Source organism: Peromyscus leucopus, chromosome 1 (genome assembly GCF_004664715.2).
Source record: "Peromyscus leucopus breed LL Stock chromosome 1, UCI_PerLeu_2.1, whole genome shotgun sequence".
Lineage (NCBI taxonomy): Eukaryota > Metazoa > Chordata > Mammalia > Rodentia > Cricetidae > Peromyscus > Peromyscus leucopus.
This window is the reverse complement of record NC_051063.1, coordinates 61762157-61834245: the sequence shown is the minus strand read 5'-3', so window position 1 is coordinate 61834245 and position 72089 is coordinate 61762157.

Genomic DNA, 72089 nt, shown 5'->3' with positions numbered 1-72089 from the left:
CTCAGCCGATAGCTTAGGATGGTTTTTACCTAGCTCTTATAACTTAAATTAATCCATTTCTATTAATTTATGTGCTGACCCTAGGCTTGTTTACCTCATCCATGTACTGCCCTTCCATGTATGGCTAGGAACTCTCTGTGTCTCTGCCTTTCTTCCTAGTACCCTCTCTGCTGACAAAATCCTGCCTGGCTATTGGCCATTCAGCTTTTTATTAAACCAATCTGAGTGACAAATCTTCACAGTGTAAAAAAAGATTATTCCACAGCAGTCTCCCCCAATCAAATATGATCTTTTTTAATTTGAAGAAGTCTATAGCCCTTTGTTTCCTCTGGAAACAAAAGCATAACCTCTCCCCCAACATAATACATTTTCTGACTTCCATTCAGAAGCTAAGACATCCTTAAAATATATAGGCTGATTTAACTTAGCAGTTTTTTTCTATAATCCAATGTCTCTGAGCAGCATTTGCCCTTTGCTCATCAGCATTCAAAAAATTCAAACTCAACAAAGCACCATACAGGATCCAGAAATCCTATGTTCATTTCATCCTTATGTGGCTTATTCTTTTTATATTACTTTATTCTTTCTTTAAAGACTTTTTTATTTTTAAACTTTTTTTTCTGTGACTGTCTATACCCATTTTCTTTTCTTCCTTCAGCATCTAAGCACATTTTTAAACATATTGCACCTTTTCAGAGTTTTTTTTTCTATCTGGACCTGAGTTTTTGTGCAGCTCTCTGACCATGTGAGCCAAGCCTTAAACTGCCTTAAACTTCTTTGTAGCTCTGCTTAGCACATGGCTCTGGCAGCTAGCTCTGTTCCCTTCAGGGACATCCCAGCTGTGCCTAACTGTCCCAGACACACTTAATCATCCTAGCTCTGGGAAATTGTTATGTCTGAGCTACAGCAGGCATTTCTATCTAGTCTCTAGCCCAAGTTATGTGCAGGATGTTCAAGTGCTTGGCTGTACAGCAGGGCCTCTTAAAGAATTCATGTCTCTATGCACTGTGAGCACTGAGCCTAATGAGAGACCATAGTCATCAGGAAACTGCATCCTCCTTGTTCAGAATTTTTTCACATCTTTCTCAGGCCCTATGTGGATATACATGCCCCACATTGGGTGCCAATTGTAGTTGGGCTTTCTTGTCAGACTTTTTTGGGGACTCCGAGTCCCCAAATAATGACATGGAGACTTACTATTAATTTTGAAAATTTGGCCTTTAGTTTAGGCTTGTTCCTAGTAGCTCTTATAACTTAAAGTAACCTGCTTCTATTAATCTACATTCTACCACATTGATTTTTACCTCTCTTCCATTCAGTATGTCTGACCCCCTCCATGTCTCACTTCTCTCTTTAACCCAGAGTTCCTCTCTCTTCCTAGATGTTCTGTCTATCCTCTTCTGCCTAGGTATCAGCCACCCAGCTCTTTAATAAAGCAATTAGAATAAACACTGACACAACACAGTGTAATCAAATATCCCACAAAAACAGGAGAATCTGGGTAATGCCTTAGTCTATAATGAGAACCTGGACAAGTCTCTAAGGTCCAGTTAGAACATAGGGAAGGCCTTAGCCTCCAGTGACAACACAGGGAGGTCATAGGGCACAATGAGAACCTGAAGAAGGGTTTTGGACACCAGTAAGAATCTTTTAAGACTTTAGGTCCCAATGAGAACCTGAGGAAGGTCTTAGACACACTAACAAATCTAGGAAGACCATTGGTACCAGTGAGAATGTTGAGACGCTTTAAGACCCAGTGAGGACAAGGGAAAGACCTTAGGACTAATTGAGACTCTGAGGAATGCTTTAAACTCCAGTCAGAGGCCTATATATGATTTTAGGCCACAGTGAGAACCAAGGGAAGGCCTAAAGCTTCAATATGACTTTGGAGAAGGCTTCAGATCTACATGAGCATCTTGAGAATGCTGTTAACTCCAGTAAGAACCTATAAAAGGTTTTATGCCCAGTGAGAATCTGAAGGAAGGCCAGATGCTTCAATAACAATGTGGTGATGGCTTTAGACCCATTGAGAACATGGGGAGGCCTTAATTACCATTGATTATCTGAGAAGACCTTAAGCCCAAGTGACAACCTGCTAAAGGCCTTAGATACCAGTAAGAATTTTAGAAGGCCTTGTATCCCATTGCCAATGTGGGAAGGCTTCAGTAAAAACTAAGGAAATACATGGGCCCAAAGGAGAACATGAAGAATGCCTTAGGCCTCAATGAGACATTGGGGAATGCCTTAGGTTGTGGTTAAAACCTAGAGAATGTTTCAAGTCTATGTGAAAACCTGTAGATTTTAGGGTTCCTTAGAACTTGGGGAATGCCTAAGATCTGCATTAGACTTTGGAGAAAACCCTAGACTCCATTGAAAATATGGAGAATGTCTTTAGCTTCAGAGGGAACTTTAGAAAGTTTAAGTCCCCAGTAAGACCTTGAGGAAAGCTTTAGGCTATATTGAGAACTTGGAAAAGAATTTAAGACTGACTGAGAACATAGAGAAGGCCTTAAGATCCAGTGACATCCTGGGAAGGTTATGGTTCCAAGAGAGAAGGTGCCAAAGACCTTACACACTAGTGAGGATCTGGGAAGGTTTGTGATCTAGTGACAAAGGCCCTAGTGATAACCTGGGAAAGGTCTTAGACTCTAGTGAGAACCCAGGGAAGGCTTGAGGCCTCCATGAGACTTTGGGGAAGGCCTTAGATAGCAGTAAGAACCTTAAGAAGGTCTTAAACATGAGTGAGAACCTGAAGAATGTTTTAGGTCACAGTGAGAACATGGGAAAGTTTTAAGAGCCAATGACATGACAACCCATCAATGCTGTGGAACATGTTTTATACACTGTGAATATGTCATTTATTAATAAAGAGCTGTCTGGCCAATAGCTGGGCAAGAGAGCCAGATTAGGAGAATTCTGGGAAGAAGAAGGGCAAAGTCAGAAGAGTCACCATGAGACACAGAGGGAACAAGACATGATGGAGATAGGTAAAACCACAAACCATGTTTTAGCACATAGATTAATAGAAAGAGGTTAATTTAAGTTGTAAGAGCTAGTTAGTAACAATCCTGAGCTATTGTCTGAGCATTTATAATTGATATTGAGACTCTGTGTTGGTTATTTGTGAACTGGTGGGTTGGAAAATAAAGTCTGCCTACACAACAAAGACCTTATAGACTGTGAGACATTTGGGGAAAATTTGGCTTTAGTCTAATCCTTGGTAATGCCTTAGGCTCAATTGAGAACCTGGGCAAAATTTTAAGACCCACTGAAAAATGTGGAAGTCCTTACTTAGATCCAGTGACAACCTGTGAAATCCTTAGGCCCAAATGAATACCCATAGAAGATTTTTTAAAACCTGTCAAAGGACTTATAGAAACTGTGAGATTTTGGTAAATTTCAGGGCCACTACTGAGACTCTGGAATATATCTTAGACTATAGTGAGAAACTTTGTAAGATTTTAAGACCCAGGGAAAACATGGGGAAGGCCTTATACCCCAGTATATAAGGCCCTAGGCCTCAGTGTAAACTGATTGAAAGTCTTATACACCAGTGAGTCTCTGGAAAGACCTCAGGTCCCAGTGACAACCTTGGAACTTGAGAACCCAGTGACAACCTATGGTAGGCCATAGGCTCCAGTTAGAACCTGGTGAAGTTTAAGAATACATGAGAGCATGGTAAAGACAATAGGCCCCTTAGAGATCCTGAGGAATTCCTTAAGCTCCAGGAAGAAACTGTAGAGCATTATAGTTCACATGGAGAACACAGGGAAGGTCTATAGACCCTGTTATTTTCATAGAACATGTGAGAACTTGGGTAAATTTTAAAGACCCATTCAGACTCTAGGAATGCCTTAGGCATCAATGAGAATCTGGGTGTCTTAGGTGTTGATGTAACTAACCGTCTTATTAAATAAGAAACACAGAAACAATGTAAAAGAGAAAGCCGAGAGGTCAAAGCTCAGAGCTAAAATCTCACCCTTCCTCCTGCTGTCCCAGCTTCGCGAAAAGAGACCTACTTCCTGTCGGTTCGTTTTTTTATAGTATGTTGTTCTGCCTTCTCATTGGTTGTAAACCCAAACACATGACTGCCTCGTCACTGTCTGAATGTACAGCCCCCTAGGTCTTAAAGGCATATGTCTCCGATGCTGGCTGTATCCCTGAACACACAGATATCTATGGGATTAAAGGCATGTGCCACCACCGCCACACTCTTGCTATGGCTCTAATAGCTCTGACCCCCAGACAACTTTATTTATTAACATACAATCAAAATAATAATTCAGTACAATTAGATTACCACCACATTTCCCCTTTTCTATTTTAATAAAAAGAAAAAGAAAGCAAAAGGTTATAACTAACAAAAGAAAAACTATATACAAAAGTACAATAACTATATACAATATATACAAGTAATAAATACCTAAACAGGTATTTGACAAATCAGAGAAAATAATTCCATTATCTATCCTATTTTGGTAAATCCAAGATGTATCTAATGCACTTTCTATCCTAATTAATTTTCAACTATAACTAACTAATCTTCAACCATAACTAACTAATCTTCAACTCCCTCAGAGACCCAAGAAGGGAATAATATTAGCTAACAAAAATAAAAAACAGGAAGTGCATGCAAGCAACTTCCAAAAAATTTGTGAGTTGACAGAAACAGCCAGCTGCCTGGGCAGTCACCTGAGGTTTCTCCGCAGTGTTGGGGCATCATCTTCAGCCTATAGGCTTAGTGTATCTGACAGACTCATTTGTGATGTAGGATGTATACAAGGTCAACAGTTCAACCTCACATTGGGTGAGAGCAGTCCACGTACCAGAAACACCTGAATTCCACTAGTGTCCTGTCATGATTCAGGATTTTAAATTCTGGAAATTGTTGACAGTTTTTAAATTCAGCTGTCCATTCTTCTTGGCTGTGTATATATGGCTTCATCTCAGCATCCCCTTCTTCTCCACATCCCTCTATTAAATGCCAGTCTACTTTCGAGAAGCATGAGCTTTCAGCTGCTGTTCCATTGTACAACAGAATCCATCGGCCCTCTGCCTGTTAAGCTGCCTTCGAAGAAAAGGGCACTGTACCTTTTCCGGATGCGAAGGCCACTTCAGGGATGGGGCCATATTGTCCTGGCCTCAGAAGATGCCTTTTGATAAAGCCATAACCACACTTGTTTTGGCAAGAATCAGTAGTCCCTTGTTTCGTGTTCTGTCTGTCCATTTTGTCCTGTTGATTCGAGGATACTTTGTTGTCCAGTGGCTAACTTTTGCCAAAATGAAAGTTGACTCCATATGCAGTTTCTTCAATGCCCATATTTTCTCTGAAGTAGATTGGTACTGCCAGGAGCCGACATGTCTCAAAAAAGAAATTTTTTCTAAGTTATTAAAACATTTTAAATGCCATATTCTGTAGATCTCTGAAGGGTTTGAAGATGACCTGTCTAAAACTTCTCTGTTCAATTTTAAAACATATCTAATATGACTACAAGTTCTATTGTAATGTCTAACTACTGACTTTCATTTCTTTATATCCTAATAGTTGGTAATAATAACATTCAAGGATCAGAAATTTGCATTACATTGTTAAATGAATGTTATGAATACAATTAGAAATAAACATATAGCATTTTCTAACAATATCAATTTCAAATTTGTATACAATATAAAACAATTCAATCCAATGTAAAGTATTTAAAACTAGTAATTGTCTTTTTCTTTTCTTTCTTTCTCTCTTTTTTTTTAAACAAGAACCTTAAATCTAATCTCCTTTGCTTAGCCTTTTTCCTAACCCTTGACAATAACTTGTAACCAACCCCCTAAATACTGAAAATTATCCCAGACCCAAAACCCATTAAAAAGACCAAAAAACCACCCGCCCCACACCACCTCTTTGGGAATGTGGGCGTCGTATTCTTAAAATTGCTTCCTGCTGGGTATGGGCGAAGTTTTCTTTATCCTGAAAGAAAAATTTTAGGTTAATTGTCAAATTCTAGGAGAGGTAACTATATCCTTCATTATCCAGTCTGTGTATAATGCCAAAGTTCAGGGTTTATCTCAAGTCCTTATTCAAGTAGTCTTTGAGACTGGATCATCTCAGCTAGTCATCTCAAAATTGCTCTGAGCACCTTGTAGTTCAAAGCTGATCTGTGGATGATGTTTGTCAGCTTAATGATATTATTATTGTCCACGTGGAATTGTTGTTGTTGTGGGGCCCCATCTTCTTTCTGGAGACTTCAGTTGATGTTAGGCCTGGCCGTGATTTCCTGCAGAAAACTGATAAGAGACTCGAACACAAAAACATATACATGCAGCTAGCCTTTTTTCTAGAATTAGTTAGTACTCTATGTGACCATTCATATCTTAACAAAGTTTAAAATGTATATATATATATTAATCTTGTAAATTTTGATATAAAATTTATACTTTGAGAAAAGTTTAAAGAATCAGAATAGAATCAAAGAGTTGAGATTAGTAATAGAATAGTCCCTTAATTAATTTTGCTTTTGTCCTGTACCATAGCAGAAGATGGCTCTTATTCTGGCATGATACAGGGAGTTTGCATTTTCCTTTTAACAACATGCTTGAGTTTAAAGAAGGAGAGAGCCATTCTCCAACTCCAAAGTCAGCTTTAAATTTTAATTGAACTGGGACTATTAGAAAACCAATAGTGTTAAATCTTTAGAGAAAAGCAGAAACAAACATTTAGGAAGACATAAAAATTTTTTTAGATAATATATACCCATACATCGTTTCACTCTGTTTCTTGGGATAGATGATTTGTCACTTTTCTTCAGTTGTCTCATTTGTCCAGTGTTCTTCAGATTCCTTAACCTTCATTCTCCTAAAAGACAAAAACAAAAACCTTTCCCCAAGACTAATTTTGGGGATGTTTCCTTTTGACAAGTTATTATCTGATTAAATGAAAAGGCATGTGTTATTGATACAAGTTAGTTTAAACTGGATGTTCATGCTGGTTGATGAACTATCACCTCCTCAATTAAGAGGTCTCTCTTGTTCAAATCGAACCTTTATCAATTTTGATGGTACCCACAGCTTATCTTCTCCTGTAGAAACAAAAGCAAAACCTCGTCCCCAATGTAATACATACCCTGGTTTCCATTCTGAGGTCAGCACATCCTTAAAGTATATAGGCTGATTTAATTCTGTAGTTTTTTCTATTATCCAATGTCTCTCTGCAGCTGTTGTTCCTTTCTCATTGGCATTCAGAAAATTCAAAGTTAGAAGAGCATTATGCAGTCTATTTCTGGGGTTTTTGTTACCCATTTCTGTTTATTTAGCATATCCTTTAGAGTTCTGTTTGATCTTTCTATAACTGCTTGACCTGTAGGATTATGTGGTATGCCTGTAATATGCTTTATATTGTAATAAGCAAAAAACTGTTTCATTTTAACAGAGACATATGATGGAGCATTGTCAGTTTTGATTTGTGCAGGTATACCCATGATGGCCATAACTTCCAGCAAATGAGTGATTACAGAATCAGCTTTTTCAGAACTCAAAGCAGTTGCCCATTGAAATCCTGAATAAGTATCGATAGTGTGGTGTACATATTTCAATTTTCCAAATTCTGCAAAGTGAAACACGTCCATCTGCCAGATCTCATTTCTCTGAGTACCCTTTGGGTTACATCCTGCTGGTAATGGCGTCTGATTGTAGAAGGAACAAGTAGGACATTTCTTTACTATTTCTTTGGCTTGTTGCCAGGTTATGGAAAAATCCTTTTTTAAACCTTTACTATTGACGTGATGTTTTTTATGAAATTCTGAGGCCTCCAGCACATTTCCTATCAATAATTTATCAATCTCATCATTGCCTTGTGCTAGAGGGCCTGGCAGACCAGTATGGGATCGAATGTGAGTTATATATAAAGGATGATTCCTTTTCCTGATTGTATCTTGTAATTGAATAAATAGTGAAGTTAATTCTGAAGCATCAGGGATAAATTCTGCAGTCTCAATATGTAACACCACTCTTTCAGCATACTGAGAGTCAGTTACTATGTTGAGAGGTTCTGAAAAATCCATTAATACCAACAGAATAGCATACAATTCTGATTTTTGAACTGAATTATACGGACTTTGAACCACTTTACTTAAATTTTCTGATTTGTAACCTGCCTTTCCTTCTTTGTTGGCATCTGTATAAAATGTACGAACTCCAGATATGGGTTTTTGCCGTACAATTCGAGGCAAGATCCAATCAGCTCTCTTTATAAGATCAATTCTACTGCTTTTGGGATATTTGCTGTTAATTTCTCCCAAAAAATTACTGCAAGCTCTTTGCCAAGGTTCACTTTCTGTCCATAATTTTTCAATGTCCTCCTTAGTTAATGGTACGACAATTTCTGCTGGGTCTATGCCTGCTAATTGACGAAGTCTCAGTTTTCCTTTGTAAATCAAGTCAGAGATTTTTTCCACATAAGTTTTTAATTTTTTATTTGGTTTATTTGGTAAAAATATCCATTCCAATATAATATCTTCCCTCTGCATTAATATTCCAGTAGGAGAACGCCTAGAAGGTAAAATAACCAAAATGCAATCCAGCTTTGGATCAATACGATCCACGTGTCCTTCATGCACTTTCTTTTCTACCAAGGCCAATTCTTTCTAAGCTTCAGGTGATAATTCTCTTGGACTATTTAAGTCCTTGTCACCTTCTAAGGTTCTGAACAAATTAGTCAGTTCATCATTTTTTACCCCAACAATAGTTCGTAGATGAGAAATATCTCCAAATAATCTTTGAAAGTCATTAAGAGTCTGTAGTCTATCTCTCCGAATTTGCACCTTTTGGGGTCTAATTTTTTGTAGCTCTATTTTATATCCTAAATAATTAATAGAATCTCCTCTTTGTATCTTTTCAGGAGCAATTTGTAATCCCCAGCAAGGCAAAATTTTCTTTACTTCTTCAAACATTATTTCTAAAGTATCTGCATTTGAGTCAGCTAGTAAAATATCGTCCATATAATGATAAATTATAGATTTAGGAAATTTTTTACGTATCACTTCCAATGGCTGTTGTACAAAATATTGGCACAGAGTTGGGCTATTCAACATTCCCTGTGGGAGGACCCTCCATTGAAATCTTTTAACCGGTTGAGAATTATTATAAGTAGGCACTGTAAAAGCAAATCTTTGTCTTTTTCTTGTAAGGGTATTGAAAAGAAACAGTCTTTTAAATCAATAACTATGAGAGGCAATCCTTTTGGTAACAGAGTAGGCAAAGGCATCCCAGATTGTAGAGAGCCCATTGGCTGAATTACTTTGTTAATTGCTCTAAGGTCTGTTACCATTCTCCATTTACCAGATTTCTTTTTAATAACAAATACAGGAGAATTCCAAGGGCTGGTTGATTCTTCAATATGCTGAGCATTTAACTGTTCTTCTACCAGCTCTTCTAAAGCCTGGAGTTTCTCTGTTGTTAAAGGCCATTGCTGGACCCATACAGGCTTGTCTGTTAACCATTTTAAAGGTAGAACTGTTGGTGTCTTTGGAAGATCATCAGTTATTGTGCCCTGTTCTTGTATAATATGGATGGCTGGTGACCACTCATTAGAACAATATCTTCTAATATTTCTCTCAGTAACATGTGCTAGTTTATGATTTGTTTCTGAGATTGGAGGGATGTTAATCTGAGTATTGCATTGTTGCAACAAGTCTCGACCCCACAGGTTCATAGTTATGTTAGCCACATATGGTTTTAATTTTCCTCTCTGTCCTTCTTGACCTATACATTCGAGCCATCTTGCACTCTGTTTCACCTGAGATAATGTTCCAATTCCTAACAGTTGAACGTTTACCTCCTGATGAGGCCAAGTTGGATGCCAAAATTCTGGTGCAATTATGGTAACGTCCGCACCTGTGTCTACCAGACCAGACAACAAAACACCATTTATTTTTATTGTTAATTTTGGTCTTTGTTCATTAATAGAAGTTTGCCAAAAAATTTTCTTTATGTTTTCTCCTGAATTTTCTATTCTCTCTGTTTCATCATCCTGACCAGCATGATTTATTCCAATAGGCATTTGGTTATTTAATCGCTCTCCAGAGCAGGCATTTCCTCTATGGCTGCAGGAAAGGTTTGAACTGGATTTGCACTGGGGGCCTGCCTGAGGCCCCTCTGGGAGTTTCCCGAAGACTGAGGCAAAGGATTACCCTGTCTGTCCTTTGTTGATCTACATTCGTTGGTCCAGTGTTTTCCCTTACCACACCTTCTGCATACTCCAGAAGGAAGGGGCATTCTGTTGCCATTGTTCCTTGAAGAAACATTGTTTCTGGAATGACCTGTCTACAGTCCCTTTTCAAATGTCCTTGCTTTCCACATCCAAAACATCTAACGCTCCTCAAACCTTTTGAAATTACTTCTCCTACCCATGTATCATCATGCTCATCAGCTTCAACATTAATTGTTTCTCTAATCCAATCTTCCATAGGTGCAGATCTTGCCCTTAATGGCCTGATTATTCTTTTGCATGCTGCATTCGCATTCTCAAAGGCCAAAGATTCAATTATTGCCTTACCAGCTTCTGAATCCGAGACCATTCTCTTTACTGCTGAAGCCAGTCTTTGTAAAAAATCTGTAAAAGACTCTTTTGGGCCTTGCATCACCTTTGTAAATGACTCAGATTTTTTTCCTGGTTCCTCAACTTTGTCCCATGCATTCAAGGCTGCCGTTCGACATAAAATTAGGGTTTGGACATCATATAAACATTGTGTTTGTGCTGAAGCATATTGGCCTTCGCCCATAAGCTGATCCTGGCAAACTTGTATTCCTTTATCCCTCCATTATTTTTCTATGTTTTTAGCCTCCTCCTTAAACCAAGTCAGAAATTGAAGTCTCTGGCTGGGTTCCAGAACACCTTGTGCAAGGTCCCACCAGTCCTGTGGTACTATCCTATTATATGTTGACCAAGAGTTTAACATTTGCTTTACATATGGGGAATGCATGCCATAAGATACTATTGCCTCCTTAAACCTTTTTAAATCCAATATTTCAATTGGAGCCCAAGTATTTTGTGTAGCCATTTGATCAGACATCTGCTGTACGGTTACAGGATAAATTAAGGGTGACTGTGTGAAAACAGGCTTTCTTTCTGCAACCTTATGATCCCGACTTGAAACAACTTCACTGTTAATTTCTTCTGTCTGAATTTTTACAGGTTTAACAAGTTCTTCTAAAGCTGTTATCCTGGCACTTAAATTGACTATCTTTTTAAATATTAAAATGTGGATTATTATAGTGATAAGGTGCATAATTCCACCAATACTAATATTATATAGTTGTTCCATTGCCAGACTGTCTAAAATTTCGAACAAAAACCAATTTTCTTCCAATGTACACATAAAACCCATTTGTTTTTTAATGTGGAAAAATTCTCTTTTAGATAGTTTCCTTTAAAATATCTGATATGTTATGACTTACCAAATCTGCGTAGAACAGTAGAAATCCGAGGGGATTTTCAAAGCAGCCACCTAGTGTCCCAGGTGTAAATCCAAAGAGAGAGAGAGAGAGAGAGAGAGAGAGAGAGAGAGAGAGAGAGAGAACAAGAAAGCGTAGCTGGCTAAAGTTTAAATGCAGCCACGTGTTCCCTCTTGTGCCGAGTCAAGGCTTGGGTCTGACTTCCTTAAGCTCCGACCATGTGCGTTGGCTTTACAGGCAGGACCCTGTTCGGCAGGGCAGGTCTGAGTTGTTTGTAGCACCGGCTTTAAGCAAGCAGGATTTAAGCAAGCAGCTCACCAATAGTCCAGCCTGAGGTCAAGCAGAACTAGACCCAGGCTAAGAAGCCGCTGCTCGGACTAAGAAGCCGATCGCAGCCGGCCACCGTGTGCCGCCTCCGCCGCCGCGGGCCGCCTGCCGCCCTTGCGGGAAAGCGGACCTGCCGCCAAGCCAAGCAGTTTTTAATGGATTCTTGTCACGTTGGGCGCCAGATGTTGATGTAACTAACCATCTTATTAAATAAGAAACACAGAAACAATGTAAAAGAGAAAGCCGAGAGGTCAGAGCTCAGAGCTAAAATCTCACCCTTCCTCCTGCTGTCCCAGCTTCGCGAAAAGAGACCTACTTCCTGTCGGTTCGTTTTTTTTATAGTATGTTGTTCTGCCTTCTCATTGGTTGTAAACCCAAACACATGACTGCCTCGTCACTGTCTGAATGTACAGCCCCCTAGGTCTTAAAGGCATATGTCTCCGATGCTGGCTGTATCCCTGAACACACAGATATCTATGGGATTAAAGGCGTGTGCCACCACCGCCACACTCTTGCTATGGCTCTAATAGCTCTGACCCTGAACACACAGATATCTATGGGATTAAAGGCGTGTGCCACCACCGCCACACTCTTGCTATGGCTCTAATAGCTCTGACCCCCGGACAACTTTATTTATTAACATACAATCAAAATAATAATTCAGTACAATTAGATTACCACCACACTTAGGTAGGATTTTTTTTCTATGAAGAGACACCATGACCATAGCTACTCTTATAACAGGAAACACTTAGTTGGGGCTGGCTTACAGGTTGAGAAGATTAGTTCATTATCATCATGGCAGGAGGCAAAGCAGTGTACTAGCAGACATGGTGCTGTAGAAGGAACAGGGAGCTCCACATCTGGATCAGCAGGCTGCACAAAGAGAGATGACACTAGGCCTGATTTGAGCTTCTGAAACCTCAAAGCCCATTCCCCAGTGACACACTCCCTTCAACAAGGCCACACCTACTCTAACAATGCCACGCCTCCTAATAGAGTGACTCCCTATGATCCTATGGGGAGCATTTTCATTCAAACCACCACACTGGGTAAGGGTATAAGACCCAGCCAGAAAATGGGGGTGGAGCTATAGACTCCAGTTACAGCCTGGCAATGCCTTAGGCCACAGTGAGAAACTGTAGGAGGTTTTAGGCCTAATCAAAAAACTGGAGAAAACCTTAGGCCACAATGAACTATCAGAAAATACCAAGAATCTTAGGTCTTAATGGGACTTTGTGGAAGGCATTAGACCACAGTGAGAATCTGTGAGATACCTTTAATCCAGTCAGAACTTGATAAAAGTCTTAGTCTCCATTGAAAATCTGGGTAAGGCCTAAGTCCCCTTGAGACTTTGGACAGGGCCTTAGGTCCCTGTGAGAACCTGGAGAAGGCCTTAAACCTGAGATAAAAACTTCTGAAAGTTTAAGCCACAATGAGAATATCAGGTGGCAGAAACTATTTAGACTCAGTGAATTCCTTTTGAAGGACTTACAAACCCATGAGAACTTGGGAAATTTTTTAGGCATCAGTGAAACTCTTTATTATACCTTAAAATCCAGTGAAAAACTTAGCAAGTCTTTATGACCCAGTAAAAATATTAGGAAGGTCTTAGCCCATAGTGACAACTTGTGAGGCCTTAGGCCTCTGTGAGAACCTGCAGAAGGCCTTATACAATAGTGAGAATCTGGGAAGGCCTCAGGCACCTGTGACCACCTGGGAACATAGTCCCCAGTGATAATCTGGGGGAGGCCTTATTCCCCAGATAGGACCTGGTGAATCTTTAAGACACAGTGACAATATGGGAAATACCTAAAACCTCATTGAGTCTCTGAGGAATGCCACAAAGTCCAGTGAAAACCTGTACAAAAATTTATCCAGAGTGAGGATTTGGAGAAGGCCTAGGGCCTCAATGAACTTTGAAGAAGGCTTTCTATCCAAGTGGGAACTTGGAGAAAGGCTTTAGGCCCAATAAGAACCTGTAGAATGTTTTAGGCACTGGGTTACAAAATGTGCTAGGTTCCAGTGAGAAACTGTAGAATGTTTAAGGCCTCAGTGAGAACCTGAGAAAGGCTTTCTAGAGCCCGTGAATAGTTAGAAAAACTTCTAGGCACGAGTGAAACCTTCAGCTAAGGCAACATTAAGAACCTGAGCAAGATTTTAATGGCCAATGAGACTTTGGGGAGGGCCTGAGATATCCCTGAGAACATGGAGAAGTCCCTAAGCAATAGTGAGAACCAATAGAAATTTTGGGTGCCAGTGTGAACACAGGGAAGGCCTAAGGGCTCAAGAAAATTTTGGAGAAGTCCTTTGATCACAGTAAGAAACTTCAGATGACTTTAAGCCTCATTGAGAACCTGCAGTAAGTTTTAGGCCACAATGAGAACATGTGGAAGACTGTCAGACCCAGTAAAAACATATCAACAACCTTATAGAACTTGGGAAAATTTTTAGGCCCCATTGAGTCCCTGGGTAATACTTTGGGCTCCAGTGAGTATTTAAGATCCAGTGAGAACGTGGGAATGCCTTAGGCTCCATTGACTACCTAGGCCCCAGTGAGAATCTGTGGAAGTCCAGTAAGAATCTGGAAGACCTCATGTCAGAATGAAAATTATGGAAGGCCTTAGGATCAGATGAAAACCTGGAAAAGACCTTAAGCCCCAATTACATCCTGGGGAAGCATTAAGACCCAGTGAGAACATGGGAAAAGCTTAGTCATGTTTGAAACCCTGAGGAAAGTCTTAAGCTCCAGTGAGAACCTGTAGAAGGTTTCAGGAAACAATGAGGACATGGGGGTAGGCCTAAGGACTCAATGTGACTACAGAAGTCCTTAGACCCAAGTGAGAAAGTGGAGCAGACCTTTAGCTCCAGAGTAAACTTGTACAAGATTTAAGCTCCAGTGAGATTCTGGGAAAGGCATTAAGATCCAGTGAGAACCTAGGAAAAGTTTTAAGACTAAGTGAGAAATGGGTAAGGAGACCCCATTAAAAAGCTGGGTAAGGTTTAGACCTTAGTGAGAACATGAAGAAGGACTTAAACACTAGTGGGAATCTGGGAAATTCTAAGGTACCAATGACAACCTGGGAAGGCCTCATACCCTAGTGATAACATGGAAAATCCCTTAGGCCCCAATGAGAACCTGGGGAAAGCCTTAGGCCTCATGATACTTTGGGGAGGGCCAAAGGTATAATCTGGAGAAAACTTTAAACTCCAGTGAGAATCTGCAAACTGTTTTAGGCTCCAATTAGAACCTAAGGAAGATAGAAGATTTCAAGGAGACTTTGCAGAAGGCCTTAGATCCTTAGTGAGAATCTGTTGAAAGTTCTAGGCCTTAGAACTTTTCATAGTCTTTACCTGGAGAAGGTCATAAGCCAGAATGAGAAACTCTAGAAAGTTTTAGGCTCCAAGGAGAACCTGGGGAAGGATGCAGGCCTATATGAGACTTTGGAGAGGTCTTTGAAATCAGTGAAACCAAGAGAAGACCTTAAGCTCCAGTGACAAGATATAGACCCAAGTGAGGAAGTTTAGGAAACAGAGAGAACATAGGGTAGGACTTCAGACACAGTAAAAACTTGTGGATGTCTTATAGAACCTGTGAGAACTTGGGGAAAATTTTAGGCCCAGTGAGACCCTGAATAATGCTTTAGGATCCCATGAGAACATGGCCAAGGCTTTAAGACTCAGTGAGAACATGATAAAGATCTTAGGCCCCATTCAGATCTTGAAAAAAGCCTTAAATCCAGAGAAAACTGGTAGAAGATTACAGACCATAATGAGAACCTGGGGAAGGCCAAATGCCCCAATGAAAATAGATGAGGCCTTTAGCACAGTCCATGCCTTCCAGAAAAGCAGGTATGCCCCTCAGAGACCTTCTCTACTCTCTCTGTTCCCCCAGACCCAGTCTCAGGCTTGTTCCTAGTGCTGCAACAGGACACCAGCTTCAGCCTCTCTTCACCTGTCCACATCTCCTGTGAATCCCACAGACCGTCCCCTCCTGCCTTCTCTCCCCTTATTTGTCACTGTGTCACAGCCTCTGACAGCAGCAGACATTCCCTGTGAGCACACCTGCTGAACAGGCCAGTAGAGCAGACAACACACAGTGCTCACACTCTGCAAGTCGGGAGAAGAAACAGAAAGCAAAAAATAAAACACTCACCCAAGGGGGAAAAAAAAGAAAAAAACCCTGGAAATCAGCACCTAGACCTATATAACTCCAAAACCAGATGCTCAGATACCAGCATAAGAACACAATTGACAACAGCCAGGACAATCCATAGTCACTTGAGCCCAGCTATATTACCACAGCAGCCCCTGAATTTTCCAACATAGCTGAAGCACAAGAAAAAGACATTAAAATCAACATATGGGGATGAGAGAGGTCATTAAAGAGGAAATAAATTCCTTAAAGAAAACCAGAAAAATACAAACAATTGGAGGAAATGAAAAAAACCTTTTAAAGAAAATGAAAAAAACCTCAGGGGTGGGGAGAACCAACAAACCAAATAATCAGTAGAAAGAAACAAAACTGTTAAGACCTGAGAATGGAAATAGAAGCAATAAAAAACACACACACTGAGGGAATTCTAGAAACAAAAAATTTAGGAATTTAAACAGGAACTGCAGAGGCAAGCTTCACCAACAGATAGAAGGTATGATAGAAGAAATGGATACATCATTCAAAGTAAATGTTGTATCTGAAAACTACAAATTCTTCCTGGCCTAAAGGCATTATTCAGATTGCCATAGAGGTCTAAGGCCTGCTCCAAAGTCTCCTTGAAGCCTTAGGCCTACCCCAGGTTCTCAGTGTAGCCTAAATCATTCTACAGGTTGGTGATGGCTTTTCTTGGTTGTCAACTTGACTATATCTGGAATGAACTACAGTCCAGAAATGGAGGCCACACTTGTGATCTGGATCTGGAAGACACAGGCATTCAATCCAGATCGTGAGACTGGAAAACACTCACCTTTAATCCAGATCTTGATGCAAGAAGACACAATTTTAATCTGGGCTACACTTTTTGCTGGAAGCTTATGTAAGGAGAATAGAAAAGGAAGAGTTCATTTGTTCTTCGCCTGCTTGTCCTCACCTTGTCAGTACACACATTCCTTCATGGCCTTAGAGTCTAGAGTCTACTTCTTCAGGATTCCAGCATATACAGAAGCCCAACTGAGACCCCCAGTCGCTGTGACTGAGCAACTATTAGGTTCTTGAACTTTCTATTCATAGCTAGCCATTGTTGGACTGCAGCCTGTAAGTCATTCCAATGAATTACACACACACACACACACACACACACACACACACACACACACACACACGTGCGCGCGCGCGTGTGTGTGTGTGTGTGTGTGTGTGTGTGTGTGTGTATACATACATATATATATATATATATATATATATATATATATAGAGAGAGAGAGAGAGAGAGAGAGAGAGAGAGAGAGAGAGAGATTCATTACATAAGTTCTGTGACTCTAGAGAACCATGACTAATACAAAGTTCTCAGTGGAATCTAAGGTCTTTCCAGGTTTTCTCAGAGGTCTAAGACCGTCCCAAATTCTAACTGTTGTCTAAGGCCTTCTGCACATTCTCACTGGGGCCTAAGGCCTTACCAGGTTGTCATTGGGGTCTAAACCTTTCCCCACATAGTCTTGCCTAACTTCTCTGGAGTCTAAAGCTTTTCTCAGGGTCTTGCTGAATCCTAAAAATCTCCAAAGTTCTCACAGTTTCTATAAGGCTTTGAATAGGTTTTTTTCTGAGTCTGAAGGTCTTCCCAAGTTTTCACTGTGGCCTTAAACTTTCTACAGGTTCTCTCTTGGGCTTAGAGCTTTTCCAGGTTCTAACTGTGACATACAGGATTCTCCTTAGAGTCATTGAGGCCTAATGACTTCCTCAGGTTCTCTCTTGGACCTAAGTCCTTCTATAGGTTCTCAGTGGGGCCTAAGGCTTCTAAAATGTCCACTTTAGTGTAGACCTTCCCTGTGTTCTCACTGGGTCTTAAAGCCTTCCATTGGTTCTCACTAGAACCTAAAGAATTACTTGGGGTCTTCTGGGACTGAAAAATTTCCCAAGATCTCACAAAGTCTTTAAAACCTTTGATAGTTTATCATTGGGTCTGAAGAATTTCCCCATGTTCTCACTGTGTCCTACAAATTTCTACAGTTTCTCACTGGGTCTAAAGGCCTTGACTAGGTTCTCTTTGGGATCTAAGGCCTTCTCCACATTCTCAATGAGGTGCAAGGAAAGACTTATCAGGTTCTAACAGGAGCCAAAACCTTTTAACAGGTTATAATGGGGCTTATGGCCTTCTTTAGGTTCTCACTGGGATCTAAGGTTTTCCCTACAATCTCATTATGGCCAAAGAACTTCCAGAGGTTTTCACTTTGCCCTAAAATCTTCTATAGGTTCTCACCGAGGCCTAGAGACTTTCTAGGTTGTGACTGGGATCTAAGGCCTTTCATATTGAAGATATGCCCAGGTTCTCATTAAAGCTTAAGGCATTACCCATGATCTCACTGAGGCCTAAATATTTCCCCAAGTTTCTTCAAGGCCTATATGACTGGGTCTGAAGATTTTCTATAGCTTTCTACAGGTTCTTTCTGGGATATAAGGATTTCTCCAAAGTCTCATTGAGGCCTGAGGCTGTCCCCAGTTTCTCACCATGTCCTAAAACCTTCTACAAGTTCTCACTGAAGCTTAAGGCATTCCTCATGAGCTCAATGGGGCCTAAGGTCTTTCCCATGATCTCAATGGGTTATAAAACTTCTCCATGTTCTCACTGGAGCTGAAGTACTTTACATGGTTATCACTGGGGCCTATTCCATGTCAGTTGCCATTGGGGCCTAACAGATTTTCATTGGGATCTAAGGTGATTTCCCTACTCTCACTGTGTTAAAGCTTTGACCACGATTTTACTGGAGCCTATTGCATTACACAGGGTCTCATTGGTGACTAAAAACTTTCCCAATATTTTACAGATTTCAAAAAGCCTTCAACAGGTGTCCCTATTTCCTGAATGGTTTCTCCAGGTTCCTTGTTGGGCTTAAAACCTTCTATACATACTCACCAGGGCCTACAGACTTCATAGCTTACCACCGGGGTCTACAATCTTCCCCATATTTTCACTGAGTCTTAAAACCTTGCCTAAGGCATAACCTAGGGTTTTACTAGGATCTATATGTTTTCCTAGGTTCTCACAGGTTCTAAAGTCCTTCAATAGGTTTAACTGGGTCTGAAGGTCTTTCTCACATTCTCACTGTATCATAAAACATTCTATAGCTTATCACTAGAGGTTAAGGCCTTCTCAAGGTTTTAACTGGGTTCTAAGACCTTCTCCAAATCTTATTGAGGCCTTACAACTTCCCCAGTTTCTCACGGGAGCCTAAAATCTTCTACATGTACTCACTGTGGCCTAAATCCTTCCCAGGTTTTTTTTTTTGTTTGTTTGTTTTTTGTTTTTTGAGACAGGGTTTCTCTGTGTAGCTTTGTGCCTTTCCTGGGACTTGCTTTGTAGCCCAGGCTGGCCTTGAACTCACAGAGATCCACCTGGCTCTGCCTCCCGAGTGCTGGGACTAAAGGCGTGCGCCACCACCGCCCGGCCCTTCCCAGGTTTTAATTGGATTCTAAGGCTTTGCTCAAATTCTCTCTAGATTTTAAAGACTTGCAGGGATTCTTACCAGAACCTAAGGCATTATCCAGGGTTTCACTGAGGCCTAAAAAATTATCCCAAGTTCCTATAGGTTTCATAAGACTTTAAACTTGTTTTACTGTGTTTCAAGGCCTCCTCCATGTTCTCATTGTACCCTAAAAATTTCTACATATTCTCAATGTAGCTTAAGGCCTTCTAACATTCTCACTGTGATCTAAGGCCTTCCCTAGAGTCTCATTGACTAAGTTTCAGGTTTAAGGCTTTCCCCAGATTCTCACTGTGGCCTAAAACCTTCTATAGGTTCTCACTGGAGCATAAGGCAATCCTCAGGGTCTCATTTTGGCCTGTGGTCTTTTCCATGACCTTACTGTATCTGAAAGTTTCTCCAGGTTCTTACTAGGATTTAAGGCTTTTCCCAGGTTTTCTGTAGGGACTGAGGCCTTCTCAGACTGCCACTGTGTTCTAAAGCCTTCCAAGATTCTTTCTGACATCCAAGGTTTTCCACAGGTTCTCACTAGGGCCTAAGAACTTCCAAGGTTCTCATTGGTGTCTAAGACCTTCCCCATGCTCTCACTATGGCATAACGCCTTCTCCAGGTTTTCACTGTGATCTAAGTCCTTTGCCAGATTTCATTGAGAGCTTAGGCCTTCTCCAGGTTCTTATAGGTGCTAAAACTGTCTACAGGTTCTCACTGGGGCTTTAGGCATGGTACAGTTTCTCTCTGCAATCAAAGCACTTCCTCAGGTCTCACTGAACCCTAAGTTCTTCCCCAGGATTGCTCTTGGACATAAAACTTTCTACTTGTTCTCACTGGAGCCTAAGCACTTCCCAAGTTGTCCCTGGAGTCTAAGGCATTCCCTGTGTTCTCACTGGCTCTTAAAACCTTGCCAGTGTTGTCTCAGGAGCCTAAGGCAATACCCAGGGTCTCACTGGTGCTGGAAGAATTTTCTCCAAATTTTCACATGTTTCAATAAGTCCTTCAAAAGTTTTGAGTTGGTTTGAGGACTTTATCTATATTCTCACTGTGGCTTACAACCAACCTTCTTGACATTCTCTTTGGAGTCATAGACTTTCCTCATTTTTTTCCCTAGAATTTAAGGCTTTCCCCCAGTATCTTATTATTGTCTAAGACCTTCTTAAGGTTCTCATTTTGACCTAAAACCTTCTACAGGTCCTCACTGAAGCTTGAGGAATTCTTAAGGCTCTCAATGAGATAAGGTCTTTCCCATGTTTTTACTCTGTATTAAAGCTTCTACAGGAACTCACTAAGGACTAAGGATCTCCCTGGGTTATCATTGTGGACTAAGGCCTTCCTAGGTTGTAACTAGGGTCTAAGACCTTCCTCATGTTCACACTGGGTCTTAAAACCTTGACCAGGTTCTCCCTGGAGCATAAGACATTACCCAGGATCTCATTGTGGCATAATATTTTCCCAAGTTCTCATAAATTTATAGGGCCTTCAAAAGATTTTCACTGGGTCTGTAGACATTTATCATATTTGCACTGTGGTCTCAAAACTTACACAGGTTCCAACAATAGCTCAAGGCATTCTTCAAGGTCTCAGTGCTGTCTGAGGTCTTTTCCACATTCTCACTGGGTCTCACAGCTTCCACAGATTATCACTGAGGATTGAGGCCTTCACAAGGTGTCACTGCTGTCTAAGGCTTTCCCCTTTTTCTGATGGGATCTTAAAGACTTACCAAGCATCTCACTGGAGCCTAACGCATTACCCAAAGTTTTACTGGGACCTAAAATTTTTTGTAAGTTCTCACAGGTTCTATAAGGCCTTCAACAAGTTCCACTAAGTCAGAGGGCCTCTCCCATGTTCTCATGGTAGCCTAAAAGTTTCTAAAGGTCCTTACTGGAGCTTTAGGCCTTCCCCAGGTTGTAACTGAGTTACACGGCCTTCTGCAAAGTCCCAATGAGTCCTTAGACCTTCTCCAGGTTTTCACTGGGTCTTAAAGCCTTGCCTGGAATTTCAATGGAGCCTAAGACATTACTCAGGATCTCACTGGTTTATAAAAATTTCCTAAGTTATCACAGGTTCTATAAGGCCTTTCACAGATTTTTACTTGGTATGAGTGTCTTCTCCAAGTTCTCAAGGTGGCCTAAAACCTTCTAAAGATTCTCATACAGGTTTAAGGCCTTCTCCAGGTTCTTATGTGTTCTATAGTCTTCTTTTACAAATCTCATCAATGCATAGGAATTCCTCAGATTCTACCCAGGATGAAAACTCTTCTACAGGTTCTCACTGGAAATTAAGGCCTTCTCCAGTTTTTCACTGTGGTCCAAGAATTTCCCCCAAATCTCATTGATCCCCGAGGCTTTCTTCAGGTTCTCTGATGTCTAAAACCTTCTACAGGTTCTCACTGGGGTCTAAGGCCTTTTCAGATTGTCACAGAAGTGTAAGGCCTTCCTTATGTTCTCAGTGAATCTTGAATCATTGCCCAGATTCTCATTGGAGCCTAAGGCATTACCCCAGGTTATATCTGGGTCTAAATATGTTCCCAAGTTCTCACAGGCTCTATAAGTTCTTTGAAAGGTTTCACTGAGTCCCCCGGGTCCTCACTGGGGCCTAAACCATTCTACAGATTCTCACTGAGTTTTAAGGCCTTCTCCAGGTTATCACAAGGATTTGTTGCCTTCCCCAAAGTTTCTTTAAGACCTTGTCACTGGATTCTAAGGCATTCTCCAAAGTTTAATTGAGATATTAGGCAGTCCAGGATGCCTAAAACATTCTAGATGTTTCACTGGATCTTAAGGCCTTCTCTAGGTCCTCCCTGTGTGTCATTTTGAATGGAATTTGCCCCCATAGGCTCATAGGAAGTGGCACTATCAGGAGGTATGGCCTTGTTGGAGTAGGTGTGGCCTTTTGGGTGGAAGTGTGTCACTGGAAGCAAGCTTTGAGGTCTCAGATATAAGCCAAGTCCAGTGTCACTCTCTCTTCCTTCCAAGCCTTTGGATCTGGATGTAGAAGACTTAGCTACTTCTCCAGCACCATGTCTACCTGCATGCCACCATGCTTCCTGCCATGATGACAATGGACTAAACCTCTGAATTTTAAGCCAGCTCCCAATTAAATGCTTTCCTTTATAAGAGTTGTCATGGTCATATTGTCTCTTCACAGCAATAGAAACCCCAACTAAGACACCCTACAAACTAAAGTCACTGAGGCTTGTGCTAACCAGTGTTTTATTGCTGTGAGGAGACACCATGACCATGATAGTTCTTATAAAGAAAAGCATTTAATTGGGGCTTGCTTGCAGTTTCAGATGTTTAGTTCATTATTCCAATGGTGGGAAGCATGGTGGCACAAGGCAGAAATGGCATCTGAGAGTTCTACATCCAGATTTGAAGGCAGCAGGAAGAGCCACTGGGGCTGGCTTGAGGTTTTGAAACCCAAAAGTCTACCCTCAGTGACACACTGCCTCTTAATTCCTCTCAAGTAGCACCATCCCATAATGACAAATTTTTCAAATATATGAAACTATGGGGCCATTCCTAGTCAAACCACCACAAGGCTGAAGGCCTTTCCTGTTTGTAACTAGGGTCTATGGTCTTCTCTATATTCTCACTGTGTCTTAAAACCTTGAACAGGTTCTCCCTGGAGCACAAGGCTTTACCCAAGATCTTACTGGGGCATAAAATTTTCACAAGTTCTCAAAGGGTCTATAGGACCTACAAAATATTTCACTGGGTTTGTAGACCTTACACATGTTCTCACTGTAGTCTAAAAACTTCAAAAAGTTATCACTGACTCTTAAGGTATTCCTCAGGGTCTCAATGGTGCCTAACATCTTTCCCATGTTCTCACTTGGTCTTAAAGCTTTCCCAGATTCTCCATGGAAATCAAGACCTTCCAATATGTCACTGTGGTCTAAGGCCTTACCCTTGTTCTCTCTGAGTCTTAAAGACTTGCTCAGGTTCTCACTAGAGACTAAGGCATTACCCACGGACTCACTGTTCCCTAAAATAGCTTCCAAGTTCTTACATATTCTATAAATTTTTGACAGGTTTGTATAAGCCTTAAGGTCTTCCCAAAGTTCTCAATGAATCTTAAATCCTTGAACAGATTCTCACTGAACCTGAGGCATTCATTGTCCAGGATCTCACTAGAGCACATATATTTTCCCAAGTTTTCACAGTATCCATATGGCCTTTGACAAGTTTTACTGGGTCTATAGAACTGTCTCATTTCTTCCTTGTGGCCAAAACCTTCTATTCTCTTCTATTCTCACTGGGCCTAAAGGCCTTCTCCAGGTTCTTACTACAGCCTAAAACCATCTACAGGATCTAAGGGGCCTAAGGCCTTCCCAGATTATCACCAGAGACTTATCCTTCTCAAATTCTCACTGGTGTCCAAGGTCTTACCTGGTTGTCACTGTGGTCTAAGACAGTACCCATGTTCTCACTGGGTCTTATAAAGCATTTCCCAGAGTATCTCTGGGACCTAAAATTTTCCTAACATCTCGAAGGTAATGTAGGCCTTCAGTGGGTTTTCACTCCTGTGGTGATATTGTGTTCCTCAATATATTGTGCACCCTAGTAAACTTATCTGGGATCAGAGAATAGAATAGTCACTAGATGTAGAGGCCAGAAAATGGTGGCATATACACCTTTAATCCTAGCATTCTAAAGGCAAAGATCTGTCTGAATCTCTGTGAGTTCAAAGCCACACTGGAAAAAGTCAAGCATGATGACTCATGCCTTTAATCCTAGGAAGTGATGGCAGGAAGCATAAAGGTATATAAAGTGTGAGGACCAGGAACTAGAGCCTGGTTGAGCTTTTTGGCTTTTAGCAGCAGTTCAGCTGAGATTCATTCGGGTGAGGACTCAGAGGCTTTCAGTTTGAGGATACAGGATTAGCTGAGAAGTTGGCCAGGTGAGGTCAGCTGTGGTTTGTGTTCTGTCTCTCTGATCTTCCAGTATTCACCCCCATACCTGGCTCTGGGTCTGTTTTTATTAATAAGACCTTTTAAGATTCATGTTATACTAAGGCCTTCCAATATTGTGACTAGAGCCTAAAACCTTCGCTAATACTCCCTGGTGTCTAAGGCCTTCCGAATGTTCTCACTATGGCCTAAGGCCTTCCCCAGGGATCTTAAATCCTTGTCCAGGTTCTCATTCGAGCCTAATGCCTTCCTTAGTATCTCACTAGACCCTAAAATTGTCTAAGTTTCTCTAGAGAGCTAAATACCTTCTCCATGTTCTTACTGGATTCGAAGGCCTTCTTCCAACTCTTTTTAAGGCCTTTGGACTTCACCAGGTTACCAGTGGAGTCTAAACATCCTAGAGGTTCTCCTTGTGGCATAAGGCATTCTGTAGTTTATCATGGGGCATAAAGCATTCTGTAGTTTATCATGGGCCATAAGGCATTTTCCAGGTTATCACTGGGACCTAAGCCCTTCCGAAGTTTGTCCCTGGAGCCTAAGACCTTCACAGATTCTCACTGCTATCTAAGGCCTTCTGCAGGTCCTCACTGGGTGCTGAGGTCTTCCCACATCATCACTAGAGTCTATGGATTTCTCTATGGTCTCACTGGCCATTAAAGCCTTGCACAGGTTCTCACTGGAGCCTAAGGCATTACCCAGGGTTTCAGTTGATCCTAAAAATTTCCCAACTTCTCCTAGTTTCTATAAGGCCTGTGAAAGTGTTTCACTGGGTCTGAAAGCCTTCTGCCATGTTCTCACCAGGGCCTAAAACATTTTAGATGTTCTTATTGGGCTTAAGGCCTTCTGCAGGTTCTTGTTTTGATCTAAGGCCTCCTGTAAAATCTGGTTGAGGCCTTAGGCCTTCTCTGGCTTCTCACTAGTTCTAAAACATTCTACTGGATCTTACTAGGATATAAGGCATCCTCTAGATTCTGACTACACTCTAACACCTTCTCCAAATTGCCACTGAGTCCTAAAGCCTTCCCCCAGGTTCTCTTGGGGCCTAAAACCACCTACAGGTACTTTCTGGGGCCTAGGGACTTCCCAGGTTGTAACTAGAATATAAGGTCTTCCCCATGTTCTCACTGGGATATAAAAGTTTACCCAAGTTTTCATGGGTGTCTGAGGCATTAAACTAGGGTCTCCCTGGAACAATAAAATGTTCCCATGTTCTAACAGGTTCTGACTGGAGCATTAGGTCTTCTCCAGTTTCCCACTGGGCTCTAAGGCCTTCTCCAAATTCTCATGAGGCATTAGGCCATTCTTATGTTCTCACTATGGATAAAAGTTTCTAGATGTTCTCACTGGAGCTAAAGGCATTCCTCAGTATCTCACTGGGGCCTAAAGATTTTCCCTTGTACTCACTGGGTTTTTAAACTTTTCCAGTTTCTCAACGCTACCTAAGTTCTTTGACAGGTTACCACTAGGACATAATTTCTTCCCAGGTTGTCACTGGGGCCTAAGGTCTTCCAAGATTCTTCCTGGTGTATAAGGCCTCTGTAGGTTCTCACTACAGCCATGGATGGCACAGGTTTTCACTGGGGTCTAAGGCTTTTACCATGTTCTTACTGGGTTTTAAATCCTCGTCAAGGTTTTTAATGAAGCCTAAGGCATTACAAAGGGACTCACTGGGGCCTAAAACTTTTCCCAAATTCTCACAAGTTCTGTAAGGTCTTTGATGGGTTTTCTTTGGGTATAAAGACCTTCCCCATGTCCTTACTGTGGCCTAAACCTTTCTGCAGGGTTCTCAATGGAAGCTAAGTCCTTCTCAGATTTATAAAGGTGTCTAATTAGACTTCAACTAGTTTTCACTGGGGCCTAAGGCCTTCCCAGGTTGTCAACGGGTCTTAATGCCTTTCAGAGGGTTTCACTGGAGCCTAAGGAAATACCCAGAGTTTCACTGGGACCTAAAAATTTTCCCAACATCTCACATGGTTTATCATCCTTTGCCAGGTTTTCACCATGTCTGAAGAATTTTCCCATGTTCTGGATGTGGACTGAATCTTTCTACAGGTTCTCACTGAGGCTAAAGCCATTTGTCAGGTTCTCACTGTAATCTAAGGACTTGCCTCACAGACTTACAGAGGGATAAGGACTTTCCCAGGTTATTACTGGAACCTAAGACCTTCCCAATTTTTCACTGGTGTCTCAATTTTCTCACTGGGTCTTAAAGCCTTGTCCATGTTCTCAATGCAGTCTAAGGTACCACTCAAGGTCACAGTGGTGCCTAAATTTTTTTCTAGTCCTCACAGGTTTTACAAGACCTTAAGCAGGTTTTTACTGGATCTGATGACCTTCCTGATATTCTCACTGGAGCCTAAAATTTTCTATATCTTCTCATTTGGGCTTAAAGATTTTTTCTCATGTTCTTACTGTGGTATAAGACCTTCTCCAAAGTCATTTGATGCCTTAGGCCTTCCACAAATTCTCACTGGAGCCTAAAACCTTCTATGGGTTCTGATTGGGGCATAAGGTCTCATCCAACTTCTGACTGTGATCTAGGGCCTTCTTCAAATTCTCATTGAGACTGTAGACCTTCCTTAGGATCTCACTGGAGCCTAAAATCTTCTACAGGTACTCACTGGAGACTAAGGTCTTCTCAGGTTGACACTGATGTCTAAGGCCCTCCATGTTCTCACTGTGTCTTATAGCCTTACCCAGGTTCTTACTGCAGCTTAAGACATTACATAGGGTCTCATTAGTGTCTAAAATTTTCCAAATTTCTCACATGTTTTATATGGCCTTCAACATATTTCCATTGGGTCTGAAGGCCTTCCTTGGGTTCTTACTGGCCAATAAAACCTTCTAAAGGTTCTAAATGTGGCCTTAAAACTCTAGGTTGTCACTGCAATCTATGGCATTCCCCTTTTCTCAATGAGTCTTAAGCCTTTCCAGGTTCTTACTTGACCCTAAGGCATTACCTGGGGTTCCACTTGCTCCTAAAACCTCCCCTGAATTCTCACAGGTTCTATAAAAACTTAAACCACTCTATCTGATGGCTTTCCTCTTATTCTTACTGTGGCCTAAAACCTCTACTAGTTCTCACTTGAGTTTTCACTGAGGCTAAAGGCATTTGCCAGGTTATCACTGTAATCTAAGGACTTGCCTCACAGACTTATAAACGGATAAGGACTTTCCAAGGTTATCAGTGAGGCCTAAGGATTTCCCAGCTTATCACTGGAACCTAAGACCTTTCCAGTTTCTCACTAATGTCTAAGGCCTTACACAGGTTTTCACTCTGGTCTAAGGCCTTCTCAATTTTCTCACTGTGTCTTAAATCCTTGCCCAGGTTCTCACTGCAGTCTAAGGTATCACTCAAGGTCACATTAGGCCTAAAACTTTTTTTCTAGTTCTCACAGGTCCTATACGGCCTTCAGCAGGTTTTCACTGGGTCTGAAGACCTTCCTGATATTCTCACTGGAGCCTAAAATCTTCTATATCTTCTCACTTGGTCTTACAGATTTTTTTCATGTTCTTACTGTGCAATAAGACCTGCTGCAAAGTCATCTTGATGCCTTAGGCCTTCCTCAAATTCTTACTGGAACCTAAAACCTTCTACAGGTTCTGATTGGGGCATATGGTCTCATCCAGCTTCTGACTGTGATCTAGGGCCTTCTTCAAATTCTCATTGAGACCCTAGACCTTTCCCAGGATCTCACTGAGGCCTAAAACCTTCTACACATACTCACTGGCTAAGATCTCTCTAGGTTGACACTAATGTCTAAGGCCTTCCATGTCCTCATTGTGTCTTATAGTCTTGCCCAGGTTCTCACTGGAGCCTAAGGCATTACACAGATCCCTCTAAAGCCTGAAAATTTCTGCAAGTCCTCACAGGTTCTATAACACTTTTAACAGGTTTTCAGTGGATCTAAAGGATCTCCCCATGTTCTCACTGCAGCCTAACACCTTCTACAGTTTCTCACTGGAACTTAAGGCTTCGTCCAGGTTTACACTGGTATCTAATGCCTTCTCCAAGGTCTCAATGCAGCCTTAGGCCTTTCTTGGGTCTCACTGTGGCTGAAAGTCTTCTACAGGTTCTCATTGGTGCTCAAGGCCTTCTTCAGTGACTCTGTGGGGCCTAAGATTTTTTCCCCTTGTTTCTCACTGTGTTGTAAAGCTTCCGCTGGTCCTCTCTGGGACCTAAGGCTCTCCCAGGCTGTCCTTTTGGTCTAAAGCCTTCCCCATGTCATCTCCTGATCTTAAATCCTTGCCCAGTTTTTCTCTGTAGGCTAATGTATTACAGAGGGTCTCACTGATGCTTAAAATTCTCCCCATTTCTCACAGTTTTTATAAGATCTGCTACACTGGATCTGAAGACATACTCATGTTATTACTGTTCTCTCTGGGTCTGAAGGCCTTTTGTAGGTTTTGACTCTTCTCTAAGGCTTTCTCAAAAGTCTCATTGAGGCCTAGGAGCTACCCTGGGTTCTCAACATTCTACAGTTACTCACTAGGTCCATCTCCAATGTCACATTGCAGTTGTGGCCTGTAACCTTGTCCCAGTTTTCACTTGAGATTCAGGCATATTTCAGGGTCTTGATGGGGCCTGTGGTCTTTTCCACATTCTCCTGGGTCTGAAAGCTTCCTGGGTTTTTCCCTTGGGCCTATGCCCTATCCAATGTTTTAACCAAGGCCTATGTCTTCCCAGATTTTTGATGGTACCTATGGCACTCCCAGATTATTACTGGTGTCTCAGGCCATGTCAGGTTGTCTCTAGGCCATAAGTCTTTCCACATATTTCCACAGGGCCTGATGCCCTGTCTAGCTTCGCACTGGATCCTAGAACATTCCAAAGAGCCTTGCTATGCCTAAGATGTTTCCCAAGATCTCACTGGCTCTACCAGGCCTTGCATAGATTTTCGTTGGTTCTTAAGGCCTTCCCCAAGTTTTCAATGTTCTCAAAACTTTCTCCATGTTGTCACTGAACGAGAAGGCCTTCTCCAAGTATCTACTGCAGTCTAAGAAGGCTTTCCCAAAAGTCTCATTGAGAATTGAGGCTATTCCCATTCTCACGGGGCCTTTGCATTTCCCAGATCCATGTTGTCCCTTGGGCCTAAGACCTTCCCAGTTTGTTTCTGGGTCTCAAAACATTGCCTGGGTTCTTCTTGTAACCTAAGGTATAACCTAAAGATTCACTGTGGCCTAAATATATCCCCAAGTCCTCACAGGGTCTAGAAAGCCTTCACCAGGATTTCACTGAAGCTGAAGAATTTCTCCTTGTTCTTACTGTGGCCTAAAATTTTCTGTACATTCTCCCTGGGATCCAAGGCCTTCTGAAAGTTCTCACTTGAGTCTAAGATCTTCTGTGAATTTTCCGGAGGTTTCCCTTATCCCCACCCCCTCCAATACTGACAGGGATCTAAAATTTTCAACAGAATCTCACTGGATCTTTATGGTTTCTCCAGATTCTTTTTGGTTTTTGTTTGTTTGTTTGTTTGTTTGTGTGTGTGTTTGTTTTGTTTTTTGTTTGTTTGTTTTTTGAAACAGGGTTTCTGTGTACAGCTTTGCGCCTTTCCTGGAACTCACTCTGTAACCCAGGCTGACCTTGAACTCATAGAGATCCACCTGGCTCTGCCTCCTGAGTACTGAAATTAAAGACGTGCACTAAGGATATCCCCAAACCAGTGAAGCCTCAGGTTTCCCAAAGTAATCAATGGGGCCTAAAGGCTTCTCCATGTAGTCAGTTGGGCTTAAGGCCTTCACAGGTTGCCACCGGAATCTAAGACTTCCCAGATTCTCACTGGTGTGTCTGAGGCCTTGCTCAGGTTCTCACTGGGACTTAATCTTTTATTTTTTTTAAGATTTATTAATTTATTATGTATACAGTGTTCTGTCTGCATGTGTGCATGCAGGCCAGAAGAGGGCACCAGATCTCATTACAGATGGTTGTGAGCCACCATGTTGTTGCTGGGAATTGAACTCAGGACCTCTGGAAGAACAGTTAGTGCTCTTAACTGTTGAACACTCTCTCCAGCTCCAGGGACTTACTTTTTGACAAGTACTCTATGTGTCTAAATGCCTTCTCTGTGTTTTTCACTTCAATATAAGGCCCTGACCAGTTCCATCGGCATCTTAGACCTATTAGAGATTCCCATTGTGGCCTAAAGACTTCTAATGGTTCTCCCTAGAGTTTAAGGCATCCCTAAGAATCTCAGTAGGGGCTCAGGTTTCCCTTATGCTCTCACTGTGCCTTACAGATTACCTAGCATGTCACAGGGCCCTACATCCTTTCCCAGGTTATCCACTGGTCCTGAGGTTTTCCAAGGATTTCACTCTGATGTGAGGTCCTCTTGGGTTCTTACTGGTTCTTAGAAGCCTTCTGAAGGTTCTCCCTGGAGAGGAAGGCCTTCCCAGGTAGCAACTGGTGGCTAAGGCCTTCTCCATGTTCTCTTTGACTCTTCATTTCTTACAAGCACCTAAAGCATCATCCCAAGTCTCACTAGAGGCTGAAAATTTGCATCAGTTCTCACAAGTTCTATGAGGTCTTCCATCGGACTCACTGGAGTATAAAGGCCATCCCCATGTTCTCATTAAGGCCTCAAACATACTGCAGGGTCTCCTGGTGCATAAGAACTTCTCCAGGTTCTCACTGTGATCAGAGACCTTCTCCAATGCCTCCTTGAGACCTAGGCTTCCTCAAGTTCTTACTAGAGCAAAAGTATTTTTATAGGTTCCCAATGGGGCTCAGGAACTCCTCCAGATTTTTCCCTGCTGTCTAAGGCCTTGGCCAAAGGAGCAATATGCCTTACAGAATTCCACAGAATGCAATTATCACTGGTGCATAAGGCCTTTTTCTGCTTGTCCCTGGGTCTTTAAAGTTTAGGGTTCAGGTTTTCTCTGGATCCTGAAGCCAAACTTTCACCTGGACCTAAAATTTTGCCATGGTTTCACACCATCAAAATTACCTGTAGCAGGTTTTTACCTGGCCTGGATAAGTTCCTCCTGTTCCCACTGTACCCACCAGCATTCTACAGGTTCTCAAGGGGTTACGGGTCTTCTTCAAATTCTCACTGAGGCCATTCTGCCTGCTTCTCCCAGGTTCACCCTGGAATCTAAACCCTTCTACAAATTCTCACTGGATCTCTGGCTTTTCAGAGTTTCTCACTGTTAATTAAGGACTTCCTGAAGTACTCAAGGAGGCCTGAGGCATTCAATAGGTTTTCACTGGGGATCAGAGGAACATCATAGGTTATCTCTGGAGCTTAAAACCTTCTAAGACATTCCCTGGAGCCTAAGACCTTCCCAGATTCTCCTTGTTGGCTGAGGCTTTATGCATGTCCTCACTCAGTCTTAAGATCTTGTCAGGATGTCAAAGGGGTCTCAGGCCTTCCCTAGGTTCTGCCTGCATCTACAAATATGCCCAGGTTCTCACTGGAGCCTAAGCCCTTTCTCAGAGTCTCACAGGGGCTGCAACAATACATAGTTTCTCTTTCTTGCCTAAAGCAATCCTTAGTTTCTCACTGTGGCCTTAAATATCCTAAAGGTTCTTAATGGGACACAAAGTTTTTCTATGTCCACATTTGCATCACAACCCATCTCCTATGTCACATTTGAGACAGTTCTGTGAGAACTTGGGAAAGTTTGTATTCCCCAGTGAGTCCTTGGGTAATATTTTAGCCTTTGCTTAGAAACTAGGCAAGGCTTTAAGACCCTTTGACAACACAGAAAAGACCTTAGTCCCCAGTTTCAAATTGGGAATCCCTTAATCTCCAGTTAGTACATGTAGAAGGTTTTAGGCCCCAGTGAGAACATGGGAAATGCTTAAGGCCTCAATGACACTAAGGAGAAGTGCTTAGATATCATTGAGAACACAGAGAAGACCTTAAGCCAAAATGAGAATGTGGTGAAAGTTCTAGGCTACAGTGAGAACATGGGAAGGGCTTCAGACCCAGAGAAAAGCTGTCATATGTCTTATAGAACCTGTATGAACTTAGGATAATTTTCGCCACCCTGAAACCCTGGGTAATACTTTAGGCTGCAGTGAGAATTTGGGCAAGGATTTAACACAGGTGAGAACATAGGGAATGCCTTAGGCCTTAGTGAGTACTGTAGGAGGTTTTAGGTTCTTGTGAGAATCTGGGAATGGCCTAGTCCCCTGTGACAACCTGGAATGGCCTTAGGCACCAGTTATTACCTTGAAAAAGCCTTAGGTCTGGTGAGAACCTGAAGAATGCTTTAGTCCACATTGAGATTTTGGAGAAGACTTTAAATCACAGTTACGAACTTAAGAAGGCCTTAAGCTCCATTGATAACATGTTGAAGCTTTTGGACCACTGTGAGAACATGGTGACTGTCTTCAGACCTAGTAGAGACCTATCAAAGGCCTAATATGTAACCTGTGAGAATGTGTGAAAAATTTTAGGTAGCTTGAGACACAAGGTAATTCCTTATGTAAAGCTTTAAGATCCATTGAGAACATTAGGAATGTCTTAAACCCTAGTGACAACTGGTGAAGACCTTGTACCACAGTAAGAATCTATGGAATGCCTTAGACACCAGCAACAACCTGGGCAGGCTTAGGCCCCAGAGATAACTTGAGCAAAGCCTTAGGCCTCAATGAAACTGTGGGGAAGACCTTAGATCATAGTGAGAACCTGAAGAAGGTCTTAAGCATGAGTGAGAACTTGGAGAACATTTTAGCACTAATAAGAACACAAAGAAGGTCTCAGGCCTCAATTAGACATTGGAGAAAGCCTTTGATCTCAGTGAGAATCAACAGAAGGTTTGAGGCCACAGTGAGAACATGGGGGAAAGTCTTTAGACACAGTGAAAATCTGATGAAGGATTTATAGAACCTGTGAGAACATGGAAAAATTATGGGGGCCCATGAATTCCATGGGTATTACCTTAGGCTCCATTGAGAGCTTAGGCCAGGCTTTAAGACCCAGTGAGAACATGGGGAACACTGTAGACCATAGTGACAACCTGAGAAGTCCTAAGGCCCCAGTGAGAATCTTAGAAGGCCTAGGTCCCAATGACAATCTAGGAAGGCCTTAAACCCCAGTGAAAAACTAAGAAACACCTTAGTCCCCAGTAAGAACCTTGGGAAGGCTTTAGGCCCCTGAGAGAACCTGTAGGAAGTTTCAGGCTCCAGTGATAACCTGGGGGAGGCATAGGGCTCAGTGAGACTTTCAGAATTTCTTAGATCTCAGTCAGAATCTGCAGAAGGCCTTTAGGCCCGTTGAGAACCTCTAAAAGTTTTTAGGCCATAGAGAAAACCTGGGGAAGGTTATAGGCTCCAGTGAGAACCTGGGGAAGGACAAAGGCTTCAATGACACATTGGAGAAAGCCTCAGATCACACTGGAGACTTCAAGCCACAGTGAAAACATGGTGAAACCTTATACCCCAGTGACAACCTGAGAAAGCCTTAGGCTACAGTAAGAAACTGCAAAAGGACTTCAAAAAATGTGAGAATCTGGGAAGACTTTAGGCCCCACTGACAACCTGTGAAGGCCTTAGTACCCACTGATAATCTCACAGAAGCCTTAAATTACACTGAGAAACTGGAACAGTTTTAAGGGCCACTGAGAATATGAGAAAGGCCGTAGGCCACATTTAGACCCTAAGGAATACCTTAAACCCCAGTGAGAATCTGTAGAAGGTTTTAGGCCACAGTGAGAACCTATAAAAGGCCTCAATGAGAATTTAGGGAAGGTCTCAATGAAAATTTAGGGGAAGCCTTATTTCATAGTGAAAAACTGGAGAACTTAATCCCCAGTGAGAACCTGTAGAAGGTTTTAGATTCCAGTGAGATCCTGAAAAAGTCTTAAGACCTCAAAGAAACCTAGAGAAGAACTTAGATCACAGTGAGAACCTGGAGAATGCCATTAACCCCAGTGAGAAAACTGTAGAAGGCAGTAGACCACAGGGAGAACATGGGGAAAGTCTTTTTTTTTTTTTTTTTTTTTGGTTTTTTTTTTTTTTTTTTTTTTTTTTTTCGAGACAGGGTTTCTCTGCGTAGTTTTGCGCCTTTCCTGGAGCTCACTTGGTAGCCCAGGCTGGCCTCGAACTCACAGAGATCCGCCTGGCTCTGCCTCCCGAGTGCTGGGATTAAAGGCGTGCGCCACCACCGCCCGGCTGGGGAAAGTCTTTAGACACAGTGAGAACCTGTCAAAAATCTTAGAGACACTGTAAGAATGTTGGAAAAATGTAGGCACCAGTCAAAAATTCTAGAAAATTTTAGGCCACCATGAGAACATGCAGAAGGGCTACAAACCCAGTAAAGACTTTCAGAATGCCTTGTAGACTTAGTGAAAATTTGACAAAATTATTATATCTCAGTAAGACCCTGGGTAATGCCTTAAGCTCCAGTGAAAACCAGGGCAAAAGTTTAAGCGTCAGTGAGAACATGTGAAAAATCTTCAGACCCAGAGAAAATCTAAAGGTCTAACAGACCCTGTGAGAACTTGGGAAAGTTTTTAGGCAGCAGTGAAACCCTGTGGAAAGACGTAGGCTTCAGTGAGAATGTGGGCAAGGTTTGAAGACTCATTGAGAACACGAGGAAGGACTTAGACTCCAGTGACAACCTAGAAAGGCCCTAAGCCACTGTAAGAACCTGTAGACTGCTTTAGGTCTCTGTGATAACCTGGAGAAAGTGTTATGTCTCAATGAGATTTTAGGGAAGGCCTTGGATCACAGTGAGAACCTGGTTAATTCCTCTAGACCCAGTTAATACCTATAGAAAGCCAGAGTGAGAACATGAGGAAAGCCTTCAGACCTAGTAAAAACATGTTGAGGGTTTTATAGAACCAGGGAGAATTTGAGAAATATTTTAGGTTCTAGTGAGACCCAGGGTAATACCTAAGGTCCTGTGAGAAGCTAGACAGGAATTTAAGACCCATTCAGAACCTTGAGAAGACCTTAAGCCCTGCTGACAACCTAGGAAAGGCATTAGGCCCCAGTGAAAAACTGAAAAAGCTTTAAGAACCAGTGAGAACATGGGAAAGACCTTAGGTCCCATTGAGATCCTGATGAATACCTTAGGATTCAATGAGAGCCTGGGGAAGGATTTTTGACCCAGGGAGTACATGAGTAAGGCCTTATATGCCAGTTAAATGCTAAGAAGTGCTTAGGCCCAGAGAGAACCTTTAGAAGGTTTTAGATTCCAGTGACTACCGGGGGGAAAACCAAAAGCTTCAATGAGACTTTGGAAAAGGCCTTAGATACTAGTGAGTACCTAGAGAAGGCCTTAAGCACCAGTGAGAATCTGGAGAAGGCCTTCAGACATAGTAAAAATGTGTCATATACATTATAGAACCAGTGTGAAATTGAGAATAGTTTTAGGTCCCAGTGAGATCCTGGGTAATACCTTAGGCTCCTCTGAAAATCTGAACAAGGCTTTAAGACACATTGAGAACATGGGAAGGACTTAGACCCCAGTGAGTATCTGTAGAACATTTTAGTTACCAATGAATACCTGGGGAAGACCTAAGGCCTCAGTGAGACTTTGGAGAAAGCCTCAGATACCTATGAGAACCTGGGAAAGGTTTTATGCCAAAGTGAGAATGGGGTCATTAGACCCAGTGAAAACTAGTTGAAGGCTTAAAAGACCTCAGGAGACCTAACAAAAAGTTTTGGGCCCCAATGAGACACTCGGTAATGCCTTTGTCTCCAGTGAGAACCTAGGAAAGGCTTTAGGACCCAGTGAGAACACTGAGAACTAGTAAAACATGGGAAGGCCTTAGGCCCCAGTGAGAACCTGCAAAAGGCCTTGGACACAAGTGAGAAATAGGAAGGCACTATGCCCGTGTGACAACAGAGGAAGTCCTTAGGTGCTACTGATAACCTAGGAAAAGCCTTACACCACAGGGAGAACCTGGGGGAAGTTTTAACACCCAATTAGAACATAGGAAAAACCTTAGGCCTCATTGAAACACTCAGGAATGCCTCAAGCTCCAGTGAGAACCTTAGATGGTCCTAGGCCTCAGTGAGAACCTGGAGAAGGCCTTATTCCTCAATGAGATTTTGAGGAAGCCTTTAGATTACAGAAAGAACCTGAGGATACCCATAAGCTTCAGTGAGAACCTATAGAAGGTTTTAGGCACCAGTGAAAACCTGTGGAAAGCCTAAGATGTCAATAAGACTTTGAGGAAGTCCTTAGATGCCTGTGAAAACCTATGGAAGGCCTTAATCCCCTGAAAGAACCTGTAGAAGGTTTTATGCCAAAGTGAGAACACGGAGAAGATCTAAAGACTCAGTGAAAACTAGTCAAAGGCTTTAAGGACCCTGTGAGACCTAGGAAATTTTTTTTTTTTTTTTGGTTTTTCGAGACAGGGTTTCTCTGTGTAGCTTTGCGCCTTTCCTGGAGCTCACTTGGTAGCCCAGGCTGGCCTCGAACTCAAAGAGATCCGCCTGGCTCTGCCTCCCGAGTGCTGGGATTAAAGGCGTGCGCCACCAATGCCCGGCCCTAGGAAATTTTTTAGGTCCTCATATGACACTTGGGAATGCCGTTGTCTCCAGTGAGAATGTGGGCAAGATTTAAGACTTACTGAGAACACAAGAAAGGCCTTAGGCCCTAGTGATAACCTGAGTAGGCTTTTGGACCAGTGAGAACCTATGAAATGCCTTAAACACCAATGAGAAACAGGAAGGTCCTATGCCCAAGTGGCAACCTGGGAAGGCCTTAGGATGCCACTGATAACTGGAGGAAAGCTTTAGGCCCCGATGAGAACCTCGTGGAAGATTTAAGAACCAGTGAGAATGTAAGAAAGACTTTAGGTCCCACTGAGTACCTGAGGAATGCATTAAGCTCCAGTGAGAAAATGTAGAAGTTTTAGGCCATGGTGAGTACATGGAGAAGGCCTTCAGACACAGTGAAAATATATTGAAGGCTTATAAACCTTGTGAGACCATGCAGAAATTTTAGGTCCCTATGAGACACTTACTAATGCCTTTGTCTCCAGTGAAACCTGGGCAAGTTTTTAAAATACAGTGAGAACATGGGGAACGACATAATTTCCAGTTAAAAGCTGGAAAGGCCTTAGGCCTCAGTAAGAACCTGTAGAAGGTTTTAGGCACCAATGAGAAGCTGGGGAAGGCTGTAGGCCTCAATGAAACTATGAAAAAGGACTTAGATCACACTGAGAACATAGAGAATGCCCATCAGTGGGAACCTGTAGAAGGTTTAGGCCACAGTGAGAAAATGGGGAAGTCTTCAGATGCAAGGAAAATCTGTCAAAGTCTTCTAGACTCTGTGATAACATCGAAAAAAATTTTAGCACCATTGAGACCCTAGGTAATGCCTCGGGCACCAGAAGAGACTTGGCAAGGCTTTAAGATTCAGTGATAACATGGGGAAGGCCTTAGACCTCAGTTACAACCTGGAAAGGCCTTAGGCCCTAGGCCATAATGAGAACCTGCAGAATATTTTAGGACAGAGTAAGAACCAAGGGAAGGTCTTGAAATCCAGTGAAAACCTGTCAATAGCCTTATAGAACTTGTGAGAACTCATGAAATTTTTTATGTATCAGTGAGAACTTGGGTAATGCCTTACTTTCCCATTGATAACCTGAGCAAGGCTTTCAGACCCAGTGGAAACTTGCATAAGATGTCAGATCCCAGTGAGAACATGGGGAAGGCTTTAGACCACAGTGACAACCTTCAGAAGACTGAAGGCTCCAGTTAGAACCTGTAGTAGGTTTTAGGTTCCACTGAGAACCTGGGGAAGACCAAAGCCCCAGTGAGACTTTGGAGAGGGGCTTTGATCCTGTGAGAATCTCCAGAAGGATTAAACCCCACTGAGAATGTATAGAAGATTAAAATCCACAATGAGAACATGGGGAAGATCTTCAGACCCAGTGAAAATCTGTCAGAGGCCTTAGAAACCCTCTGAGAACGGGAGAGAAATTGTAGGGCCCCGTGAGATCCTGGCTAATGCCTTAAGGTTCCAGTGAGAACCTGGGAAGGCCTTGGTCCCTATTGATAACTTGGGGAAGGAAGGCCTTAGGCACTAGTAAGAACCTGAAGCTTTCAGATGCTGTGAGAATATGGGAAAGACCTTAGGCACCATTGAGACACTGAGGAATGCTTTAACCTTCAGTAAGGACCTGTAGAAGGTTTTAGGCCACAGTGGGAGCATAGGGAAGGCTTTATCCCTCAATGAGACTTTGGGGAAGGCCTTAGATTGCAGTGATAACCTATAAAAGGCCTAAAGTCCCAGTGAGAACTTGATGAAGGTTTTGGGCCACAGTGAAATCATGGGGGAGGCATTCACCTAGTAAAAACATGTAGAAGGCCTTACAGTACCTGTGAGAACTTGAGAAAAATTTAGGCCTCAGAGAGATCCCGGCTCCTGTGTGAACTTGGTCAATGCTCTAAGACCCATTGAAAACACGAGAAAGGGCTTAGATCCCAATGGCAATCTGGGAAGGCCTTGGGCCTCAGTGATAACCCGGAGAAACTTTAGGACCCAGTGAGACCATGGGAAAGGCCTTAGACCCCACCAAGACCCTGAGGAATGCCTTAGACTCCATGAGAACCTAGGCAAGGATTTAAGGCCCAGTGAGAACATGGGCAAAGCATTAGATTCCAGTGACAACACGGGAAGCCTTGAGCCCCGGTGAGAACTTCTAAAAGTTCTAGCTCCAAAGAATACCTGGGGAAGGCTTAACTAAGACTTTGGGAAAGGCCTTAGATTGTAAGGGTCTGAGGAAACACTGAAGGAGACCCCAGACCAAATAGTATGTAAAAGCACAGAGTAGATATTAATAGTCTAGCATATGCAGAATCGTTCACCTGTACAAAATGCCTATGATCCTAAGGGGATCATGGAAGTTCCTTTTAGGCACAGCTAAGGGGTGTTTCAGTTAGGTCATCTTATGAATAATTGGTTAAGCAAGCAGCAGTTACATTAGTATACTTTTAACTGGCTGAGATTTAGTCCTATCATTTTTGGATATATTTGCACAAGCTTGGGCAAATTCAGACGTGACTCAGAAGGGGCTGCTGGATTTGTCCTTGAGGCATGATGAGGCCGACCTAACTTAGGCCAGTGTTTGTTTTCTCTCATCCCTGAGTGTAAGGTTATTGTGGATAAATGGCCCTTTGTAGGACAGACACCTGTTTTGCCTTTCTCAGAAAACTGAAACCTAAACTCAGCTGTGACAGTGAGAGAGTTTAAACCCTTCAAGATACCTGTGAGAACCTGGAGAAGGCCTTAAGTTCCGTTAGAACCTGTAGAAGATTTTATGCCACAGTGAGAATTTGGGGAAGTTCTTCAGACCTAGTATGTCTTAGTTAGTGTTTTGTTATTGTGAAAAGACTCCATGACCATGGTAACTCTATATAAAGGAAAGATTTAATTGGGGCTTGCTTACAGTTTCAGAGACTAAGTCCATTATCCTCATGGCAGGGAGCATGGTGGCACCCAGGGGGACATGGTAATTGAGAATTCTACATTCAGATCTATGGACAAAAGGAAGAGAGAGAGTCACTGAGTCTGGCTTGGGCTTTGGATAATCTCAAAGCCCATTATTAGAGACACATCCTCCAACAAGGCCACACCTACACTAACAAGCCACAATCCCTAATCCTTGCAAATAGTGCCACTCCATGGTGACAAAGCATTCAAGTATATGAGCCTATGGTGGCCATTCTTATTCAAAGCACCACACAGTAAAAACCCATTGAAGGCTTTAAAGACCCTGTGTGAACTCGGGAAAATTTTCAGGCCCAGCGAGACCCTGGGTAATATCTTAGTACCAGTGAGAACCTGGGCAAGGATTTAAGATCCAGTGAGAACATGGGGAAGGCCTTAGAACCTGGTGACAATCTGGGAAGGCCTTAAACCTCAGTGAGAACCTATAGACAATTTTAGGGCGCAGTGACAACCTGAAGAAAAACTAAGGCCTCAATGGGACTTTAGGGAAGGCCTTAGGTCCCAGGGAGAATCTAGAGAAGTCTTTAAGCACCAGTGAGAACCTATAAAAACTTTTAGGATAAATGAGAACATTTGTGAGGCCTAGAAACCCAGTGAAAACAGTTAAAGGTCTTTCTTATAGACCCTGTAAGAACTTGGGAAAATTTTAGTTTTTGGTGAGAGCCTGGGTAATGTCTTAGGTTCCAGTGAGAATGTGGGCAAGGATTTAAGATTCTTTGAGAACACCGGGAAGGCGTTAATATCCAGTGACAACCTGGGAAGGCTTTAAGCCCCAGTAGCAATCTAAGAAAGTTTTAGGCTCCACTGACAATGTGGGGAAGATCAAAAGACCCTAGAGAAAGCCTTAGGTCCTGGGGCTTAGACCTCTGTGAGAACCGGGAGAAAACCTTAAGCCCCAGTAACAATCTTTAGAAGGTTTTAGGACATAGTGAGAATATGGAGAATGTTTTCAGACCTGCTGAAAACATGTTAAAGCCTTATAGACCCTGTGAGAACTTGGGAAAAAATTAGGTCTCTTAGGAGCCTGGGTAATGCCTTAGGCTCCAGTGAGAACCTGGGAAAGGTTTTAAGACCCAGTGAGAATATGGAGAAGGCCTTAATATCCACTAACAACACGGGAAGATCTTAGGCCCCAGTGAGACCTTGAAGAGTGTTTAAGATCTAATGAGAACCTGGGAAAGGCCTTAGGTCCCAGTGATAACTGAGAAGACCTTAAGGCCCAGAGAAAACCTGAAGAAAGCCCTAGACTCCAGAAAGTCCCAGAAGAGGCCTTCAGCCCCATTGAGAATATGGAGAAGGCCTCAGGTCCAGAGAGAACCTGAGTAAAGCCTTAGGACCCAGTGAAGACCTGGTAAAGACATTAGGCCCCAGTGAGAATGCAATGTAACCCTTAAGCCATAGAGCAAAAGCCTTAGACCTCAATAAGTACTGGTAGAAAGCCTTAGGCTCCAGTCAGAATCTGAGAAGGCCTTAGGCCCCAGTGAGAATATGGGGAAGGCCTAAAGTGTGTGATACCTAACATAAGATCTTGGTCCTCTGTGATATCTTGGATAAGTCTTCAATATCTGTGACATCCTGGAGAAGTTTTCCATTATAAACCTTGGAGGGATGGAGGCCCCTGGGGAAGGCCTGAGACCCAGGAGACACTGTGCAGACCTTAAGCCACAGAATGGCCCCGAAGATAACCTTTGACCTCTGTGAGACCCTGAGAATTCATCAGGTACCATTAGAACTTGGAGATAAACTTCAGCCACCTTGAGACCCCGGGCAAGATACTATAATCCTGAAGTTGTTATATTCTGGAAAGGCCCAAGGCCCAGGTGAGATCCTGAGGAAGGCTTTAGCTATGGATGTTATTTGGAGAAATCCTTATGCCTCAGTGAGAATGTGGGAAGATGTTATGTTCTGTTGGAAGGCCTTAAGCACTAGTCGAGTCAGGAAGCCCCAGTAAGACCCTGGTAAAGTTCTTGGGTCCTAGGGAGATCCTGGAGATGCCTTATGTTCCAGAAAGACCTTACTGAATGCCTTAGATCCCCAGAGAGACCATAGAGAGATCTTGAGTCCAGTGAGACCCTGGGAAGTCCTTATACCTTACTGAAGCCCTGAGAAGCTCTTAAGCTCAAATCAAACTTTGAAAAAGACCTTAGGTCCCAATGAGTTCCTAAGGAAAGTATAAGGCAAGTTTAAATCCTGGAGACAGCTTTAGGCTTCACTGAGACCCTGGGGAAGACCTGGCATCTCAGGGAGAATCTGGGGAAGACCTCAGGCCCTAGACAGTCCCTTCAGGCCTCAAGGCCTAGTGGTAACCTAGAGAAGGCCTTCAAAGTCAATAATAAGCTAGTGAAAGCATTAAGACACACTGAGTACCTGGGAAAACCTTAATGAGACCCAGTGAGACTCTCAGAAGGCGCTAAGACCTAGTGAGGCCATCTGGATAGGGCTTCAGACTAGAGCAGGCCTCCAAAATGTCTTAGGCCTTGGTGTAAAGTTGGGAAGGCCTTGAGCCCTAGTACAAATCTGGGAAAGCCTTAGAGCCCAGTGAGAACCTGAGAAAGGTCTTAAGCTCCAGTGAGAACCTGGGGAGAAGGTCTGCTACCCCAGTAAGTACCAGGAGAATGTCTTAGGTCCCAGTCAGAACCTGAGAACACCTTAGGCCCCAGTGAGAATACAGGGAAAGCCTTAGGTGCAATGATACCTGATGTAAGATCTTAATCCTCTGTGATAGTTTAGATAAGTTCAAGGTCTCACACCCCGGAGAAGTTCTCTGCCCCATTACAACTCTTGTAGGACTGTAGGCTCCTGGGAGAACTTGGGTAAGGCCTGTGCCCCGGCGAGACCATGGGAAGGCTTTAGGCCACAGAGACCCCAGGGGAACCTTTGAACTTAGTGAGACCCTGCTAAGATATTAGACCCCATTTAGACCCTGGTGATAACATTTGGCCACAGTGAGACCCTGAGGAAAGCCTTTGGCTACAGTTAGGCTCTAAGAAAAGCCTTTGGCTTCAGTAAGTTCCTGGAGAAAATCTTAGACCCCACTGAGAACCTGGTAAAGCCTGGTCCCAATGAGTCTCTGTGAAAGGTCTTAGTGTTTTTGAGACCATGAAGAAGTCACTTAGGCTCCCATTCAGTCACTGGAAAGGACTTAGGCCCTGGTAAGTCCATCTACAGGTTTTAGGCTTAAGTGATACCCTTGGGAAGGCTTAACAAGTACTGACATCTGAGCTTAACAAGATGGCTCAGCTTGTACTGGTTACTAAACCTGATAACCTGTGCTTGCCCCTAGGACTCATTCTGTGCAAAGAGGGACTCATGCCCTGTAGATTGTCATTTGACTTCCAACAGACAAACAATTCATTAGTTAAAACACAGAGATAGAAGAAGAAGAGCTAAGACTTCAGGCAAGTCTCAGTTTTCTTGAGGCCATGGCGTCCTGGGCCGTGAAAGCCCACAGATACTCTAGAGCAAATCTTCTTCCCTATTGAGACACTTACATAGTGTTTGAGTACTGGTGAGACTCTAGAAGATTCTCATGCTCTGCTGAGGCCTTGGAAAGGGTTGTGAGGCTACTGAGCCCTGAGGAGGGAGGAGAGCACCTTTAGGACACTGTAGAAGCCTCTCAAATGTCAGAGATTCTTTAGAAAACCCATGAGCCCCACTGAGACCTGGAGGAGAACCAGGAACAATGTTAAATCTTGAGCAAGGCCTTCAATCCCATGTGATCCAGAGGAAGACTAGCCTTTCCTGAGATCCTAGAGAAGTCTTTGTGTGTGTGTGTGTGTGTGTGTGTGTGTGTGTGTGTGTGTGTGTGTGTGATTGTTTGGGTTTTATTTAATCTTGTACAATATTTTAGAAGCTGTGTTTCTCATGGAGTTTACTTGAGGTAAGGTGTAAGATTTCTTGCATAATTCTGATCATAATATTTCATATGATTCTTTCCTCTGTTCCTTCAATCCATAGTGATGTTCTTTTATTTGCTCATATTGATTGAGGTTTTCACTATTGTTTGATCATTGTTGTGACTTAACAAATTTTTGAAAATGCACTTACAATGAAAACGTATTAAAATAATTAAATTTATTATTTCTATTACCCTTATTTTCTTGTGTTATTTTCCCCTTCATTTATCTGAAGGTTCTGTTATATGTACACATGTATACATGCTTTCCTGATGCAGTGAATTATTCAAGAACTCTCCTTTACTTGCCTGTAACATTGTCTTGGAGACTATTACTTTTAAAACAATGACACCTGATTTTCTTCTGTTTGTTCTCTGTATACTTAACCTTTTTCCTTTCTAACTTCTTTTAATAAATTTTCTTTTCATTCATTTTACACACCAATCAAAGATCCCCCTCTTCCCTCTTTCCTCCTCCCACCCCCAGTATCCCCCTCCCAACCCACCCCGCACTCCTCCCCTCCAAGAAGGCAAGACCTCCCATGGGCAGGCACATCTTGTAGAGGCAAGTCCAAAACTTTTCCCTGCCTCAAGGCTCCATGAGGAGTCCCATCATAGGTAGTGGACTCCAAAAAGCCCGCTCATGCACCAGGGATGTATACTCATGAAAATTGGATCAATGGCTGTGGAGCCTGCATGGGACTGGACTAGGCCCTCTGCATGGCAAGACAGTTGTGTAGCTTGATCTGCCTGGGAGTGGGGTCTAGGAAAGTCTTTAACCCCACTGAGATCCCAAGGCTTTAGTTCCTCTAGAGCCCTGAGAAAGTCTGTGAATCACAACAGGCTGGTTGAGAGAGCTATGAACCCTACTGAGTGCCCAAGGAAGGCAGGGGTAGATGGGGTGGAGTGAAGAAGTGTGTGGGGGGGCTTCATTAAGAATCTGGGACCCTGGGGCAGAGAGTAAGACATTCTTTTTTTTTTTTTTTTTTTTTTTTTTTTTTTTTTTTTTTTTTTTTTTTTTTTTTTTTTTTTTGGTTTTTCGAGACAGGGTTTCTCTGTGTAGCTTTGCGCCTTTCCTGGAGCTCACTTGGTAGCCCAGGCTGGCCTCGAACTCACAGAGATCCGCCTGGCTCTGCCTCCCGAGTGCTGGGATTAAAGGCGTGCGCCACCACCGCCCGGCTGAGTAAGACATTCTTAAAAACCTAGAAAACACAGGGAACTGTGCTGGGACCCTACTGGAAGCAGTGCACCCCACTGAGATCCCTGGAGGGTTCTCTGTTCCTTTGAGACCTTAGGAGAAGCTGTGGGTCCCACTGCAACCACGGAGTGTTCCTGTGTGATGGCTCAAGTGTGAAGCTTTCCCCACAGACTTGTGTCTTTGAAAATCTGGTCCCTAACGTGTGGTGATGTTCTGGGAGATTTTATACATGCGGCCTAGCTCATAGGCCTAGGGTCGTCAGAATGAGCCTTAGGGTTATGGGCCAGCCCTGCTTCCAGTCTGACTCTGCATCCTGGCCAGTGCCTCTGCAAGCTCCTGCTGCCACAGACAGACCAACTCCAGCCACCACCATGCCTTCTGTTCCACGATGGACCATGTCCCCTCAAACCATGAGCTGAAATAAACCTCTCCTCAAAGCTGCTTCTTTGGGAGATTCATTCATGGGGATATGAAAGGAACTAACACGGGGGCAGGGAGTTAGGCCCTTTTCAGGTCTTGGGAAGTCAGTGATGCCCACTGAAACTTTAGGGAAGACCTTAAGTCCCCTTGTGACCCTCAGGAATACCATGAGTTTGGATGAGAGACAGGGAGACAGTGTGAGCCCCACGGAGTACCAAGCAGACCAGGCTTCAGGAACACCTGGAGAAAACCTAAGTCCTTTTAGTACCCTGGGGAAGGCTGTAAGAATTTGAAATAGCAGTGATATGTGATATGGCAGGACCATGATGCTTATTGAGATTCTGAGGAAGGCTGTGAGCTCCAAAAATGCCTAGAGAAGGTCTTAGCCCCACTGAGAAACTGGAGCTGTCTCTGGGTGTCATTGACCTTAAGAGTGCTCTAAAACCTCACAGAGACTTTGGGAAAGGCATTTGTTCAGTTGAGACTCTAGGGAAGGCCCAGAGCCACAGTGAAACCTTCACAGAGAGCCAGATGCTGAACCATGTAAGGCCCCAAGGAAGGCCTTAAGCCACAGGGAAACCTTGAAATAGGCTGTGAGCCCTGCTGCAAACTTGGGATGGGGTAAGCCCATTGCAGTGTTGGCACATGCGTGAGCTCCTTTGAGACTCAAGTTAGGTGTGATCCCCATGGAAACCTTGGAGAGGTTTGAGCCCCCATATAGTTCTTTTGTTTTAGTTATAAGCTTTTTTAAAATTATAGACATAAAGGGGAAATGTGGTGATATTGTGTTCCTCAATATATTGTGCACCCTAATAAACTTATCTGGGATCAGAGAATAGAACAACTACTAGATATAGAGGCCAGAAAATGGTGCCACACACACCTTTAATCCTAGCATTCCAAAGGCAGAGATCTGTCTGGATCTCTGTGAGTTCAAAGCCACACTGGAAACAGCCAGGCATGGTGACACAAGCTTTTAATGCCACGAAGTGATGCCAGGAAGCAGAAAGGCATATAAGGTGTAAGGACCAAGAACTAGGGCCTGGTTAAGCTTTTTGGCTTTTAGCAGCAGTTGAGCTGAGATTCATTTGGGTGAGGACTCAGAGGCTTACAGTTTGAGGATACAGGATCAGCTGAGAAGTTGGCCAGGTGAGGTCAGCTGTGGTTTGTGTTCTGTCTCTCTGATCTTTCAGTATTCACCCCAATACCTGGCCCTGGGTTTGTTTTTATTAATAAGACCTTTTAAGATTCATGTTACACACTCCATCTAAAGGCCTTTCCCATCTTCTCACTGTGGCCTGAAACCTGCAGGTTCTCACAGGGGCCTGAGGGCTTGCCATGTTTTCACTGGAGTCTGAGAGCTTCTCCATGTTCTCACTGGGTCTTAAAGCCTTGTCCAGTTTCATACTGTAGGATAAGGTATTTCCCAGGTTCTCACTGTGACCTAAAAATTTGCTACATTCTCACAAAAATCTATAAGGCCTTTGATAGTTTTTCCTTCCTTCTGAATGCTTTTCCCATTTTCTGACTGTGACCTAAAACCTTCTACAGGTTCTCACCGGGCCTTAACACCTTCTACATATTCTCAGAGAAACCCAAGAACTTCCCAGGATTTCAAGGGGTCTATTGCCTTTTCTGTGTTCCCACTGGCTATGGAAGACTTGCACAGGCTCTCAGTGGATGCTAAGTAATCCGTAAGGATCATACCAGGGCCTAAAATTTTCTGAAGTTCTCACAGGGTGTATAAGGCCTTCAAAGGGTTTTCACCGGGTCTGAAGACTTTTACCATGTTATCACTGCATCCTACCTACAACCTTCTGCAGGTTCTCATTGGTGTGAAAGGAATTCTCCCAGTTCTCAGTGGGATCTAAGGCTGTCTTCAAAATCTCACTGAGGAGCTGGGACTTTCCTAGGATTTCACTAAAACCTAAAACTTCTACAGATTCTCACTGTTGCTTAAGGTCATTTCTACTTTTTTTTTTAACTAAATAAAATAAGGCCTCTCTTAAAATCTTATTGAAGCCTGGGGCCTTCCTCAGGTTCTCTATGTAGCCTCATACATTATACAGGTTGTCACTGGAGTTTAAGGTATTCCACAGAGACTCAGTGTGGCCTAAGGTCTCTCCCATGTTCTCACTGGTTCTTAATACTTCTTCAGGTTCTTCCTGGGACTAACCCTTACCCAGGTTATCACTGGGGATGACAGTCTTCCCAGGATGTCACTGGGGCATAAAGCCTTTCCAGATTCTCCTTGGTGTCTAAGGCCTTCTGCAGGTTGTCACTGGGGCCAAGGCTTTCACAGATTGTCACTGGAGTCTAAAGGCTTCTCCATGTCCCACTGTGACTTAAAACCTTCCACCCATTCCAACTGGAGCCTAAGCACTTCCCAAGTTTGCACTGGGCCTAAGACTTTCCCCCATGTTCTCACTGGGTCTTAAAGCTTTGTTCAGGTTTTCCCTGTAGACTAAGGTATAACCTAGGGTCAAGGTAATTACCTAGGGTCTCTCTTGTACCTAAAACTTCCCCAAAGATACCTTTCAGAGGATATTACTCCTTCTGAAGGCCTTTTGCCTGTATTTACTGTGGCCTTAAATTTTCTATGGGTTCTCACTTGTGCTTAAGGCCTTCTTCGGAGTCTAACTATTGTTTAAGGCCTTCTCCAGGATCTTGTTGATGTCTAAGATCTTCCCCGGGTCTCACTGTGGCCTAAAACCTCCTACAGGTCCTCACTGGAGCCTAAAACTTTCTATGGGTTATCACTGGGGCCTTAAGGCCTTTTCCAGATTTTCACTGTGATCTCAAGCCTTCCTCAATGTCTCCTTGAGGCCTAAGGCATTTCTGAGGTTCTCATTGTGCCTTAGGCCTTCACAGTTTCTTTCTAGTTTCTAAGGCCTTCTGAGGGCACTCACTCAGACCCAAGACATTCCCAATTTGTCACTCAGTTTTAAAGTTTAGCCCAGGGTCTCACTGTAACCTAAGACCTTGCTGAAGAATTCACTAGAGTCTGAAAATATTCCAAGTTCTCACAGGATCTGTAAGGCCATCTCCAAGTTTTCACTGGGTCTGAAGATGTTCCCCATGCTTTCACTGTGATCTTAAAACTTTAGAAAGGTGTTACTGGGTCTAAAGTCCTTTTGACATTCTCACTTGGAGCTAAGGATTCTCTAGCCACACTGAGACCTTATACCTGCCTCAGGTTCTTACTGTGCCCTAAATCCTTCTACAAATTCTCTCTCCAGCTTAAGGAATTCTTCAGTGTCAAAGTGGGGCCTAAAGTTTTCTGCTTGTTTTCACTGATCCTTACAGCTTACCCAGGATGACACTGAGTCCCAAGGCCTTTAACATGTTATCTTCAGGGCCTATGAATCTATATATGCTTCTACTCTTGTTTAAGGTAATTTCTATATTGATGCAATTTTAAGGTTATTTTGTTATACTGTATATGTTTCTACTCTTGTTAAGGTATTGTACCTATATGCAGCTCATTTAACAGCGTGAGGTAAATTTCTAGTTCTTCAAAGTTATTATCACAAGGTAATTTAGGATAATTCAGAAATACAGGTTAGTAGTTAGCTATGTAAAAATCAAATTTGTGGCCAGGTTCGGTATGTTTTCAAGGTCAAACAGACATGTTTTAGATAAACTTATAGACCTACAGAATATGGCATTTAAGATGTTTTATTTAAAAAATTAAAGCTTTTCATGACAGTGAGGAACATCTGCTCCTGGAAGCATCAATTTACTTCAAAGAAGTATGACAGACATCGAAGAACCTCCTCATGGAGTTTGTTTTTATTATGGCAAAGTTAGCCACTGGGTGAGAAACTCCCTTTGACTCAACAGTATGCTCTCCGAATTGGATGAGCAGCACACAAAGGAAGCTGACTGCCAAATTTGCCAAGAAATGATAAGGCAGTCTTTCAAAAGTCCTGCTTCACAGAAAAGTCTGTCAGATATTCTAGGTCTGTAGGTAGAAGAACCTTGGGTGACTCTCCAGGCAGCCAGATGTCTCTGTTGTTTCTATAGTTTTGGAAATTGTTGCTCTGCACAGAATGTTTTAGGCCACAGTAAGAACATGGGGAAGGCCTTCAGACCCAGGAGAAACTGATTGAAGGCTTTATAGAACTGATGATAACTTGGAAAATTTTTTAGGCTCCAGTGAGTCCCAGGGTAAACCTTTAGGCTCCAGTGAGAATTTAAGACCCAGTGAGAACCTGCAGAAAGACTCAGATACCAATAAGAATCTGGGAAGATGGCAGGTCAGAGAGAAAGCCTTGGAAGGCCTTAAGCCCCACTGAGAACCTATAGAAAATTTAAGGCTCCATTGAGAACCTGGGGCATGCTAAGGCATCAATGAGAAATTGGAGAAGTTCTTCATCCACAGAGTGAACCTAGAAAATCCTTTAAGCCACAGTGAGAACCTGCCACAAGTTTTAGAAGTCAGTGAGAATGAAGGGAGAATGTTTCAGGCTACAGTAAAAATATTTGGAAGGCCACTAGACACAATGAAAAAACTTTTAAAGGTTTATGGAACCTGTGAGCTCTTGGGAAAATTTTTAGGATGTAGCGAGGCCCTGGAAAATGCTTTCAGTTTCCCTTAGAATTTAAGATTCATAGAGAACATGGGGAAGGCATTTGTTTTAAGGTTTTTATTGCTGTGAGGAGACACTATGACCATGGCAACTCTTATAAAGAAAACATTTAATTGGGGTGGCTTGTTTACAGTTTTAGAAGTTCAGTCTATTATCATCATAATGGGGAGCATGGCAGCATGCAGGCAGACATGGTGGCTGAGAGTCCTACATCTTGCAGGCAACAGAAAATAAACTGACACACATGAGTGGTATCCTGAGCATAGGAAACCTCAAAGCCAACCCCACTGTGACACACTTCCTCAAAAAAGGTCATACTTACTCCAACAAGCCAAACCTCCTGATAGTGCCACTCTCTATGAGCTGATGGGGTTCAGTTACATTCAAACTACCACAGCCTTCTACCACAGTAACTATCTTGGAAGGTTTTAAGCAACTATGAGTATCTGTGGAAGGCCTTAGATAATAGAAAGAATCTGGGTAGTTTTTAGGTCAAATAAACCCCAATAATGACATGGAAAAGCCTTACATCTCAATGAAAACCTGGGGCACTTAAGGTCAAGTCAGAACATGGTAAAATCCTGAGGCCACAATGAGACCAGGAGGAATGTCTTAAGTCCCACTGACAATCTGTAGAATATTTTAGAGCACCGAGAAAACTAGGGGTAGGACAAAACTTCACTGTGCCTGGAGAACACATTAGATCCAAGTAAGAACTTGGAGAAGGTGTTTAGCCCCAGAAAAACTTGAATGTTTAAGCCCCAGTAAGAACCTGGGGGAAGGCCTTAGGCTCCAGTGAGAATGTGGGGAAAACTTTAAGACCCAGGTAGAATATGGGGGCAAGATTTTAGACCCTACTGAAAATCAGTGAAGGTTTAGACATAAGTTAAAGACTGGATTTCTTAGGCTCCAATGATAACATGGAAAAGGCCTTTGGCCACAGTGAGAACCTGGGGAAAGCCTTAGGTTTCACTGAGATTTGGGAGGGCCTTAGGTCACAGATAGAGCCTGGAGAAAACCTTAAGTTCCAGTGAGGATCTGTTGAAGTTTTAGGCTCTATTAATTATCTAAGGAAGATGAAACCCTGAAGAGACTTTGTAGGAGGCCTTGATCTCAGTGAGAACCTGGAGAAGGCCTTGGACATGAGTGTGAATCTGCAGAAAGTTTTAGGCCACGGTGAGAACAAGGAGAAATTTTTCAGCTACAGTGAAACCCTGGTGAAGGCTTTCCAGAGCCTGTGAGGACTTGGGATTTTTGTAGGACACAGTGACTATTTGGGTCATTTCCCAGGCTACAGTGAAAGCCTGGACAAGTCTTTAAGAAGAAAGAAGAAAGGATGACCTGGAAAGGCCTTAGGCCAAAGTGGGAACCTGCAAAAGGCCTTAGACACAGTAGTGAGCCAAGAAACCTAAATCCCAGTGAGAAAAGGAAAGACCTCAGTCCTCTGAGAGACTATGGGGAAAGCTTCATATTGCAGTGAATACCTGGAGAAGGCCTTATATCCCAGTAAGATATATTATAATGCCCTCTGTTCCAATGAGGACCTGGGAAAGATATAATGTCTTTAGGAGACTCTGGAGGAGGCCCTTGGTCTCAGTGAGGACCTGGAGAAGGCCTTATGCACCAGTGAGAATGTATTGATGATTTGAGGGCACAGTGAGAACATGGAAAATGCATTCAGAAACAGTGAAAATATATTGAAAGTCTCATATAACCTGTAGAAATTTGGAAAAATTTTAGGCCCAGTGAGACCCCAGTAAATGCTTAGGATCCAAACAAAAGCAGGACAGGGCATTTAGACCCTGTGAGAACAACTGGAACGCCATAGACCCTAGTGACTACCTGGGAATTCCTTAGATACCAGAAGCAATGTGGGAAGGCTTTAGGTACCATGGAAAACCTTGGAAGACCTAGGCCCCAGTTTTAAACTTGGATAGGACATGGGCCAAAGTCAGAACCCTGGGAAGTTTTCAGACCCAGGGAAAACATGAAAGGACCTTAGGTCCATTGAGACCCTGAAGAATACCAGAAGCAACAATGAAATCCTAGAGAATATTTTAGAATCTAGCCACAACCTACAGAAGATCTAAGGCCTCAATGTGATAATCTGGATGGCTTTGAATCCAAATGTGAACTTAGAAAACCTTTTAGGCCCTTTGACAATCAGTAGGCTATATGAAGCCCCAGGAAGAAGCTGAAGAATATTTTAGGCTACAGTGAGAAACTGTGGAATGTTTTAGTCCCTAGTGAGAACCTGAGAAAATCCCAAGAGCTTTTTAGGCTCCAATGAGAATGGATCACATTGTAAGACTCCCTGAGAATATGGGGAAGACCTCAGACCCCATACACAACCTGGGAAGGCCTTAGGCCTGGGTGAAGACCTGCAGAAACCCTTAGACACCAGTGAGTTAATGATTCTTTTTCTGTCCTTCTAGCTCTCAAATAATGACACAGAGACTTATTAATTATGAAAGTTTGGCCAATAGCTTAGGCTTATTTCTAGCTAGCTTTTTAAAATTTAACTTAAGCCATTTCTATTAATCTATGTGCTGCCGCAAGGCTTGTTTACCTCATCTATGAACTGTCTATCTCACTTTTCTCCTTTCTCCATGTCTCTTCACATCTCTGCCTTTCTTTTTCCCTGTGGGAGCCCATTTTCAGGTTCCTAGTGGCTTTACCCAGCAGGTCTGCATAGAGAGGATGATTAGACCATGGGCCTGAGTGCAGGTGTCTGAGATGGTCTGTCCTTGGCTGTGCCAAGAGGTCTTTTGATCCACTTCTTGGTGTTTCTATAAATACCCTAGGGCAGAGACAGTCAGGGCCGGTTGGAATAGGTTCCAGGCCCTCTCAAGGCTATCCTGTATTTTCTATCTGTTTATCTCCACACTCCAAATCCTTCTAATATTTCATGCTGCTATCACTCAAGAACACTCTGGGGAACTGTCGGTTGGTGGGTAGCCATCCCACAGAATGGCGCCATGAACAGGGACTAAAGACAAAGGAACAGGGACTAAAGACAAAGAAAAATAATAGTAATATTTAGATTTATGCAACGTTTTTGGTAAAAGTGTTGAGTTAGGTTCTGCCAGTGGAAAGGGGACATGTCCAGTGTTGTAATGGAATATAAATATTAAATAGGGCAGAGGGTTTTATCCTCAAGAGAAAAGAAAAAACAGACTGGAAGGATGTCTGATGCTGCAGTGCAGAAATCTCTATAAAGTTTTCTATCTTCTATCTCTTTCTCAATTTCTACCTATGAAAAATAAGTATAAGGTATAGTGTAGTAGTATAGTGTAGGAAAAACTTAGTGTAAGATTGTATAGAAAAATTTATTTAAGGTAAGTTAAGCTACTAGACAAAAAAAACTTCACTTTTCTAATTTTAGGGGCTATGTATGCCAACTGGGATAAATCTATCTTCCTTGAGCTTTACGGGTAGAAAAAAAGCTCTTTTTTGAGCTTATTGGGCAGAAAAAAAGATTCCTATGGAAGCTTTTTGTCCTAGGGTCAGCTGAAATACTAAGTCCAAGTGACAGGAGAAAGTGATTTCTCCCTGAGGCAAAAATGTGGGTGTAGGAAGCCAAAAAGTTTAAAGTTTAGAAGTTTTGGGAAAAGTTGGTCTTTCTCTCTCTTGGGGTTAAAAAATCTTTCTCATAAACTAAAAAGATTTTCTTGGAAAATTTGAAAAATTATCTCTAAAAAGCCTTAATTTTTCTCAAACTAAAAGCTCTCTTACAAAACTTAAACTAAAGCCTTTCAGAACTCTCTCAAAAGGATAAAAATTAGAATCACCTGAAGATATTATGGTATGGGAATCACCTGTGATTTGCTCTATGGGAAAACAACAAACCTCTTAGAATAGCAAAACCTCTTTAAGCTTTAAAAATCCTCCCTGCAATGAGGGAGGCAGAGCTTGAGTTCCCCAAAACTTCTCTTCTAAGCTCTGTCTCTTCAAGCTAATAAAAGGCACTGGGTCAGAATCCCCCGAGGAAATGCTTGGGAGAGTGTGGGTAAAGAGCCACAAAGAGCCCAATAGGGCAGGAAACTGTGTGGGAAAAGCAAAAAAGCCAAACTTTTCAGTAGCAGCTGAGCTGAGGCATCAAGGATTTTGTTTCTGAGTGAGCACTTGTCTGCATGAAAGGGTGCTCCTAATTGCCCTGATGCAAAGATTCACCGAAGCAATGTGTTGTATCTTTGCTTCTAACCAACAACTGAGAAGTGACTAGCCAGGATTCTCCTGCAGCCGGAACTTAGCCATGGACCCAGGAAAGTAGCAGGCACAGAACTGCAAAGAGCCAAGGCAGATCCTTCCCTGATAGGAGGGGCTGCTGGGGATAACAATATAAAGCTGAACTGTGTCTGAAACATTGTCTGGGGAAAGAGCCCAGCCAGGGCAGAACGGAGAACTAACCACGAGTAAAGTTCTTTTCTATCAGAGAAAGCAACTTTCTAGGAAAGCTTTCCGACTCCCGGTGAGATGAGGGTGTGAAACCCTAAAGGGGTTGCCTCTGGCAATAAGCTCTGTCTGAGAGCGCATGGACAAAAGAAAGCAATCTGCCGAGTGACTGGGCCAGGCAAAATATAGGGAGATACACCTGTCCTAATGCAAGCTTAGAGATGGCAAAAACCTCCCTTGTTAAAAGAGCAGAAGCTTGATTTTCAGTCTGTACACAAACCTCACAGACCCCGAAAACAGAAACGGACAAAAAGCCCCTACCTTCAGTAGCAGGGAAAGCCACCACTATAGTGTCCGAAACTGTTTCTGGGGCAGAAGGGATAAACTGAGACGAAACTGGGAACTGTCAGGGAGAAGGGACAGATTCCTCTCTGGAAAATGCAAGACCTGGGAAAGCTGCTAGAGTTTGAGGCAGATTGGGGGGGGGGGGGGGGCTATCTCCAAAGGCAGCTAGCAGAGGAACAGAGCCACAGCCTGAGATATCTGAAGTTCTGCATCTGTGGGGAAAGGAACAAGCAAAATGAGATAAAGATCTATCAGTGGAAGATTCTCTGAAGGGGCAACGGAAAAAGCTCTGTTGTAAATGCTTTTGTTTTTCATTGACTGGCTAAGGCAAACACAAGCCTCAAGGGAAGTTGGTAGAAGGAATGCCCGCCTCACATGCGCACTAATGAGGCAGGGGCAGTTCTGATCTGGGGCTGGTGTCTGATGGAGAGGCACCTGTTAAAGCCAGCTGAGGAGACAATAGAAATCTCCCAGTGTCCCGTAATTGAAAACATAAAATGCTTGATTCAAACCTCCCACGCAAAAACTTTGAAAGCAAGCCCCGTAAAAGAGAACTAGTTGACTTTCAGACCTGAAAAGAACTATGGAAAACGGAAGTCCGAAAGCTAGTTTGTGACACTGGACTGATAGCGAGAAATGCATTCTGGGAAAGTTAGTTTTTCCACTAAAGATGGTGACATTGCCTGGAAAAACTTTTCAGTTCAAAAAGACGTTCATAGTAAACTTAAAATACAGCTTTTAAAAGATTTAGAAGGAGCAAAGTCGTCTCAGAGTTTGTTGAATGTTAGTTCTAAGGAAAAAAATTGTAAGAATTCGGAACTCAGAGCTATGCTACTTTTTGGTTTTACTGGCTCTTTTGAGGAAAATACCTTATTTTCCCTAATAGTTGTGCAAAATTTTTTGCTAACAGCTTTATGGTTGTTCAACAGGAATTTCACCCTCATCCTGAAGTGAAGCCTTTTGTAGAGCAAACTAAAAGTTCTGCTACAACAGAAAAGTTTGTCTGAATTATGGCAGAGAGAAGCTGTTATGAATTTGAGTAAAGGAATAGCCTCTAACTAAAAACTATTTGCCAACAAGCCATTTTAAAGTTCTTAAGAAAAGAAGAGAAAGCAGTCCATACACAGAAATTGTTTTAGAACATATGGGATATTAAAAAAGTTCTTGAACAAATAGCCTGCAATGAATGATTCCTTTACAAATCTAATTAAGGGAACAAGGAAACAGTCATTCAAAAAGAAATTATTGCTTTATAGATGGGAATCAAACTTCAGAAAATCTAGCTTTCTTACAAAATAGTTGCTTCAACTGAACATTCCTTATAAGAAATCAATGCTAAATATCACAGCTGTTAACAATAGTAACATCAGGGGTTAAAGCTGATGAAGTGAAAATACTAAATCATGAAAATGCTCTTCCTCAGAGTAAGATAATGAAGGATATGTTTCATGAAAGAACATGTATGTTCTTAAATCTTGATAAGAAATATTGGGCTAATAAAAAATTGAGTGTGAAAAGCAGCTAAATCAATTTTCTTGATATTAAGGTTCCATCTTGCAGTCTGGGGATAGTAGGAGAATAAAGAGGCTTCCAGACTGTTGAGTTTGAGACACTTTTAACAAAGTTTCAGCAATGTTTTCAGACCTGCTGAAAGCTGCAGGTCTGGAACTCGACTCCAGTTTAGACAACTATCTTCTCCTGTTGGGAAATTGACTGAGTTGTCAGCTAAGCAATTCAGAAACAGAGTATTCCTTAGGTTTTTCTTCTCTTCTCTTTTCTTTCTTGTTGGGTTTGCTGTAAACTGACATAGCTCTTAACAGAGCTGTTATGAAACATCTGAAATGCATAGCAACAGAAGTCACTAAGTCCCAGAGTTAAGAGAAAGCCATTAAAGAATTAAACTCTAGTTTCTCAAGAACTTTCAGAATGATAAGCTCTGAACTTTAGAAATGATTTGTGTACTTCCCGTCTAGTTAAAAGAATCTAATAGAGATAGTGATGGTAATTAAGAATAAGAAGTAGAAAATTATTGTGTCTTGTTAGTAAATGTTAAATCTCTTCTGTTAAGAAATCTTTAGGTGTTTGCTAAGTTAGAGATATGCTAATGGTAGTCCTATAGAGTTTTTTAAGAATATTAGCTTGTAAGAAGATAAATAAATATGTTATATGAGTTTGTAAAAAAGCGTAAATGTTTGAATGTGAGTCTAAATGCTTTGCAAGGCATGTTGAATGAAAGTTTGTGAAAAGGTGTCAGTGTCAAGTGTGAGTATATGCTTAATGTATATGGTGAAAGAACCTGAGACACAGAAGGTAGTGTCCCAGTGGACTGCAAAGCAGGCAGTCTGAATGGTTTCAAAAATTCCAGAAGCCGCTAAGAAGCTAAGAATGGTGGACGCCAGAACCAGCACAAGGCATCCGCAGCTGAGATCCATGGAAAATCAATGCAACACAGAAAAACCTGAGCTAACAGCAAAAAACAGTGCAGTTTAACTTATTTCTGTAACTAAAAAGGTCTCTGGCTTGAGAATGAAAGTTGCAGAGATGCTTGCTTGAACTAAAATTGTTAACTACTACAAATTTTTTTTTTTTTTTTTTGGTTTTAAAACGTCTCTTCATATTTGGAAGTGAATGTCTGATACCAGAATTTACTTTTTTTTTTTTTAACTTTTTGAACTCAAAAAAATGAGGTAAAACTACAAAATTTTTGGTTATGGATTTTTTCACATCTGGAAGGCTGGTACCACAATTTATTTGAATTTTGGGACTTAAGAAATGAAATGAACAATAGTGATTTCATTGAAATGGGACAATTTTTAATTTACTTACAGTGATGACCTAAGAACTGTTTTCTGGAATTATTTGTGTTATAAATGGAACTGTTTAAATGAAGAAATTTATTGTTTCTACCTAGACCCAAGATGCAGTTTTGTGTATGCATATATGCTGGTGATTTATGAATTGTTCTGTGTTAAAAACAGAATTGTTTTATGGAACTGTTTATGTAAAAATGGAATTACTTATGGAACTGGTTTTGTGTTACAAATGAAACTGTTTAAATGGAAAAGTTTGGGTTTCCTAACTAGGCTTAAGATTTTGTTTAAAAAAATTATAAAGAAAAGGAGAAGTAATATTCCTTAGTCTATTTAATTTAAGAAATATTTTCTTGTTATTTGAGTGGATTAATGTCATGTTTTGTTAGTAAGAAATGAAAATGGGTATACTAAGAGATTACTTTAAAGTGTAAAGAGTTTTATTAAGAAACTGCTTTTGGATGTTTTGCTAAAACTTTTCTAAGTGTTGATGGTTAGAGTGAGAATATTGCTTTTCTTTTTTTTCTTTTTCTTTTTTTCTTTTTTTTTTTTTTTTTTTTTTTTTTTTTTTTTTTTTTTTTTTGAGACAGGGTTTCTCTTGTGTAGCTTTGCGCCTTTCCTGGAACTCACTTGGTAGCCCAGGCTGGCCTCGAACTCACAGAGATCCGCCTGGCTCTGCCTCCTGAGTGCTGGGATTAAAGGTGTGCGCCACTACCGCCCAGCCGAGAATATTGCTTTTCATATTTGAAAAGTTTGTAGGAATTGTATAAGTTTGGGTTTTTCTAACTAGGTTCGAGATTTTGTTTTAAATTATGAAGAAAAAGAGGAGTTATGAGTGAATTAAGGTTGAATGTATATATGCAGAAATTATGATAACCTATTGATATTAATGCACTCTGATTTGAAGTTAAGGAAATATTTAAGTCTGACATGAAAACATCAGAAGTTTTTCCTATGTTCTGTTAGCAAGAAAATTCAAATGATTAAGAGTTAAAGTTTGGTGGTGCATGCCTTTAATCCCAGCACTCAGGAGGCAGAGCCAGGCGGATCTCTGTGAGTTCGAGGCCAGCCTGGTCTACAGAGTGAGTTCCAGGAAAGGTGCAAAGCTACACAGAGAAACCCTGTCTCGAAAAACCAAACAAACAAACAAAAAAAAAGAGTTAAAGTTGTAAGACTGAGAAAATTGTAACTATATATAGCATCGTACATGTTAATTCAAATGGTTCTGTTAAGAGTTTGTTTTGAGAAGTAAGATTGAGAGAATTGTAACTATGTACAGCAATATTTATGTTAACCTGTTACTGGTAATGATGAAATAAGGGATTCTTATATATATAATTTTATAATTAACTTAATTTCACATATCAGCCATGGATTTCCCCCAGCCCTCCTCCCCAATCCACCCCCCATTCCCACCTCCTCCAAGGCAAGGTCTCCTCTGGGGATTCAGCTCAGCCTGGTAGATTCAGCCGAGGCAGGTCCAGTTCCCTCCTCCCTACACCAAGGCTGAGCAAAGTGTCCCAGCATAGGCCCCAGGCTCCAAAAAGCACTAAGGACAGGTCCCGGTCCCACTGCCTGGAGGCCTCCTAAACAATTCAAGCTAATCAACTGTCCCACTTATCCAGAGGGTGAGGTCCAGTTCTGTGGGGGCTCCTTGGCCATTGGTTCACAGTTCATGCGTTTCCACTAAGTTTGGCTATTTGTCCCTGTGCTTTTTCCAATCATGGTCTCAATATATCTTGCTCATACAATCCCTCCTCTCTCTCTGGGGCCGTGGATCTCTGCATCTGCTTCCATCAGACACTGGATAAGAGTTCTATCATGACAGCCAGGGTGTTTGGCCATCCAATCACCAGAGCAGGTCAGCTCAGGCACTCTCTCGACCATTGTCAGTAGTCTACAGAGGAGGGATCTTTGTGGATTTCTGGGGACCTTCCTATTCCCCTGGGGTCTTCATTCATCATGGTATCCCCATCCCTGTTCTCCCACTCTGCTCCTGATCCAGCTGGAACCTCCCGTTCCCTTAAGTTCTCTTCCCCCCCCCACCCTTGCCCTCCATTATCCTTTTCCACACCCCCAGTTTGTTTATGTAGTTCTCATCCATTTCTCTGTCATTAGGTGATATCTGTGTCTTTCTTAGGGTCCTCTTTACTAGGTAGCCTCCCTGGAGTTGAGTTGCACTCTGGTATGTGCTCACTCATAAGTGGATCCTAGATGTAAAGGGACAAAATAAGGGATTTTTTTTTGTTTTTTCGAGACAGAGTTTCTCTGTGTAGTTTTGGTGCCTGTCCTGGATCTCGCTCTATAGACCAGGCTGGCCTCGAACTCACAAAGATCTGCCTGCCTCTGCCGTCCAAGTGCTGGGATTAAAGGCGTGCGCCACCACCGCCTGGCAAGAGTTTTTGGTTTAGAAAGAGCTTGATGCAGCTAAGACTGCTGTAGTCACCTTGGACCCAATCCAAAAAAGAAATGCCATCTTTATCATCCTCTACTCCCATACTGGGAGGTGTAACAGCCATGGAGATTGCTGTAAGCTATTAATAACGAGTTATTTTTATATATTAAGAAAGCGGGACCTGTGGGAGCCCATTTTCAGGTTCCTAGCGGCTTTAACCAGCAGGTCTGCATAGAGAGGATGATTAGACCATGGGCTTGAGTGCAGGTGTCTGAGATGATCTGCACTTGGTTATGCCAAGGGGGGGGTCTTTTGCTCCACCCCTTGGCATTTCTTTAAACACCCTAGGGCAGAGACAGTCAGGGCCCATTGGAATAGGTCCCAGGCCCTCTCAAGGCTGTCTTGTATTTTCTATCTGTTTATCTCCACAATCTAAATCATTCTATCTAACATTTCCTGCTGTTCTCACTCAAGAAAACTCTGAGGAACTGTGGGGTTGGTGGGTAGCTGCCCCACACTTCCCAGCATCTTCTGTGCTTGTAATTTTTGCCTAGCTATTGGCTGTTCAGCTTTTTGTTAAACCAATCAGAGTACTTCACAGAGTACAAAAAGATTATTCTACAACAAGTGAGAATCTAGGAAGGCCTTAGGCTCCAGGGATAAACTGTAAAATTCCTTAGACCCCAGTGAAAAGCTCGGGAAAGGTTTAGGCCCCATTGAGTGTTTCAGGAAGATCTTAGGTCACAGTGAGAAACTGGAAAAGGCCCTGGAGCCCCAGTGAGAATCTGTAGGTTTCAGGATTGAGTGTGAAGCTGGGGAAGGCAGGCAGAACAGCCTCAGTGACACATTGAAGGAGGATTGATAAAGTGAAGAATGTTAGGGGGGGCACAGTGAGAACAGATTTAAAGTTTGTAGACCCAGTGAAAACTTGGTGAGGGACTTTTTAACCCAGTGAGACACCCACAATGAGCTGGGAAAGCCTAAAAGCCAGTGAGAACCTGGGAAAGGCCTCAGTCCTCAAGGAAACTCTGGGAAAAGCCTTAGATTGCAGTGAATACCTGGGGAAAGCCGTAAGTTCCAGTGAGATGTATAAGAAAGTCTACAGCTCCAGTGAGGACTGATAAAGACCTAAGGTCTTTAGGAGATGTTGGAGAAAGTCTTTCTGTTGGCAAGGCCTTATGCCCTAGTGAGCACCTGCCGAAAGTTTGAGAGCACAGGAAAGTTCTTCAGAACCAGAAAAATCCTAATAAAGGCCTTCTAGAACCTGTGTGAACTTGGGAAAATTTTTAGGCCCAGTGAGATTCTGAGGAATACTTTGGGATCTAGTGAGAAGTTGGGCAGGGCATTCAGATGCTGTGAGAATACATGGAAAGCCTTAGACCCCAGTGACTACTTAGGAATGCCATAGACAATAGTAATAATCTTGGAAGTTTTTAGGTACTGTGGACTATCTCCCAGTTATCACCTTGGATAGGGCATAGACCCAAGTCAGAACCTGGAGAAGGTTTCAGACCCAGAGAGAACATGGGAAAGACCTTAGGCCTATTAGGACCCTGAAAAATACCAGAAGCTCAAACAAAAATCTGGAGAAGGTTTTAGGCCACAGCCACAACATGCAGAAGGCCTAAGTCCTCAATGTGACATTCTGGATGGATCCAAGTTTGAACTTAGAAAAACTTTTAGGTCCATTGAGAACCAATAGGCTATTTGAGGTCCCAGGGAGAAGCTGAAGAATGTTTAAGGCTACAGTGAGAAACTGTGGAATGTTTTAGTTCCCAGTGAGAACCTGAAAAGACCATAGTCTCCAGTGAGAATGAGAAATATTGTTAAGACTCCTTGAGAATATGGGGAAGGCCTCAGACCCTGTGGAAAACCGGGGAAGGCCTTAGGCCTGATGGAGACCTGCAGAAACCCTTAGACACCAATGAGAATCTGGGAAGGCCTTGGACTCCAGGGACCGCCCAGAAAAGCCTATAGGCTTTTTATAACCTATAAAAATTCCTTAGACCCAGGGAAACCTTGGGAAAGCCTTAGGCCCCATTGAGTATTTCAGAAAGACTTTTAGGTCACAGTGAGAAACTTGAAAAGCCTGGAGCCCCAGAGAGAATCTGTAGAAGGTTTCAGGTTCTAGGGGAAGGCAGGCAGAACAGCCCCAGTGAGACTTTGGAGGCCTCTAGCCCCATTGAGAAGCTGAGGAATGTTGGAGGGCACAGTGAGAACAGGTGTAAAGTTTGCAGACCCAGCAAAAGCCTAGTGAGGGCCTTTTTGACTGTGTGAGAACCTGGAAAAACTTTGGGCTCAAATACAACTCTGCTCTTAGGATCCAGTGCCAATCTGGGAAGGCTTTGGGCCCCAGTGAAAACTGCAACCTGTGGAATTCTGTAAGCACAATGCTCTTTAGGCAAGGCTTTAGGCAGCAGTGAGAACCTGGAGAACTCTCTAAGCCCCACTGGGAACCTACAGGAATTTTGGGGGCCCAGTGAGAGGCCATGGAAGCCCCAAGGCCTCAATACTGGAGATAGGGCTTAGGTCACAGTGGGAACCTGGAGAAGGTCTTAAGCCCAAGTGAGACCTTGCAGAAAAGTTTAGACAACAATGAGAACATGGTGATGGCCTCAAAACACTGTCAGGCCAGGCAGTGGTGGCGCACACCTTTAATCCCAGCACTTGGGAGGCAGAGTCAGGCAGATATCTGTGAGTTTGAGGCCAGCCTGGTCTACAGAGTGAGATCCAGGGTAGGCAGCAAAACTACACAGAGAAATCCTGTCTTGAAAAAACAAAACCAAAACAAACAAACAAAAAAGACATGGTCAGAACATATGGAAGGCCTTAAAGAATTTGTGAGAACTTGGGAAAATTCTCAAGCCTCAGTGAGACCCTAGGTGATACTTTAGGCTTCAGTGAGAACAGAAGGCCCACTGAAAACATGGAGACCTTAGACACCAGTGACTACCTGTGAAGGCCTCAGATACTAGTAAGAATATGGGAAGACCTCAGATCAGATTGAAAGTCTTGGAAGGACATAGGACCAGTTGAAAACCTGGGAAATTAGCCGGGCGGTGGTGGCGCACGCCTTTAATCCCAGCACTTGGGAGGCAGAGCCAGGTGGATCTCTGTGAGTTCGAGGCCAGCCTGGGCTACCAAGTGAGTTCCAGGAAAGGCTCAAAGCTACACAGAGAAACCCTGTCTCGAAAAACCAAAAAAAAAAAAAAAAAAAGAAAAAAAAGAAAACCTGGGAAATTACTAAGGCCCCACTGACATCCTGGGGAAGCTGCAAGGCACAGGGAGAGCATGGGAAAAACCTGAGATCCCACTGAGTTCCTGATGGATGTCCTAAGCTCCAGTGTGGTAAGATTTTTCTTTGGGTCGCCAACTCAACAACAAAAAAATGACAAAAAGGCTTCTTAATTATGAAAACTTGGCCTATAGCTTAAGCTGTTCCTAACTAGCTCTTATAACTTAACCCATTTATAGTAATCTACATTCTATCATGTGGCATTACCTCTCTTCCATCTTGCACCTCCCGTTTCTTCTCCACATCTCCTGGCATCTCCCATGCACCTAGATTTCTCCTTCTCTTCCTCTCTCTCCTGGGAATTTCTGCCTATACCTCCTGCATAGCTATTGGACATTCAGCTTTTTATTACACCAATCACAGCAATATACCTTTACACAGTGTACAAATATCCCACAACACTCCATGAGAATCTTTCAATGGTTTTATGCCACAGTGGGCATCTCTGGTTGGTCTAAGGCCTTGATGGCACCTCCCAAAGCCTTAGATCCAAGTGAAAATGTAGAGAAAATGTAACCTTTGGTTACAGAGAGAATTTGTGGAGGATTAAGTGTTGGTGTTTGGTTTCACAGGATTTGTGGAAGAAACAGTGTCACTCCTGGGTGAATTATGACTTGGCTGAAGCAGGAGAGCCAGTTTTTGGTTAACTGATTGACGATTGCTTCGCAAAAGACTTTTTGTGTTGTTGTTATACAACTTATAGCTTAGCAAGTCACTTGCAGCACACCCAAACCTCTTATCTGATGCTTCCCAGAGGAAACAAATGCCAAAACAATTCTCAGTCAGGACATCTCAGTTTTCTGTGTCCTCCTACAACCAAGTTTTGTATAGGCTTTGAGCCTTTCAGGAAGAACTCAGGTAAGATTTACATACTTCAAACAGAGGATAATGAACACAAAAACTAACAGTCACAAAAGCAGATCAAAGCCCAGATGCTAACACTCTGGAATACAAGCCAGCTGCCATGCTCTGTGGGAACTCCCACTACATCTCCCCTTCTGTTTAGGCTATAACTAATTATGTTGGAGATTATGTAGCCTTACAGTAAATACAGCCTTTTTAATTTTTTTATATATAATTTTTTATTTAAAAAAAGATTTTCTTTCCTTATACATACCAATGCCTGTTCCACTCCCTCTTCTCCTGCTCCCCTCACCTACCCCCATCCCACTCCCATCCCCTCCTCATAGAGAGTACGGCCTCCCTTGGGTAGTCAACACAGGCTGTTATACCACGTTGGGCCCAGACCTAGGCCCTCCCTCCTGCACCAAGGCTTAGTAAGGCATCACACCATAGGGAATGGGGTCTAAAAAGCCAGTTTGTGTACCTGGGGTAAGTCCTGGTCTCATTGCCAGGGGACTCACAAACATATCAAGCCATGTAACTTTCACCCCCATTCAGAGGGCCTAGTTCGGTCCCATGCAGGCTCCCCAGCTGTCAGTCCAGAGTCCATGAGCTCCCATTAGCCTGGGTCAGCTATTCTGTGGCTTTTTCCATCATGATCATGACCCCTCCTTGCTCTTATAATCCTTCCTCCCGCTCTTCAACTGAACTCCAGGATCTTGGCCCAGGGCTTGGCTGTGGGTCTCTGCATCTGCTTCCATCAGTCACTGGATGTAGGTTCTATGATGGCAGTTAGGGTAGACACTAATCTGAGTGCAGGGGAAGGCTAGTTCTAGAACCCTGTCTACCATTGCTATGAGTCTTAGCTGGGGACAATCTTGAGAGTTCCTGGAATTTTTCCTAGCTGTAGATTTCTCCCCATCACCTTAATGGTAGATTCTAACATGATATCTCTTTCATTGCTCTCCCTCCCCATCTCTCCATGTTCCCACCTTCCTTCCCCTCCCATCCCCTCCCCTCTATTCCCCCCTCTCAGTTTGCCTAGGAGATCTTAACCCTTTCCCCTTCCTGTTCTTTTTTTTTTTTTTTTACTGTTTTGTTTTACAATCTTTAAAAAGATAAAATACATTATAAAGCCAATCAAGTTATTTCTGTTAGAACAGGGATAACAATTGCTAAGATAAGAAATCTAAAGTGATGTACAGGGTTGAATGAGGCTAACATCTGCAAGACTTTCCATAACATCCATTCCTGTCACATCAGGTAATTCTTTTTAAAATGTTTCCTTAATTTCTTACTGTAAATCATTCATCATTTGAGAAGAATTAAGGTGACCCATCAAATGCATCTTAACCTTTTCCCAGTCATACTTGCTATTATTGAAATTAAACATGTAATACAATAGGATGTAACAGTCCAATCACATTTTAATTGTATCTGTTCCCTCAGTATTTCTAGCTGATCTCCCAACAGTATAACAGCTTGTCTCCCATCAGCTGCTTCATTAACTATCTCACTCTTTTGTTTTGTTGAGTTCAAAGTTCTGTAGAGTGTTTATGCCAGTCTCTAACGAACTCAGCAGTTTGAATTTCTTTATGAAGTGTGAGTCCAGTTGTTGTAGCAGTAGCAGTCGATGCAATAATTCCCATTACTATAGCAACAACCAATCCAAGCATTTGGCAAGTTCTTAATATTCTTTCAGCAACCTTCTGCATTGGAATAATCACAGGTGAGTCTTGCCATGGCCTTGACAGCTTCACCAGTAACCAGACTGCTGGCCTTGCTCTAAGAATGTATAATCTTTCAGAAGTTACACTTAAAGACATACTAGAATTAACACAGGTATGAAGAGTGCAGCATTCACAAGAGATACTATAATAACTATGGTGCCACTGTACAGGCCCCCTCAGTAGCAAAAAAGGCAATGGTACACATGTTTTAAAGGGGTTACTTTGATTTAATCTAAAAGACAAACTATACTTAGCATCCTTAATGTTTAATTTTCCTTCTTATGCTTTAAGAGGATGGAAGGCACTTGCTAATTTCCACAGGTTAGTCTGAACTGAATTGCCAAATTGCAGGAGAGGACCTAATATTCCAACTTCATGTCATTGGACAGGTTCATTAACAATAGAACAATTTCTACAATTCCATCTTAACTATATCTATGTAGTCTTAATTCTGATTGAGATTATTTTCCTTGACAGAAACTGTAAGAGCTCCAATTGATGATGTCTCCATAGGAGATATTAATTAGCACTCGAGGGTTTTCACTCTTACGTTGTTGCTAATTACCCAGTCAGATTCCTCATTGGTAACCCACATTTCACAAAAAGGTAGGTTTATGGAACTAGTAACATTAATCTCCTGTCCTCTTAAACCAGATGCATAAATCATATAAAAGTTACTATGATAATCCAGGTTAGTATTAACTACAGATAATTACCCTTGAAAGGTTATATTTAAACATTGAATTCCATTTCCCATACAAATAGGAATTCCTTGTACTCCACAGTATAATTTATGATTTCCTTACCCTCCTCCATAGGCTTAGTAGGTCTTTGGTTGTCATAAGGACCAGGTAGCCAAGAAGATTCATTAACCACTGCAGGGATATCCATATCTCCCCAACTTACTCCTGTGTTATTGGATGATTGGTCCTCATTATCTCCAGATAGTATAACAAGAACAGGGCTGTAGCATTCAAAGTTTTCCCAGGAAGTTGAACAACCACCTCCCCTTTGTCACACAAATTCTTAAGCTGTTCCCAAGTGGATGGATCAGCTGTCCACTTCAAAGGCCTTTTGCATTTTTTCTTTCTCAGAATCATGTCATTCATATCAGCAGCCAAAGCATCCAAGAGACTTCTCTTGCTCATGTCAGATTTTTATCAATTTTGATGGGATCCACAACTTTTTGTCTGCTACAGAAACATAAGCATACGTTCAGCCCTATCTTAACGCTAAATTTAAAGTTAGTAAAGCATTATGGGATCTATCCCTGGGGGGAATCCTCATATCCCCCTTCTGTTTAAAAAGCATCTCTTCTAGAGTGTGATTAGATCTTTCAATAATTGTTTGTCCTGTAGGATTATATGGTATTCCCGTAATGTGTTTTATGTTATAATGTGAAAAAAAATGTTTTATTTTATTGGAAACATAAGCCGAGCATTATCAGTTTTAATTTGTATGGATATGTCCATTATAGCCATTGCCTCTAATAAATGTGTAATTATAGAATCAGCCTTTTCAGAACTTAAGGCAGATGTCCTTTGAGATCCAGAGTATGTATCAATTGTATGGTGAATAAATTTTAATTTTTTAAATTCTGTTAAATGAAATACATCCATTTGTATTCCTACAATTTCATTTTTTATATACCTTAAGGATTACATTCTGTAGGGAAAGGAACTTGATTATACAAAGAACAAGCAGGACAGTTTTTTTTTTAATTATTTCTTTAGCTTATTGCCAGGTACTGGAAGTTTTTTCTTAAGCCTTTATTATTAACATGATGATTGTTTAAAAAATTCTGAAGGTCCCAACACATTTCCAACCAGTTTTTTCATTTCCTTTTGCTAATGGCTCAGGAGATCCAGTATGAGACCGAATATGAGTAGTATATAGTGGATAATTTCTGTCCTGGATTGCTTGTTGTGGTTGCATAAATAAAAAGTTAATTCTGAATTATTAGGAATAAGTTCAGCAGTTTCTATATGTAATACAACTCCTTTTATATTGAGAATAAGTAATTATATTAAGAGATTCATTTAAAGTCTAATAAAACCATTAGAATGACATATAACTCTGATTTTTGAGCTGAAGCATATGGACTTTGAACTACTTTACTTATGTTTCCTGATTTATAACCAGCCATTCCTAATTTATTTGTGTCAGTATAAAAATGTAAGAACACCAGAAATAGGTGCTTTTTTTTTCAACTATGCAGGAAAGAATCCATTTCTTTTTATAAACTGAAGTTGTTTACTTTTCAAATATTTGTTCTAATTTCTCCTAAGAAATGCTACAAGTTCTTTGCCAATCATCATTAATCACCCACAATTGTACAATTTCAGCTCTGGTATAGAATACTACACTCTCAGCTGGATCCATTCTTGACAATTGATGAAGTCTTATTCTTCCTTTATTTTTCATTTATGGGGGCCTTTTTACTTTTAGGCATTGATTAAACATTTTCCCTTCTCCTACCTGGAAATTATTTTTAATTAAACACTTCCCTTTTTTCTATGATGAAGGGCCATTTTCCTTGATTTATAATTTGTCTCAGGAGCCATTCTACTGGTTGCTCCTGAGATGGGGAACTTAAATTCCCCATAACCCTGCCACATCCTGGAGTCCTCTTACCCGGAGAGCACATTTTCCCTCCAGTCCTGAAGCATCTGGATCTCTGTTTTCCAAGCTCCACAACTTAGGCACCAAGTGTCGGTATTTGGTTTCACCTGGATCCATGGAAGAAATAGAGTCGCTCCAGAATGAATTTTGGCCTTTCTGCAGCAGGGGAGCCATTTTCTGGTTAGCTGACTGTTAATTTGCAAAAGACTTTTTTATTGTTATAAAATAAAAAAATTGTTAAAAAATTTACACCTTAGCAAGTCAATTTCTGCAAATCAAAACCAATTATCTAAAGCTCCCCAAAGAAAACAAAGGAGAAAGCAATTCTCAGTCAGAGGACATCTCAGTTTTCTGAGTCCTCTTACAACTAAGCTCTGTATAGACTTTGAACCTGAAACAACAAGAATGTTCAGCCTAAAGAATGAAGAATGTTCAGCCTAAAATATTCTTCAGCTTCTTCCTGGGATCTCAAATAGCCTAAGGTTCTCAATGGGCCCAAAAATTTTTCTAAGTTCAAACTTGTATCCAAAGCCATCCAGAATGTCACATTGAGACCTTAGGCCTTTCTAGTTCTGAAGGACTTTTCTATGTTCTCACTAGGGCATAAGGCCTTCTCCAGGTCCTTGCCGACAGAAAGGCCTTCTCCAACATCTCCTAAAGATCTTAGGTCTTTATCAGTCCTCACTGGAGCTATAGACTTTCTTACACATCTCACTGGAACTTACGGCTTTCTCCAGGAATTCACTGCAATCTAAGGCTTTCCCCAGAGTTTCCTTGGGGACTGAGGCCTTTCCAAGGTTCTCACTGGCTTTTAGGCTTTCCCAGCTCATTGCTGGTGTCTAAGGCCTTCTGCAGGTTCTCACTGGGGCCTAAGAACTTCCCAGTTTGTCACTGGTTCTTAAAGCCTTTCCCAGGTTCTCATGTAGCCCTAAGACACAATTCAAAGACTCATTGTGTGCCTGGGCGGCGGTGGTGCACACATTTAATCCCAGCACTGGGGAGGCAGAGCCAGGCAGATCTATGTAAGTTCAAGGCCAGCCTGGTCTACAGATTGAGATCCAGGACAAGTACCAAAACTACATGGAGAAACGCTGTCTCGGAAAAAAACAAAAACAAAAACAAAAAAACAAAAAACAGAACAAAATGAAAAGAAAAAAGAAGAGTCATTGTGGCCTCAAAATATCCCCAGTCCTCATGAGTTCTATTAAGTCATTGCCAGACTTTAATTGTATATGAAGAAATTTTCTTTGTTCTCCCGGCTGTCTAAAATTTTTCTGCAGATTCTCACTTGGTCCCAAGGCCTTCTACAGGTTCTCACTAGGATCTAAGGCATCCTAAAAGGTATGTATATTCCCCATGTGCTTGTTGGAGTCGAAGATCTTTGACAGATTCTCACTGGAACTTAAGGTTTTCTCCAGGTTCTATCCATGACCTAAGGCCTCCCTGCAAAAGTCTTGGTGAAGCCTAGGATTTCCCCAGGTTCTCTCTAGGGCTCAAGGCTTTCCCCATGTTATCACTTGGTCCTAAGATGTTCCCAGGTTGTTCACTACAGCTAAATACCTTTCCAGATTCTCACTGGTGTCTCAGGTATTCCTTTGCTTTTCATTGGGTCCTAGGGCCTTACCAGGTTTTCAAAGGGGTCTAAGGCCTTGCCTATATTCTCTCTACATCTTAAAATGTGACCCAAATTCTCACTGGAGCCTAAGGCCTTTCCCAGTTTCTCACTGAGGCTTGATCCTCCACATATTTTCTCTGTGACCTAAAGGCCTTGGGAGGTCCCATCCAAGAATTAGGCCAACCAGGCTCACTGTGGCATAAATCCTCTGATGGTTCTCACTGGAGCTTAAGGCATCCATCAGGGAAACAGTGGAGGCTCAGGTTTCCCCCATGTTCTCACTGTGCTTTATAACTTCCCCAATGTGGTGATATTTTGAACAAATAAAAATTGCCTGAAGATCAGAGCGCAGAACAAGCTACTAGATTAAATATAGAGGCCAGGCAGTGGTGGCAGAGATCCATATGGATTCCTCTGAGTTCAAGGCCATACTGGACGACATGAAATCCCAGTCTAAAATAGAAATCCAGTTTAAAAGAGAAACAGAGCCCGGCAGTGGTGGCACACACCTTTCATTCCAGCACTTGGGACACACACCTTTAATCTCAGCACTAGGAAGGTTGAAACAGAAAGTGATAAGACTGGGCAGAGAAAGGAATTATAAGGCGGGAGGAGACAGGAACTCATTCTTTCAGACTGAGGAGTTTGTGAGGTAAGAGGTGGTGGCTGTAGCTTGCTCTGCTTCTCTGATCTTTCAGCTTTCACCCTAATATCTGGCTCCGAGTCTAAATTATAAGAACAATTAGGATTCATGCAACACCCCAGGATGTCACTGGGGCCTAAGTTGTTTCCTACATTATCTACTGGTCTTAAGGCTTTCAAGGTTTTCACTCTGATGTCAGGTCTTCCCAGATTCTTACTGGTATCTGGGACCTTCCAAAGGTTCTCACTGGAGAGAAAGGCCTTTCCAGATAGCCACTGGTATCTTGGGTCTTCCCATGTTCTCAACATACTTTCAGATCTCACAGGAGCCAAAAGCATCACCCAGGGTCTCATTGGTTCTTCAAAAATGTCCTGAGTTCTCACAAATTCTTTAAGGCCTTCCATAGGTTTTGACTGTGTCTGAACACCATCTCCATGTTCTAATTGTGGTCTAAACCTTTCTGCAGGGTCTCACTGGGATTTAAGACCTTCTCCAGGTTCCCACTGTGACCTAAAGTCTTCTCCAATATCTCCATCAGGCCTCAGGGCTTCCTTGGCTTCTCACTAGAGCCTAAAATGCCTATAGGTTCCCACTGGGGCTTAGGGATTTATTTCTGCAGGTTCTCACTGATGTCTAAGGCCTTGGCCAAGAGCATTGCGGCTTACAGAATTCCACAGGTTGCAATGTTCGCTGAAGTCTAAGGCCTTCTCAGGTTGTCATTGGGTCTTAAAGCCTTGCTCTGGTTCTCTTTGGATCCTAAAAAGCAGGGTTGCATTTGGATGAAACTCCTTAGGTTCTCACTGAGTTAAAATGTCCCTCACCAGGTTTTTGCTGGGTCTGAATTTTTTTTGAGAAATTTTTATTCATTTTACATGCCAACCACAGATGCCCTCTCTTCCCTCCTCCCATCCCTGAGCCTTACCTCTCCAACCCACTCCCCATCCCCTCCTCCAACAAGGTGGGTCTGCAAATTTTACACCTGTTCTCACTGTGCTCTCCAACATCCCTCAGCTTCTCAACATCCCTCAGGCTAAAGGCCTCCAAAATCTCACTGAGGCTGTTCTGCCTGCCTTCCCCAGCTTCACACTTAATCCTGAAACCTACAGATTCTCACTGGGGCTCCAGGCCTTTTCAAGTTTCTCACTGAGACCTATGGTCTTCCTGAAACACTCAATGGGGCTCTAAGTATTTCCCAAGCTTTTCACTGGGGTCTAAGGAATTTCACAGTTTATTCCTGGAACCTTCCCAGATTCTCACTTGTTGTAGAATAATCTTTTTGTACTTTGTGAAGATGTGTAATTCTGATTGGTTTAATAAAAAGCTAAATAGCAAGTAGCTAGGCAGGAATTCCAAGCACAGAAGATGCTGGGAAGAAGGGCAGAGATGTGAGGAAGACACAGAGGAAGCAGGAAAGCAAGATGGACAGTTCATAGATGAGGTAAACAAGTTTTGGAGAGGCAGATAGATTAATAGAAATGGGTTAGTTTAAATTTTAAAAAGCTAGCTAGAAACAAGCCTAAGCTATTGGTCAAGCTTTCATAATTAATAAGTCTCTGTGTCATTAT